The sequence below is a fragment of the Delphinus delphis genome, chromosome 8 (assembly GCF_949987515.2).
Source record: "Delphinus delphis chromosome 8, mDelDel1.2, whole genome shotgun sequence".
NCBI lineage: Eukaryota > Metazoa > Chordata > Mammalia > Artiodactyla > Delphinidae > Delphinus > Delphinus delphis.
In genome coordinates, this window is record NC_082690.1 from 38,209,361 (window position 1) to 38,281,449 (window position 72,089).

Genomic DNA, 72,089 nt, shown 5'->3' on the forward strand with positions numbered 1-72,089 from the left:
CAAACAGAATCCAACAGCACATTAAAAAGATAATATACCATGATCAAGTGGAGTTTAACCCAGGAATGCAAGGATTCTTCAATATATGCAAATGAGTCAAAGTGATATGCCATATTAACAAATTGAAGAATAAAAAACATATGATCATCTCAAAAGATGCAGAAAAAAATTCAACAAAATTCAACACCGATTTATGACAAAAACTATCCAGAAAGTAGGCATAGAGGGAACTTACCTCAACATAATAAAGGTCATATATAGCAAAAAAACTGAAACCATTTCCACTAAGATCAGGAACAAGACAAGGTTGCTCACTCTCACCACTATTATTCAACATAGTTTTAGAAGTTTTAGCCACAACAATCAGAGAAGAAAAGAAATAAAAGGAATCCAAATTGGAAAATAAGAAATAAAACTGTCACTGTTTGCAGATGACATGATACTATATAGAGAATCCTAAAGATGACACCAGAAAACTACTGGTGCTAATAAATGAATTTGGTAAAATAGTGCAATACAAAATTAATGCACAGGAATCTCTTGCATTCCTAAATAATAATGACGAAAAAATCTGACGGTGAAATTAAGAAAACACTCCCATTTACCATTGCAACAAAGAGAATAAAATACCTAGGAATAAACCTACCAAAGGAGAAAAAAGCCTGTATGCAGGATACTATAAGACACTGATGAAAGAAATTAAAGATGATTCCAAAAGATGGAGAGATATACCATGTTCTTGGATTGAAAGAATCAACATTGTGAAAATGACTATATTATCCAAAGCAATGTACAGATTCAATGCAATCCCTATCAAACAATGAATGGCATTTTTCACAGAAATAGAACAAAAAATTTCACAATCTCTATGGAAACACAAAAGACCCTGAATAACCAAAGCAATCTTGAGAAAGAAAACTGGAGCTGGAGGAATCAGGCTTCTGGTCTTCAGACTATACTACAAAGTTACAGTAATCAAGAGAGTATGGTACTGGCACAAAAACAGAAATATAGATCAATGGAACAGAATAGAAAGCCCAGAGATAAACCCATGAACCTATGTTCACCTTATCTTTGATAAAGGAGGCAAGAATATACAGTGGAGAAAAGACAGCCTCTTCAATAAACGGTGCTGGGAAAACTGGACAACTACATGTAAAAGAATGAAATTAGAACACTCCCTAACACCATACACAAAAGCAAACTCAAAATGGATTAAAGACCTAAATGTAAGGCCAGACAGTGTAAAACTCTTACAGGAAAACATAGGCAGAACACGCTATGACATATATCACAGCAAGATCCTTTTTTGACCCACCTCCTAGAGAAGTGGAAATAAAAACAAAAATAAACAAATGGGAACTAATGAAACTTAAAAGCTTTTGCACAGCAACTGATGTCATAAACAGGAGGAAAAGACACCCCTCAGAATGGGAGAAAATATTTACAAATGAAGCACCTGACAAGGGATTAATCTCCAAAATATACAAAGAGCTCATGCAGCTTAATATCAAAAAAACAAACAACCCAATCCAAAAATGGGCAGAAGACCTAAATAGACATTTCTCCAAAGAAGATATATAGATTGCCAACAAACACATGAAAGGATGCTCAACATCACTAAGCATTAGAGAAATGCTAATCAAAACTACAATGTGGTATCACTTCACACCAGTCAGAATGGCCATCATTAAAATATATACAACCAATAAATGCTGGAGAGGGTGTGGAGAAAAGGGAACCCTCTTGTGCTGTTGTTGGGAATGTAAATTGATACAGCCACTATGGAGAACAGTATGGAGCTTCCTTAAAAAACAAAATAGAACTGCCATATCATCCAGCAATCCCACTACTGGGCATATGCCCTGGGAAGACCATAATTCTAAAGGAGACATGTACCACAATGTTCATTGCAGCACTATTTACGATAGCCAGGACATGGAAGCAACTTAAGTGTCCATCAACAGATGAATGGATAAAGAAGATGTGGCACATATATGCAACGGAATATTACTTAGCCATAAAAGGAAACACATTTGACTTATTTCTTTTAAGTTGAACAGTCCTAGAGTCTGTCATACAGAGTGAAGTAAGTCAGAAAGAGAAAAACAAATACCATATACAAATACATGTATACGGAATCTAAAAAAAAAAAAAAAAAGGTTCTCTAGAACCTAGGGGCAGGACAGGAATAAAGACACAGACTTAGAGAATGGACTTGAGGACACGGAAAAGAGGAGGTGTACACTGGGACGAAGTGAGAGTGTGGCATTGACATATATACACTACCAATGTGAAATAGATAGCTAGTGGGAAGCAGCTGCATAGCACAAAGAGACCAGCTTGGTGTGACCTCCTAGATGGGTGGGATAGGGAAGGTGGGTGACAGATGCAAGAGGGAGGGGATATTGGGATATATGAATATGTATACCTGATTCATTTTGTTATACATCAGAAACTAACACAGCAATGTAAAGAAATTATCCTCCAATACATATGTTAAACATAAATAAATTATAAAATTTAAAAATTTAATAAAATGGAGAGGGTTTATGTGGATATATGTATTAATTTTTTTTAAAAAAAGCAGCATGATGAGGATTTTATATACAAGCATTTCAATTTATTAATTCTCAGGACAACCATGAATATTAGTGTAGGAATCCTTCCTATTTATGCTTCTTATTTTGGGTCACCAGAACAAGATACAAAGAAACAAGACATTTAAAGTAATGAGATTTATTTAGGTCAATGTTTCTGCATGGCCACATTAGTTGATTTTACAGAGGTCCAGAGTCAAGGCAACTGTCTAGTCAACTCAGGTTGCTAAGACAGAATAGCATAGGTTTATACACAACAAACGTTTAGTTTTCACAATTCTGGAGGTTTATACACAGCAAACATTTAGTTCTCACAATTCTGGAGGCTTAGACGTCCAAAATCAGGGCACTGTGAGATTCAGTGTCTGGTGAGAACTCTCTTCTTGGTTTGCAGAAGTCTGACTCTTGTATCCTTCATGAAAGAGAGCAGAGACAGGAAATAAACTCTTTTGACTCTACTTATAAGGACACTAATCCCATTCATGAGGACTCTACTTTCATGAACTGATTTACTCCTAAAGATGCTTCCTAATACTTTCATACCTGGAGTTAGCATTCAACATATTAATTTGGGGTGGGGGGATTTAAACATTCAGCCTATAAAAGCAACTCTCAAATTTAATGTCAAAATTTAAGTACTCTGCATTTTCCTCTAAAGTGATATGTTTTCTCTACTTGACACCAGAGTTCCTAGAATCTGCAAATTCCTTCTCTGCATATCCAACTTTCTCAAGACACTGCTTATATGAGGCATATGGAATAGTTCAGTGGAGACACAGACAATTCTGTGCAGATACAAAAATGTGGGCATTTGACTAGAGCAGACACCAAGGTCTTTACCTTGGGTACAGCACAGCCCATCTACCTCCCCACTCCCTTTCAGGTCAAAGTGTGAAGTTGCTGTTGCTGTGAATTTTGGTTTATTCTTCAACCTTCTTATTAGATATTTTTTGGCTTAATATAGCCGCATCCTATTTTGCTACACATTTCTTATTTTAATTATGATATACTATTTATTCCCCTATGTTCCAATTCTGTGAAGAAACTGAGACTCTGAGGAGTTAATAAGTATCCCAAATCACCCAATTCTTTAAGTGTCAGATCTTTCACTTTATGTCTGACTTCACACAATTTTACCCTGTTCAAGATTAGAGATAGAATCTAAATTATAGCTCAGATTTCTTGTATGTCAAATCACTGAAAAGAGATTCACATACCCACAAATATTTCACAACAAAATAAACAAAGAATTATGTTCACCCAGCCTACTGTTTATTTCACAAGATTGTAAGCATTAGTGGCCATGACTTAAAATAGGACAAAAGAATAAATCTCTTTTCTGATCTCATGAAAGGACTATATTTTATTTTATTTTATTTTATTTTATTTTACATGGGCCTCTCACTGCTGTGGCCTCTCCCATTGCAGAGCACAGGCTCCAGACGCACAGGCTCAGCAGCCATGACTCACGGGCCTAGCCGCTCCGTGGCATGTGGGATCTTCCTGGACCGGGGTACAAACCCATGTCCCCTGCATCGGCAGGTGGACTCTCAACCATTGCCCCACCAGGGAAGCCCAGGACTATATTTTAAATTGTTGGTGCTTCACTGTATAAATCTGTCTTTAGCAATAGATCCCAAGTCTGTGTATGTTGAAATATGAAAAGATATTTTTTATAAAAAGCAAAATAATGGAAAATTTAACATGTGTTTTTCCTGGATCATATTCCAGGAATGTTGGGTTTCCCTTTAGAGGAGATTATGAGCAAGACTTTTGATGTAAGTGATCTAATTATAATTGCCCCCTTTATCACCAATCTATATTGATATTTCAAAGTAACCCTTAAACCATCTTTTCAACTGCTCTTCCATTACCCTGAATTGAGTTCTCATTATCTTATATGCAAGTCATCAGGCTTGAAGTTATTGCAGAAGCCAAGCATTGCTTTAGGTCCCAAGCATTGTCCAAAGAATCATAAAATATGTGAATACATTTCACACAAGCAAATACAACTGTTTTTCAAATGTGTCTAGCTATAACTAATAACAAAATCTTATCTAAAGTGTTATTTAATTTATGAAATTTTGACATTATGTATTTTTACTGTATATGAAAACATCAAGTATAATCACACATGGGGCTGTAAACAGTTTCTCAAAATAAAAAATGTACACAACCAGAGAGAGACCTTCAAGATGGTGAAAGAGTAAGACATGGAGATCACCTTTCTCCCCACAAATACATCAAAAATACATCTACATGTGGAACAACTCCTACAGAACACCTACTGAATGCTGGCAGAAGACCTCAGACTTCCAAAAAGTCAAGAAAATCCCCATGTACCTGGGTAGGGCAAAAGAAAAAAATAAAAAACAGAGACAAAAGAATAGGGATGGGACCTGCACCACTGGGAGGGAGCTGTGAAGGAAGAAAAGTTTCCACACCCTAGGAAGTCACTTCACTGGCAGAGACAGGGGGTGGGTGGGTGGGGAAGCTTCAGAGCCGCAGAGGAGAGTGCAGCAACAGGGGTGCAGAGGGCAAAGCAGAGAGATTCCTGCACAGAGGATTGGTGCTGACCAGCACTCACTGGCCTGAGACGCTTGTCTGCTCACCCATCAGGGTGGGTGGGGGCTGGGAGCTGAGGTTTGGGCTTCAGAGGTCAGATCCCAGGGAGAAGACTGGGGTTGGCTGCATGAAGACAGCCTGAGGGGAGCTAGTGCACCACAGCTGGCTGGGAGGAAGTCCCGGAAAAAGTCTGGACCTGCTATAGAGGCAAGAGACCATTGTTTTGGGGTGTGCAAGGGGAGGGGCTTCCTGCTCCGTGTGCCCACAGATGGCAGAGCACTGCCTAAGCAAGCTCCAGAGACAGGTGTTAGCCATAGCTATCACCTTACGGCCAGACCCCAGAGGCAGACACGGACAGCTAGCGCTGCCACCGCTACCACCAAGAGTCCTGTGTGCAAATGCAAGTCACTACCAAACCCTCCCAGGAGCCTGTGCAGCACACCACTGCCAGGGTCTGGTGATCCAGGGACTACTGCCCTGGGAGAACACACAGTGTGCCTCAGGCTGTTGCAAAGTCATGCCAGCCTCTGTCACCTCAGGCTCAACCCACATTCCAATTCTGACTACCATACCCCTCCCTCTCCACAGCATGAGTGAGCAAGAGAGGCCTAATCAGCTGCTGCAATAACCCTGTACTGTCTAGGAAAGGAACAGATACCTGAGGGAAGCCTATATGCAGATGCAGGGCCAGAACAAAAGCTCAAACCCAGGAGCTGTGCAAACAAAGAAGAGAAAGGGAAATCTCCCTGTAAAGCCTCAGGAACCATGGATTAAATACCCCCAATCAGCTTGGTAAACCCTGCATCTGTGGAATACCTTAATGGACAGAGTGTTTTCAAACTTGAGGCAGTGGACTTTGGAGGCAACAGTGGACTTGAGGTTTGCTTCCTCCATTTGATTTGTTTTTGGTTTTATGTTTATCTTAGTTTAGTTTTCAGTGTTTGTCTTCATTTGTGGGTTTGTTTATTGGTCTGGTTGTTCTCTTCCTTTTTTTCCTTTTTTATTCTCTTTTTGTGAGTGTGTGTGTGTGTGTGTATGTTTCTTTGTGTGATTTTGTCTGTTTAGTTTTGCTTTCACCACTTGTCTTGGGTTTCTGTCTGTTCGTTGTTTGTTTATTTGGTTGCTTGTTTGTTTTTCTTCCTTTTCTTCCATGCCATGCAACTGGCAGCATCTTGGTGCTCTAGCCGCTGTCAGGCCTGAGCCTCCAAGGAGGGAAAGCCAAGTTCAGGATATCGGACCACCAGAGACCTCTGGCCCGATGTAACTTTAATAGGTGAGAGCTCTCCCAGAGATTTCCATCTCAACACTCAGACCCAGCCACACCCAACGACCAGCAAACTCCAGTGTAGACACCCCATGACAAGCAACTAGCAAGACAGGAAAACAACCCAAACCATTAACAGACAGGCTGCCTAAAGTCATACTAACTTCATGGACACCTCAAAACACACCTCCAGACATGGTCCTGCACACCAGAGGGAGAAGATTCAGCCCCACCCACCAGAAAGCAGGCACTAGTCTCCCCTACCAGGAAGCCTACACAAGCCACTGAACCAACCTCACCCACTGGGGACAGAAACCAGAGGTAAGAGAAATTACAAATCTGCAGGCTGTGAAAAGGAGACCCCAAAACAGTAAGTTAAGCAAGGTGAGAAGATAGACAAATACACAGGAGCAAGGTAAAAACCTACCAGACCAAACAAATGAAGAGGAAATAGGCAGTCAACCTGAAAAATAATTCAGAGTAATGATAGTAAAGATGATCCAAAATCTCAGAAATAAAATGGAGAAAATACAAGAAATGTTTAACAAGGACATAGAAGAACTAAAGAGAAAACAAACAATGATGAACAACACAATAAATGAAATTCAAAATTCTCTAGAAGGATTCAATAGCAGAATAGCTGAGGCAGAAGAATGGGTAAGTGACCTGGAAGATAAAATAGTGGAAATAACAACCACAGGGTAATTATTTTTTATCGATAATTACCTTAAATGTAAATGGAGTAAACACCCCAACTAAAAGACATAGATTTGATGAATGGATACCAAAACAAGACCCATATATATGCTGTCTACAAAAGACCCACTTCAGACCTAGGGACACATATGACTAAAAGTGAGGGGATGGGAAAAGATAGTCGATGCAAAAGGAAATCAAAAGAAAGCTGGAGTAGCAATTCTCATGTCAGACAAAATAGACTTTAAAATAAAGACTATTAAAAGAGACAAAAAGGACACTACATAATGATCAAGGGATCAATCCAAGAAGAAGATATAACAATTATAAATATTTATACACCCAACATAGGAGGACCTCAATACATAAGGCAATTGTTAACAGCCACAAAACAGGAAATCAACAGTAACAAAATAATAGTAGGGGAGTTTAACACCCCACTTATTGCAATGAACAGATCATCCAAAATGAAAATAAATAAGGAAATGCAAGCTTTAAATGACACATTAGACGAGATGGACTTAATTGATATTTATAGGACATTCCATCCAAAAACAACAGAATACACTTTCTTCTCAAGTGCTCATGGAACATTCTCCAGGATAGATCATACCCTGGGTCACAGATCAAGCCTTGGTAAATTTAAGAAAATTGAAATCATATCAAGTATCTCCTCTGACTACAACACTATGAGACCACATATCAGTTACAGGAAAAAAAACTGTAAAAAATACAAATACATGGAGGCTAAACAATATGCTACTAAATAACCAACAGCTCACTGAAGAAATTAAAGAAGAAATCAAAAAATACCTAAAAACAAATGACAATGAAAACATGACAACCTAAAACCTATGGGAAGCAGCAAAAATAGTTCTAAGAGGAAAGTTTATACCAATACAATCCTACCTCAAGAAACAAGAAAAATCTCAAATAAACAACCTAACCTTACAACAAAAGCAATTAGAGAAAGAAAAAAAAAAAACCAAAATTAACAGAAGGAAAGAAATCATAAAGATCAGAGCAGAAATAAATGAAAAAGAAATGAAGGAAACAATAGCAAAGGTCAACAAAACAAACAGCTGATCTCTGAGAAGATAAACAAAATTGATAAACCATTAGCCAGACTCATCAGGAAAAAAAAGGGAGAAGACTCAAATCAACAGCACTAGAAATGGAAAAGGAGAAGTATCAACTGGCACTGCAGAAATACAAAAGATCATGACAGATCACTACAAGCAACTATATGCCAATAAAATGGAAAACCTGGAAGAAATGGACAACTTCTTAGGAAAGCATAACTTTCCAAGACTGAACCAGGAAGAAATAGAAAATATAAACAGACCAATCACAAGCACTGAAATTGAAACTGTGATTAAATTTTTTCCAACAAACAAAAGCCCAGGACCAGATGACTTCACAGGTAAATTCTAGGAAACATTTAGAGACGAGGTAACCACCTATCCTTCTCAAAGTCTTTCAAAATATAGCAGAGGGAGGAACACTCCCAAACTCATACTATGAGGCCACGATCACCCTGACACCAAAAGCAGAAAAAGTTGTCACAAAAAAAAAACAAAAAAAAAACTACAGGCTAATATCACTGATGAACATAGATGCAAAAATCCTCAACAAAATACTAGCAAAAGAATCCAGCAGCACATTAAAAAGATCATATACCATGATCAAGTGGGGTTTATCCCAGGAATGCAAGGATTCTTCAATATATGCAAATCAATCAATGTGATATGCCATATTAACAAACTGAAAGATAAAAACCATATGATCCTCTCAATAGAAGCAGAAAAAGCTTTTGACACAGTTCAATACCAATTTATGATAAAAAGTCTCCAGAAAGTAGGCATGGAGGAAAATTACCTCAACATAATAAAGGCCATATATGACAAACCCACAGCCAACATCATTCTTAATGGTGAAATACTGAAACCATTTCCTCTAAGATCAGGAACAAGACAAAAGTGTCCACTCTCTGCACTATTATTCAACATAGTCTTGGAAGTTTTGTACACGGCAATCAGAGAAGAAAAAGAAAAACAAATTGGAAAAGAAGAAGAAAACTGTTGCTGTTTGCAGAATCACATGATACTATACATAGAGAATCGTAAAGATGCTACCAGAAAACTACTAGAGCTAATCAATGAATTTGGTAAAGTAGCACGATACAAAATTAATGCACAGAAATCTCTTGCAAACTCTCAATGAAAAATCTGAAAGAGAAATTAAGGAAACACTCCCATTTACCATTGCAACAACAAGAATAAAATATGTACCTTAGGTAGGTAATAAACCTACCTAAGGAGACAAAACACCTGTATGCAGAAAACTATAAGACACTGATGAAAGAAATCAAGATGATACAAACAGATGGAGAGATATACCATGTTCCTGAATTGGAAGAATCACCACTGTGAAAATGACTATTCTCCCCAAAGCAATCTACAGATTCAATGCAATCCCTATCAAACTACCAATGGCATTTTTCATAGGACTAGAACAAAAAAAAATTCACAATTTATATAGAAACACAAAAGACCCTGAATAGCCAAAGCAATCTTGAGAAAGAAAAACAGAGCTGAAGGAATCAGGCTCCCTGACTTCAGACTCTACCACAAAGCTACACTAATCAAGACAGTATGGCACTGGCACAAAAACAGTAATATAGATCAATGGAACAGGATAGAAAGCCTAGAGATAAACCCACACACATATGGTCACCTAATCTATGACAAAGGAGGCAAGAATATACAGTGGAGAAAAGACAGCCTCTTCAATAAGTTGTGCTGGGAAAACTGGACAGCTACATGTAAAAGAATGAAATTAAAACACTTCCTAACACCATACACAAAAATAAACTCAAAATGGATTAAAGACCTAAATATAAGGCCAGACACTATAAAACTCTTAGAGGAAAACATAGTCAGAACACTCTTTGATATAAATCACAGCACTATCTTTTGTTGACCCACCTCCTGGAGTAATGAAAATAAAAACAAAATAAACAAAGGGGACCTAATTAAACTTAAAAGATTTGCACAGCAAAGGGAATCATAAACAAGATGAAAAGACACCCCTCAGAATAGGAGAAAATATTGCAAATGAAGCATCTGACAAGGGATTAATCTCCGAAATATACAAGCAGCTCATACAGCTCAATATAAAAAAACCAAACAACCCAATCCAAACCTGGGGGGAAGACCTAAATAGACATTTCTCCAAAGATATACAGATTGCTAACAAACACATGAAAGGATGCTCAACATCATTAATAATCAGAGAAATACAAATCAAAACCACACTGAGATATCACCTCACACCAGTCAGAATGCTCATCATCAAAAAGTCTACAAACATTAAATGCTGGAGAGAGTGTGGAGAAAAGGGAACCCTCTTGCACTGTTGGTGGGATTGTAAATTGATACAGCCACTATGGAGCACTGTATGGAGGTTCCTTAAAAAACTAAAAATAGAGCTACCATTTGACCCAGAAATCCTAGTACTGGACATATACCCTGAGAAAAACATAATTCGAAAAGAGACATGTACCACAATGTTCATTGCAGCTCTATTTACAATAGCCAGGACATGGAAGCAACCTAAGTGTCCATCGACAGATGAATTGTTAAGAGGATGTGGCACATATATACAATGGAATATTACTTAGCCATAAAAAATAAATGAAACTGAGTTATCTGTAGTGAGGTGGATGGACCTAGAGTCTGTCATACAGAGTGAAGTAAGTCAAAAAGACAAAAGCAAATAGTGTGTGCTAACACATATATATGGAATCAAAAAAAAAAAAGTTCTGATGAACCTAGGGGCAGGACAGATATAAAAATGTAGATGGAGAGAATGGACTTGAGGACATGCTGGTGGGGAGAAGAGGAAGCTGGAACAAATGAGAGAGTAACATTAACATATATACATTACCGAATGTAAAATAGATAGCTAGTGGGAAGCAGCTGCATAGCATAGGGAGATCAATTCAGGGTTTTGTGACCACTTAGAGGCGTGGGATATGGAGCGTGGGAGGGAGATGCAAGAGGGAGGAGATATGGGGATATTTGTATATGTATAGCTGATTCACTTTGTTATACAGCAGAAACTAACATAACATTGTAAACTAATTATACATCAATAAATTTGTTAAAAAAAAAAGTGCACATCCAAAATATTTTGAATGGCTAATGGCTATCATTATAGTTAATTTCAAACTGTGCTTTTTACAATTTCCCTGTTCCAATTCCAAATTTGGTAAGAATCCAAAGTGTACCAAAAACAAATTATGGTTTAATTGTTTAACAGAATGCTATTCAGCAATGAAAACAAACTCCATGCACAACATTGATAAATATCTCAAACACAATGGTGAGTGAAAGATGCTGATAGAATTTTTTTCTGTAAGATTCCTATTCTCTAGAGGTTTAGATGGTGGTTTCCTTGATGGAGGGGGAAGAACTAGGAGATGGAATGAAGAGGTCTTCTGGAGTACTGGCAATGTTCTAGTTCTTGTTTTGGGTGCTCGTTACCCAGGTGTGTCCCCTCTGACAAGTTGTATTCTTATGATCTGTGTATATTTAGGTGTTTTAAGTTTCAGTTGAAAGACTACTAAAAAAAGTAACTGACTGACCTGAACTTGAGAAAGTACCTCTCTAATCATGTTATTTTTTAATACAAGAAGTCTAACTAATTAACCATCCATTAAGGACATACTTGAGAGTGGATGAAAATGCTATTAATAATTATCACAGGACCATCCTCGGCAAATAAGGACATGTGGTTACCTTATTAAATACCTTGAATGGTTCCTTTCTTTCCTTTCATCTTGACATCATTATTTATGAACACAATTTGTCGATTTTTTTCTCACTCTTAATCTTTTTGAGGTCTTGGGTGAGGTCATAGCTTATCTACCTGCCCTAGAATAACTAGAAGAGTAAAACCAATAGTATTAACATAGAAATTTAAAACAACAATAGAAATTTAAAACAACAGCCTTGGTCCCATTAAGAACAAAGAATATGACACCCACAAATGTCAAAACCTTGTCCTCAAAAAACATTGATTATGATTACTAAGACTGTTGACAATAATGTAAAGAGCAGGGTTAAGAGAGAAGCTGGGTACATCATAAAATCCATAGAGAAAAAGAGGACCGTAGCAGAAGGAAAAGTGTGGTTCTCTTGTGTGAAAATATAAAACCACTTCCAAAGAAAAAATACAACCATTTCTTTGCTCATGATTTTTGAAAAATAAATGAGCCTGCAGAAAATTAACATTTTCTTAGAAGACCATTAGTTCTCTAGGGTGTATATTATAAGTGTGAGAATCTTTTTGCTCAAGAATTGTATTCACTATTACAGCTTACCCACTAATCAACCAAAAGGGAGCAGCTTATGCAATGTCACTGGAGAGAATATTTTTTCTACCAATTTCTGTTATTAATTTCTCAGGCATTTTTATACCTGGTGAGAAATGATAGTTGAAAGGAAAATAAAAAGAATTACTTTTTAGTGGTCTAACAGGTTAATTCTACAAAATTAAAGGCAAGAAATAGATTAAAATGTGTATAGTTTTCTATTATCTGGCTTATGTACATTGTTAGGATTAAAGTGGAATAAAGGAGTAGGAAGTGTTCAAGAGCAGACACAAGCATTTTAATTTACCACGGCACACAAACAACGAACATATTACAAAGAGATGGCAGCATTAGGACAGGATCTGGCTGGAAAGGTTTTAAGCTCTCATTCTTCCTCATGGTTGCATGGTGGCCTCCACTCCAATGCAGCTCCTACCAAGGCTTCTCAATCAGGAAAACCCCCAAGAGGGTGTTTCCTTCTGCATGTTCTCTCCTTCTGCCTCAACAGCCTCACCCTTCTAACCCTCAGTACTGAGACTGGTCAAGCACAACCTTTAAAAAAAAATAATGGTTCAACTGATCTTTAATAGTTGATAGGATATCTTCTGCAGGTCCTCTAAATTATTGTTATACTGAACTCTTTTTCACTCCTGACCTTCAACAATATGACTTCATATTGATTTTCACCATTTCTGATGTAATTGGAGTGAGAGTGAGCCCAACAGAAGCAAAAGTCCATCCACCAAAAAAAGCTTTCAAATATCTATTTATGGTTCACCTGTGCAAAGGCAAGATTTGAATCTGATTATGAAGAATCAGGAAAATCCCTTCACTTTTCCCACTTCTCTAAATAAATACAAACATCCTTCAGGGGAAAACTCTAACAGGCCTTATCTGTTCTCACACACTTTTATCTCTGTTGATCCTAGGCTCAGTTACATCAGAATATTTTACTTTTGGAGACATCGGTTATCAATTCCTTTCAGCATGTATAAAGTGAGCACCTGAGCTGTGCCTCAAGGCAATATTAAACATTCCCTTTCCTACTAAATGATTTTCTGTCAGCTAGCATGTTTGGCACCCTTGGGAAAGGCAGAGATTCATTTGTAAAGAATTATGCTGCACAGTCATAAATTTAATCCACCAAATCAATAGCATTCAGATTTTTAAAAAAGATATCCGAGGTGCTATCAATAAGGGGAAAAAAGTCTCTATTGTTTACGGTCAGATCATTTCCACAAATCTAATTATTTGGTTATTGAAAAACCACACGTTATAATCCCAACTGGTTGTATTAAAACATTAGAATGTAAAGCCTCAGAAAATGTCAATCAGAAAACTTCCAAGAATGATTCATCACCACTTTCAGGGTGTGACGTTGAAAATAGTTTATCTTTATGCACCAGCCATGAAGAAAGCAGATAAGTGGCTCTAAACTGGCTGCAACGATGATCAGATAATATGCTACATTCACTCCTCTCTGTCATGAATCACAGAGTTTTATACTATCCACTTAATATCCTCCTGCGTTTTACAGCCTAATGCAGTAATGCCAAACATTTTAATTCACCAAAGGACAAATGAATCATAAACGTTACAACCACACACAGGTCTCACTGTTTATTGGCATACTGAGGTAGCAGATGTGATACCTTCATTTTAAACTAGAATTGGATTTCTGACTGATGTAGTTTTTGACACAGAACTCATGCATTTCTGTGCTGCAAATGAAAAATTGTTTCTGTCACAGGTGGTTGGAAATGGCCACTTACAGAGGTCTATCTTTAAAGGAAATTTCTTCATCCCCAAAGATTTCTTGGCCAGTTGGGCTCTCAATCTTAGTACCACCAATTCAGACATGTTATGGTACATTTGGGTATACTGACAAAGAGTGAGAAAAAATTGTTTTCCATCTGTTAGTAAAGAAAGTTCCTCTTTCAGTGTCTCTGACATCCATTTAGAGAAGATCCATCCATATTTCTTTTGGTGTAGGTTTAATATTGATGACTCTTCCAGTTTTTGCTTGCCTGAGAAGTTCTTTATTTATCTTATTCTAAATGATAATCTTGCTGGGTAGAGTATTCCTTTCAGCACTTTGAATATATTATGCCACTCCCTCTGGTCTGCAAAGTTTCTGCAGAGAAATCAGCTCAAAGCCTTTTGTGGATTCCCTTGTATATGACTTTTTGTTTTTCTCTTGCTGCATTTAGAATTCTTTATTTTAATTTTTGCCATGTTAATTATGATAAACTGAGATTTGTGGTCTCTGCAGATGCATTTAGAGTTTGAGCAAAGAAAATGAATTGTGCTATTATAAGAGTTTAGGCAGAAGCACACATTACAAATTAAACTAAGAGAATTCCTGCACAACCATCTCTAGGTGAAGGGTGATGGTAGTCTACTGGATTCATAATTTATATCCTCTATTTGTGGTCAGATAGCTGTGTTTCCCACTCAGTGAACTGGGGATAGCACTATCATCTATTTCAAAATATATTACGAGAATTAAATAAGGAAATGTTTAAAAGTGCTCACTTAAAATATAATCCAGCACACTTTGTCATATGATAAATGAAAGCTGCTCTCACTGCTATCAATAAAGGCATTAACCAGCTCAGCTCTCAAGTATCTAATTTCTTATATCTACAACATCTGTTGTTTGTTTGTCAAGATGTTATTTTAAGAGAACAAGTGCTAGCAGCAAACACACAGCACTAAGTCTCTGTCCAGGAATCTAGGAACTTTCATTTCCATTGCAAGTAGAAATGGAAAACTATGATTTAACTGCAATTAAGAAAACTTTATCTACTTACTAAAGTCCAAAGATTCTGCCAAATAATGTGAAGAAATTATTTTATAGATAAAATAAGCTCTAATCAAGTTCATATACTTTAAGAGCAGAGGTAGATAGAAGTACAACTTGAGGTTAGTGTCTCTGACTCCAAACCCACATTTAATCTAAACTAAGTGAACTCTTTTAGCTTATATATGAGGATAAACAATTTGTGAAGAAGATAAAAAATGAGGCATCCTACATTTCTAATATTACAAAAAAGTTTAATTGAAGTTTAAAAGTCAGAGGAAAGAGAAAAGAGAGGAGTTTATATGAAACTTGAAAGTACAGCTGCAAATGAATGATTATTCAGAAGTAAAAAAGAAGTCAGAGTTACAAGTAATCAGTCTATTTAGATTTCCTTTTTTTAAAAAAATTTTATTGGAATATAGTTGACTTACAGAATATTGAGTAGAGTTCCCTGTGCTATACTGCAGGTCCTTAATAGTTATCTATTTTGTATATAGTGTGTATATATATATATATATATATATATATATATATATATAGTACTCTGTATATGTTAATCACAATCTCCTAATTTATCACTTTCCCCCACGTTTCCCTTTTGGTAACCATAAGTTTTATTTTGAGATCTGTGAGTCTGTTTCTGGTTTGTAAATAAATTCATTTGTATCACTTTTTATTAGATTCCACAGATAAGTGATATCATGATATTGTCTGTCTCTGTCTGGCTTACTTCACTTAGTATGATAATCTCTAGGTCCATCCATGTTTCTGCAAATAGCATTATTTTGTTCTTTTTTTATTGCTGAGTAATAGTCCATTGTACATATGTACCACATCTTCTTTATCCATTCATCTCTTGATGGACATTTAGGTTGCTTCCATATCTTGGCTCTTGTAAATAGTGCTGCAATTAACACTGGGGTGCATGTGTCTTTTCAAATTATGGTTTTCTCCAGATATATGCCCAGGAGAGGGATTGCTGGATTATATGGTAGTTTTTTAAGGAAACTTCATACTGTTCTCCATAATGGTTCTACCAAGTTGCATTCCCATCAACAGTGTAGGAATGTTCCCTTTTCTCCACACCATCTCCAGAATTTATTGTTTATAGATTTTTTTGATGATGGCCATTCTGACAAGTGTGAGGTGATACCTCATTGTAGATTTGACTTGCATTTCTCTAATAATTAGTGATGTTGAGCATTCTATTTCCTCATAATTCAGTCTTGGAAGATTATATGTTTCTAGGAATGTATCCATTTCTTCTACGTTGTCCAATTTGTTGGCAAATAATTGTTCATAATAGACTCTTATAACCTTTGTATTTTTGGGTTCTCAGTTGTCATTTCTCCTCCTCATTTCTAATTTTATTTATTTGAGTCCTGCCTCTCTCTTTTTTTTTTAGTTAGTCTAGTTAAAGGATTGTTTATCTTTTCAAAGAACCAGCCCTTAGTTCATTGATCTTTTCCATTGTTCTTTCTAGTCTCTATTTCATTTATTTCCACTCTGATCTTTAATATTTCCTTCCATTTATTAATTTTGGGCTTCCCTTGTTCCTCCTTTTTTTAGATCCTCTGGGCATAAAGTTAGAATGTTTATTTGGGATTTTTCTTATTTCCTGTGGTAGGCCTGTACTGCTATGAACTTACATCTTAGAAACAGTTTTAGTGTATCCCATAGATTTTGATATGTGACAGTTCTATTTTCATTTGTCTATAGGTAATTTTTAATTTATCCTTTGACATCTTTCATGACCAATTGGTTTTCAGTAACATGTTGTTTCGTCTTCACATTGTTGTGGTTTTTGCCCTTTTTTCTTGTGATCGATGTTTAGTTTCATATCATTGTGATCAGAGAAGATGTTTGATATAATTTCAATCTTCTTGAATTTATTGAGACTAGTTTTGTGACTTAACATGTAACCTATCCTGGAGAATAATTTGTGTACATCTGAGAAGAATGAGACTGAGGCAATAATCAAAAATCTACCAACAAACAAAAGCCAAAGACCAGAAACTTTCACTGGTGAATTCTACAAAATATTTAAAGAAGATTTAATACCTATTCTTCTTTCAAACTCTTCTAAATATTGAAGAGTAGGAAAACCTTCTAAACATTATTTTTAAAGCCAGAATTACACTGACACCAAAAGCAGATAAGTACACAACACACACACAAAAACAATTATGGGCCAATATCCTTGATAAACATAAAAAAATCCAACAAAATATTAGAAAATGAATCCAACAATACATTAAAAGAATTATACACCAAACAAAACAAAAACAAAAAGAATTATACACCACAATCACATGAGATTCATTCCAGGGATACAAGGCTGGTTCAATATCAGCAAACCAATCAATGTGATAAATCACATTAACAAAATGAGATTAAAAATTGTATAGTCATCTCAATAGATTAAGTAAAAGCATTTTAAAAATCCACATCTGCTTATGATAAAAACTCTCAACAAAGTGAATATAAAGGGAATACACCTCACTATAATAAAGGCCACATACGACAAACACACAGGTAACATCATACTCAATGGTGAAAAGCTGAAAGCTTTTCTGCTAAGATCAGGAAGAAAACAAGGATGCTCACTCACTCCACTTTTATTCATCATAGGATTGGAAGTCCTAACCAGAGAATCATACAAGAAAAAGAACTAAATGTCATCCAAATCAGAAAGTAAGAAGTAAAATGTCACTATTTGCACATGACATGATATTATAAATAGAAAACTCTAACAATGCCACCAAAAAAACTTTAGGACTAAAAAATGAATTCAGTAAAATTTCAAGATACATAATCAATACACAGAAGTTTGTGGCATTTCTATACACTAATAACAAACAATCTGAAAGAAAAATCAAGAAAAGAAACCCATTTACAATTTCATCACAAAGAATAAAATACCAAGGCATAAATCTACTCAAGGAGCTGAAAATTCTATACACTGAAAACTCTAAGATATGAAAGAAATTGTAGAAGACACAAATAAATGGAAAGATATCCCATGGTCATGGATTGGAAGAATTAATATTGTTAAAATGTCCATACTACCCAAAGCAATCTACAGATTAAATTCAATTTCTATCAAAGTTCCAATGGCTTATTTCACAGAAATAGAACAAATTATTCTAAAATTTGTATGGAAATGCAAAAGACCTTGAATAGCTAAAACAATCTTGAGAAAGAAGAACAAAGAAAGAGATATCATGCTCCCTGATTTCAAAGTATACTGTAAAGCTATAGTAATCAAAACAGTACAGTAGTGGCACAAAAACAGACACAGAGATTAACAGAACAGAATAGAGAGCCCAGAAATAAACCTATGCATATACAGACAATTAATTTCTGACAAAGGAGCCAAGAACATACAATGGGGAAAGGAGAGCCTCTTCAATAAATGATGTTGAGAAAACTGGACAACCACATGCAAAGAATGAAACGAGACCACTATCTTACACCATACACAAAAATTAACTCAAAATGGACTAAATACTTAAATGTGAGACTTGAAATCATAAAATTCCTAAGAAAAATGTAACAGGTAACCTCAGTGGCATTGGTCTTAGCATCATTTTTGTGGGGGAAGTAAGGGAAGGAAAACAAAAGCAAGGGAAACAAAAATAAAAATAAACAAATGGACCTACATCAAATGAAAAGGCTTCTATGCAGCAAAGGAAATCATCATTAAAATGAAAAGACAATCTACTGAATGGGAAAAAACTATTTGCAAATCATATATCTGATAATGTGTTACTATGCAAAATATAATAAAGAACTCATACAACTCAATATTAAAAAAAACAAACAACTGATTAAAAAATGGGTAGAGGAACTGAATAGATATTTTTCCAAAGAAAACATACATATAGCCAACAGGCACATGATAAGATATTCAACATCACTAATTATTAGAGAAATGCAAATGAAAACCAAAATGAAGAATCATCTCACACCTGACAGAATGGTTATTACCAAAAAGACAAGAAATAACAAATGGTGGAGAGGATGTGGAGAAAAGGGAACACTGGTACACTGTTGGTGGGACTGTGAGTTGGTGCAACCACTATGAAAATCAGTATGGAGATTCCTCAGAAATTTAAGAATAGAACTACCATTTGACCCAGCTACTCCACTTCTGTGTATTATCTGAAGAACACTGAAACACTTATTTCAAAAGATACATGCACTCCTATGTTCATTACAGTTTTATTTGCAATATTCAAGATATGGAAACTACCTAGGAGTCCACTGATGGATGGATGAATGTGTAAAGGAGATGTGGTATAAGTACACAATGGAATATTACTCAGCCATAAAAAGAAGCAAATCCTGCCTTTTGTAACAACATGGATGGACCTTGAAGGTATTATGTTAAGTAGAATAACTGATAGAGAAAGACAAATATTATATGATTTCACTCATATGTGGGATATAAAAAAAAACTGATGAATAAGCAAAATAAAAACAAACTCATAGATACAGAAATCAGATTATTGGTAACCAGAAGGGAAGGAGGTTGGGGGATAGGCAAAATAAGTGAAGGGGTCACCTTTATGGTGATGGATGGCAACAAGACCTATGGAGGTGATCACTTTGTAGTGTATACAGATGTCAAATTATGATGCTGTAAACCTAAAACTTATATAATAATAAGTTTTTAAAAGAAGTCAGAGTTACCAATTATTGATTTCATCATTTATCATTCACTTTTACGTATGTGAGCTGAGCACTTATAGGCTCCAGACTCTGTGGTAAGTATTAAAGGGGAAAGAAAAAGTAAGAGATACCACTCTTGTGCCCAAGTAGCCCATATTATTTTGTAAGACAGAAATATTTAAACAGTTGCCATAAAGGATAAAGTTGGGGGCTAAAGGTATAGTGCTGGAAAAATGCATTTTGTATGGAGGAATCTGGGAGAGCTTCCTAAAACGAGGTAGTATTTAGGAGGTGAATGAAGGTTTACTAGAAAAACTGAATGGGAAAGAGGGAACATGGATGGTTAGGCTCTAAAGAGGTGCAAGAGAATAGTATGCCAAGAATAATGAGTGATTTGGGGTACCTGTACAGTGTTGGGTATGAAAGAAAAGAGAGGGTATTGGTAAAGGCAGAAAGAAGTGAAGTTGGAGAGAAAAGAAGGACTTAGATCATAGCAATTCCCAGCTGAGTAATCAAACAAGCACATGCCTAGGGAAAGAAAAATGACAATAGCTGGAAGAGATTGAAAATTATCAAACTATATCACTCTCATTATGTGGCTTAGCTTCACTAAAGACATAAAATCTCTGCGATCAGGCAGCATAGAATAGCACACAATTATTTGTCCAATATTTAGATAAAAGAGAGGACGTGTGGTAATGAAAACATCTCAAGGAAAATTGAGTTTGAGAGCAAAGATTGCTAAACTAAGTATTATCTAGGTTTCAGTCAAACACACAGACTTGGGTACAGACACATCTCTTAATCCTCCGATATAGGTGCAATCAATCTCATAACCAGATCCATCAGGTAAACCATGCAGCACATTATGAAGAAGCACTGATTTTAAAAGAAATAAAGTAAAACTCAAGTTGTCACTGACAGTTACATAAAATGAATAATTCTAGAGAAAAAATTTAAATTTTTATACCAAGCATGCAATTTTAGAGAAAGCTTCTGCCACTTCAAGTTTAAATTACATTTTCTGATTTTTGCTTTCAGCCCTGATATATAAAGAGCTTGGAAGTCATCATATCCATCCTTAAAACAAGAAAAAGCTAGGAAACCTGAAAATCAATGTGGATCTATATTAATTTCAGACAAAGCAAATTTTACTAAAAGGAAAATTGAGAGGTAAAAAAGGAAATTATATAATAATGAAGGTCAATTCTCCAAAATATATAACAATCCCTAATATGTATACACCTAATAATATAGCATCAAAATATGTGAGGCAGGGCTTCCCTGGTGGCGCAGTTGTTGACAGTCCGCCTGCCGATGCAGGGGACACGGGTTCGTGCCCCTGTCCAGGAAGATCCCACATGCTGCGGAGCAGCTGGACCCATGAGCCATGGCCGCTGAGCCTGCGCATCCGGAGCCTGTGCTCCGCAACGGGAGAGGCCACAACAGTGAGAGGCCTGCATACCACAAAAAAAAAAAAAAAAAAAGTGAGGCAAAAAAATAATAGAACCACAAGAAGATATATACTCAGTATTACACTTGGAAGAACTCCTCTTTAAGTAATTGATAAAACAAACAGGCAAAACTCAGTAAGAATACAGTTGAACTGAATAACACTATCAATCAACTTGATCTGACATGTATAAAATACTCCACCCAACAACAGCAAAATATATATTTTTCTCTTATATCATAAAGAAAACTCACCAAGATAGACTATATGCTGGACCATAAACATACCTTAGCAAATTTAAAAGAATAAAAAGACATACAAATTGTGTTATCAAATAGAATGGAATAAACTATAAATTAATAACAGAAAGAGAGCTGGAAAATCCTAAACATTTGGCAATTAAATAACACTTCAAAATTACTCATGGATTAAAGAAGAGAAATTTATTAATGTAATAAACTAAGTAAAATGTTAATTCAGATTATCAAATTTTATGGGATGCAGTAAAAAAAGTTTTTTGAGAGAAATTTACAGAATTAAATGCATGCATTAGAAAAGAAGAAACTACCTTAGGAAACTAAAACTAAAGAAAGAGGGCCAAGGTAAGCCTGAAGCAAGCAGAAGAAAAAGAAATAATACAAATTAGAGTAAAAATCAATGAAATTGAGACTAAGAAAGCAATGGGGAAAAGTCAACAAAATAAAAAACTGATTTATAAAGATCAAAAAAATTGATAATTCTCTACCCAGAGTAACTAAGAAATAAAGATTGACAGCACAACTTACTAATACAGGGAATGAAAGAGAGGTCATTTCTACTGATTCCCTAATAAGGGGATGCTATGACTAACCCTCTGCCCAAAATATTGATATCTGAAAAAAAATTGACATATTTCTTAAAAGACACTACCAACACTCACCTAAGAAGAAATAAATCAGTGGAATAGGCCTATATCAATTAAAGAAACTGAACCAATAATTAAAACCTTCAAAAAAAAAAGGAAAAAAAGGCACCAGGCCCAGATGGTTTCACTGGTGAATTCTACCAAACATTTAATAAAGAAAAGACACCAGTTTTCCACAATGTGTTCTAGAAAATAGAAGCACAGGGAACACTTCCTGACTAATTCTGCGAGGTCAGCATTGCCCTACTACCAAAGAAATTACAAGAAAGAAAAATTACAGATTGATATTTTTATGAGCATAGATGAGAAAACCTTCAACAAAATATTAGTAAATTAAATCCAACTATGTATACAAATAATTATAGATTTCAACCAAGTGTGACTTACTTCATGTATACAATGTTGTTTCAATATTCAAAGATCAATGTAATCAACCTCATTAATAAGCTAAAGAAGAAAAATTATATGAACATCTTGATAGATGAAGAAAATGTCACACTCATTTACAATTAAAAACTCTGAACAAATTAGAAATAGAGACTTCCTTAACTTGATAAATAACATCCACAAAAATCCAACAGCTAATATCATAATTAGTTGTGAGAAACTGAATGTTTTTCCATCAAGATTAAGAGCAAGGGAAGGGTGTACTTTCCAACCACTCCTGTTCAGTATTGTACTGGAGGTACTAGGTAGTACAATAAAATAAGAAAAGGAAATAAAGTATGTATAGACAGGAAAGAAGAAATAAAGCAGTTTTTGTTTGCAGATCATATGGATTTTTATGTAGTAAATCCTAAAGAAATGAAGAAAAAAAGTAAAAGTCCTCCTGGAAAAAATAAGCAAATTTGCAGGAAGTCTATAATTTAAAACACAAAAGTTAATTGCTTTCCAGTAATAAGTAATTGGAATTTGAAATTCAAATCCCAATTTGAAATTGAACAGTAACACCAAAAAATGATACTCCAGTACAAATCTAAAAAATATTTTCAGTATCTAACACCAAAACCTTCAAAACTCTGATGGAAAATTCAAATAATATCTAATAAGTGGAGAAATAATCCATATTCATAGATTGGAAGACTCAAATTATTAAGATGTCAATTCTTCCCACTCTATATGTAAATTCAAAACAGTCTCAAACAAAATTGTAGCAAGCTATTTGTAGACATTATCAAACTGATTTTAAAGTGTATAAGGAAACACAAAAAGCTGAGAATAAGCAATGCAAAACTGAAGAAGAACAAAATTGAAGGATTCACAATACATGATTTTAAGACTTACTCTAAAGCTATGTAATCAAGACAATGTGGTGCCAGTAGTGAAAGAAGAGACACATAGATCATAAAGAGTGCCCAGAAATAAATCCACATAAATATATTCAACTGACAGTTAAAAAGGAGTACAGGCAATTGTGTAAAGTAGGGATTAGGATTTTTAACAAATGGTGTTAGAAAAATTGGTTGTTTCTATGTCTGGTAAACAAAATAATATCCTTCAAAGATGTTCATGTCCTGACCCCAGATCCTATGAACATGTTACCTTACATGATAAAAGGGACTTTGCAGATGTGATTAAGAATCTTGACATAAGCAGATTATCCTGGATTATCAAGATAAGGCTGAGTAATCACAAGGGTCTTTTATAAGAGAGAACCAAGAGGGTGAAGGTCAGAGAGAAAGATATGGCAAGTAACAGAAGCAGAGATTTGAATATGTTTGTTGTTGTTTTGAAGATGGAGGAAGTGTCTATGGGCCAAGGAATTCAGGTGCCCTTCTGAAGCTAGAAATACAAGGAAAAGATTCTCTCCTAGAACCTCCAGAAGTAACACAGCCCCTAAAACCCATTTTGGATTTCTGACTCAAAAACTGTAAGAAAATATATTTGTGTTGTTTTAAGCCACTGAGTTTGTGGTAATTTGTTGTAGCAACAAGAAAGAATGAATACCTGTGCAAAATAATTAATCTTGACTCAGACTTTACACCCTTCACAAATATTAAGTAAAAATGGATAATAGACCTAAATGGAAAATGGAAAAATTTTAAACTTATAGAAGAAAACATAGGTGACCTTTGGTTTGATGAATTTTTTGATACCATATCAAAAGCACAATCCATCAAAAAAAATGATAAAATGAACTTTATTAAAATCTTTAAATTTTTCTTTGAGAAATACACTGCTAAGAGAATTGAAAGCTAAGTGTGATATGCTAAATAATGGTCACCTAAAGATGTCCACATCCTAATCTCCCGATTCAGAATAAGTTGTGTGAATATGTTACCTTACTTGGTGAAAGGGGTTTTGCAGATATAATTAAGAATCTTGAGATGGAGAGATTACCCTGGACCATCTGGGGGTCCCAATGTAAACACAAGCGTTTTTATAAAATGAGGGAAGGAGAGTCAGGCTCAGAGAGAGAGATAGTAAAATACCATGCTGCTGACTTTGAAGATGGAGGGTGGGGCCGTGAGCCAAATAATGCAAGCAACCTCTAGGAGCTAGAAAAAGGAAGGAAATGAATTCTCCCTTAGAAACTCTAGGAGGAATACAGCCTTGACAACACCATATTTGTAGAAATTCTGGTGTCAAGAACAATAAGAGAATAAATTTGTATTGCTTAAGTAACTCAGTTTGTGGTGATTTGTTATAGTAGCAATAGGAAACTAAATTCATAAGACAGACTGGAAGAAAAATTTTGCCAACGCATGTCTAATAAAGAACTTGTATCTAAAATATACAAAGAATTAAAACTCTACAATAGGAGAACAAAAATCTAAAATAAAGGGCAAAAAGTATGAACAGACACCTCACCGAAGAAGAGAAGCATACGATTTTTTAAAAGGTATATGAAAGAAAACTGAACACATTAATCATTAGGCGATTGAAAATTAGAACAGTAAGTTGCCACTACACATCCCAGTACAATGGCTGAAATCCAAAAACTTGACAGTATCAATTAATGGAAAGGATGCAGAGCAACAGAAACTCATTCACTGCTGGTGGGAATACAAAATGGTACTAATTTTGGAAGACAGTCTATCAGTTTTTTACAAAGCTAAATATAGCCTTACCATAAAATTCAGAAATCACACTCCTAGGTCGTTACCCAAATGATTAGTAAACCTAAGCGCAAACAAAATTCTGCAGTTGTATGTTCATAAGAGCTTTATTCATAATAGCTGAAAAGTAGAAGCAACCAAGATGTCCTTTAATAGGTGAATGGTATAAACAGAATGTAGTGGGTCCATACAGTGGAATTTTGTTCAGCACTAACAAGAAATAAGACATCAAGCTATAAAGGTAAAAATAAACCCCAATGTATATTACTGGGTTAAAGAAGCTGGTCTAAAAAGGCTACATATTATATGTTTCTAATTTTATGACATTCAGAAACAAATGAAAAACTGTAGAGCTGGTTAACAGATCATTGGTTGCCAATGGCTTGAAGAGGTGGTTGAATAAATAAAGCACAGTGGATTTTTTAGGGCAGTGAAACTACTCTGTATAATACTGTGATGCTGAATAAATTACTCAAAACCCATAGAACTTTACAGGATAAAGAGTGACCCTTAATGTATGCAAACTAAAAAAAAATCATTTAGGAGGTCAGGTGATCTCAGGATGGAATGCAGAATGTTACAAAACAACATAACTGAATTATAAATATATGAAGTAACCTCACTAAACGGGGGTGGGGGAAAAAGACGCTGATCTAGGTAACTTTTGAAATTAGTGGAGTTTGTGAGACCAAAGGCAAAATGAGCAGTACATAAGCACTACATTTAGTTAGTAAAGTTTTTTCCCATGGGTGAGGGTTAAAAATTCTGAAACTGCTATAAATGTATATTGAAACTGATGTAATTAAGTGATTAGATATCAGATGGTGGGAGCCATGTTGGAGTGAGAGATTACAGATAAGTAAGTGTGGGAAGCTTGAATGATCCATATAGTACTGTATTAGAATTAGAGACATCAGTATGAACTCATGCTTAGTTGAATGCAGATACAGATGGACACATATAGAAATATTTATAGATATATTTATACGTATATATATTTCCATAGTTTGTCAGCTAATACGATCTAGAAGTAATGACATCCTAGTAGCAACTGCACTCCCAAAACTTGAATGCTTGTCTCTAATATTATCTCCAATAAAAGATATCAGAGATTCTTGGAGAACTGGCTGATTCTGGAGCTGGAACAAGAACAAACAAGATAATCTAGGAGAATCTTTTAGTGACTGAAAGTAAGGAAGTGCTCAGAAACCAAAATTATGTGAGTGAAAGAGACCAAGGAGCCAACTGATAGAGCTCCCAATGTCCAAAGCTGGAACAATTTGATCAAGAAAATAAATGACATAGTATTGGATTATAGTACAAAGTATAGTATAAATATCTCATAACCCAATTTAATAACAAGTAAAATATCCAATAAAGCAAAATTGCAAAAGTTTACAAAATACCTGGCCATTACTCCTCTAAACTGTCAGTCTTCAAAACAAAGAAAATCTGAGAGATTGTTAGAGTCTAGAAGAGTCTATGGTGACACAACAACTATTTATAATGTGGAATCCTTGATGTGAATGTGTCTATAAACACAAACACACACATACACACACACATATATCAAATGGTAAGCATTACATTAATTGTAAAATGATGAGTTAAGACCACTCTCCAATTCCGGACAAAACAGTAAAATTTTAAATCAAAATAAAGAGACAAATTATCATTATTTGCAAAGAAAACAAAATAATAAAAATTTAAATGAAACCATTAAAATGATATTATGAGCCATTGAAGTGGCTGGAAACAAGAGAAAATATAACTTTCATGTGTAGTAGTAACCAGAAAATATATGTGGGAAATATTTCTGTCAAATAAAATATGCAACATAATCCTACTAAGAAATTATTTGATCTATGTGAATAAAATAAAAGGAGAGAGAAGAAGTTTTCACATAAATTAAATGTGCCAAGCACTACACTTGGAACTTTACCTATAACATCCTCAAAATAATATAGTAAAATAGGCATTATTGTCTGTCTTTTACAGATGTGGGCAGTGAGCCCTTGAGTGTCTAACTTGCAAAAGATAACAGAATCCGAAAGTGTTTGAAAAATGATTCAAGTCTTGAATTGAGAATTCCAAAGTACATGTTGTTTCACTCCACTGTGCTATGAAGTTTTCTCATTTTCTTTTTATATTAAACTAACTATTGAAATGAGTAACAAGTTATTTAATTTTTACTACCTTGGTGGAAAATATGGGTATCAGTGCTTTTATGAACCACTTCTTTCCAATTTCTGCGGATGCAGTCTGCAGTTAGAATCCTAACACTTTCATTACCTTTTTTTCACATTATGAACTTTTAAGAAAATTATTTTAATAATCAAATGTACTTATTCTTTTAATTGATTACCTCATTGCCCTGGTATCCTCTTAGCACCTGTCCTCTGGTAGGCATTAAATAAGATTACAAAGATTTCTTTTTGTTTTTTTTCACATAGCACTATTATAATTACCTTTATTACATATGTTTTTAAACAATTCTCTATTTGCATTCCAGGATGGCTATCACATCCATTCCCTTAAATAACACTCTTTTTAAAGTAGCATTCATGTAGCACTCTTAAAATCATCTTTATTACATGGATTTTAAATACTTCTCTACTAAATGTATATCACAACCATAACCTTTGAAAACCACTGCTCTCAATGTAGAAAGCAGAAATTACTCTTAAAAACATCTTTATTACATGTGTTTTTAAACACTACTATACAACAGTAATATTTGTCCTCACATTAAGGTTTTTTTTTGTTTTAGTCCCATTAAAGTAAGAACATCTTGGGCTTCCCTGGTGGCGCAGTGGTTGAGAGTCTGCCTGCCGATGCAGAGGACACGGGTTCGTGCCCCGGTCCCCGAAGATCCCACATGCCACGGAGCAGCTAGGCCCGTGAGCCATGGCTGCTGAGTCTGCGCGTCCGGAGCCTGTCCACCGCAACAGGAGAGGCCACAACAGTAAGAGGCCCATGTACCGCAAAAAAAAAAAAAAAAAGTAAGAACATCTTTCTGTTGTCTTCTTGCATTAACAAAAAGTGAGAAATCTTAAGTTACAGTCTTTTTCCTAAACAGCTCTATGTTCCTTTTTCTTTTGTCCCCTTGTAACATTTAATGTTATTGAGGAGTGGTCAAAGGATGAATTTTGTTTGTTTCTTTGTGTCTAAAGTGGATTTGTACTTGTGAGATCTCTTATCTATCAGTTTGAATATTTTACCAGATTACATCTGATGCTGCTTGTTTTTTGATTAGCTTTGCCTTTACCTTATAATATTTATTATTCTTAATTATTAAGTATTTAAGTTTATCATTTTATTTGTTTATTCAGGCTTTATTTACATTTAGAAATGTTTACTAAGTGTTTTGCATATTAACAGCAGGACAAGAAAAGTAAAAGAAAAGTGGAAAAGCAGGAAAATAAAAGACTAAAGGATTTAGAGTCAGAATAAATGAAAGTTCAGGTTCCAGCTCTGCTACATATTAGTAACTTGGTTTAGGACAAATTGATAAACTGTAAAATTTACTTCCCATGTTTATAAAATGGTGATTATAATCCTTACTTGACAATTTAAGTGGATTAAGTAGGAAACCAAATGTGACTCTGTCTGGCACATTGGAAGTCTGAATGACCAACCAGTAGTGAAATTATAAGCAAAGAATTTTATATTGGGAATGTTGTACTGTTAGAAGACTGCTGATAAATCTGTGGAAAAGCTAGATCAACATATTTTCAAAAAATCTAAGCTTTATTCTGCTGTTTAAGACCATCTCTCATTTTGTTCCTGGAAATTTTGTTTCATATGTGACCATATTTTACCCTCACACTTCAATTATTTTATAAGCAATTTTAAAAAGAATGTCTGCTTTTTATCTTAGGGTTTAATAGTAATTTTCTGTGAAATATGAATTCAGGTTTTCTTCAAGCCTCAAACATATTGCACTGATTCAGGTTCAATTGTCATTCTCACCTGTCTATGCCATAGGAGGCAAGGCTGTTTTCATTCAAAACAACAGGAGTGCAAATACATGAACCCTGATACCTGGTGCTGTCATTTTACAATGCTGTAGCCTGGATGCATTGTCATTTAATAGCACCAACTAAATTGATCTCTAGTTTTTATAATTCAAAAAAATATATACTAACAGGGTTTGAAACCATGAAGAATTATAGTGTGTAATGACCAATTTTAACATGCTTTATAATCCATCAAAATGGGAATATTACCTTAGGGTACAATTTATTTTCCCTTATCATAAAATTCTACCATAGTTAGAACAGTCATATAAATAAAAAAGATGAGTCCTTTGCAGAGGTAATGAAAGGAAACCCATTCAGTCTTCCTTCTAATGTTTCATTCTGGCTTTTTTGACAGCTGAAGACACCAAAGTTCAATCAAATGCCTTTAGCACAGAAATGAAAAATGTACGCATTAAGCAAATTTGTTCACATGAAATAATTGACAGTGGTATAAAGAGATTCAATTCAGTGGTTTATAAAATACAAGAATCTGATCTAAATTAATTTGAAATTACAAAGCATGAAAAGCATGTGCTATTTGGCAAACTAAGGAAATGGATCAATAGGTTTCTATTTGTATTTATATTGTCTACATTCATTCCTTTTTGAAAGAAATAAAAGCACAAAGCATGTTATGATTTTTAGAGAATGCTCTAATCCTCCTATGGTATTCTGTACAAATGTATAAATAGTCCTGATCTCTGAGCACAAATGACTTCATACATAATAAGCAGGAGGCCAAACGAGAAATGAAAAACAAAGACATACAATGTTGACTAACTCAACCACAGGATTCAAATTAGTCTTTCCTGAATGTCCTTTAATGACAGTTCAGCACAAAGGTTTATTACTGCAAAGGGGAAAAAGGATTTAAATGTAAGAAAGTTTATGACAAAAAAAGGGTTTTTTCCTTGATGGTGATTTTTTTTTTTTAATTATTGATACAACTCAGAATGAGGATTTAGAAAACAATGTAAATAATGTACTCAATAACTAAAAGCATGCCAGTGAAAGTCACTATTTTAAGCTTAGGACTCTCAATATGATGAAAACAATACAAGTTTGCACCCTGGGATTTTAGGCACAATGGATATACATAGAATGTTTCTATATGGGCAGGATTATGTGCTGTGGATCAAGAAAATGAATTCCTTTGTCTGCCTAAAATTTTACTCACTCTAAAAGCAGAAGAAATTTTTTAAAAAATTGATAGGACACTATAAGTGATTTCCACTCATTTCAACAAGATAAAAGAAAAAGACAAATATTGAACATGATGCTTGAAAATCTGTCTTCTATAAACACTATGTAAAAAGCCAAAAATCATACTTGATTTGCAACAGAAAATAAAACACCTGATTATTTTCATTGTTCACTGCTGAGAAAAATATAAGTGGGCTGATAGAAAAGTCCAGTGAGTTCTTTTTCTTGTAACCCATCCATCTGCAATACAGCTTTTGCATAGCTTTTCTTTATTGGAATGATACATCAGTATCAAATATGTTTGAGGAGTATTTAAGCTTTCACTATAGCTAAGTCATTCAAGACTTTTTCTATTTGAAATCTTTTGTTTTATCATTTGTATGATTCATTTACATCAGTAGCATCCTGATTAATTTCATTTTATGGCCAAGGGCTGTAACAGATACTCTTTGTATCTGTTTTCCTTTTAGTTTCTTTTGGGATTTATCTAACAAAACAGAATACAGTAAATACTTGCTTAGCATGAAGCCCATCAAAACATTTTAAATAGATTTTTACTTCAGGGGTTTATAAGTCATCAACAAGGTATGAGAGAAAGTGAGCTAATTTTTATTGAATTAGAAATTTCTAAGTTTTAGAGATTTTATATGCAATGTAATTTGTACCTCACAATAGTACAGCAAAGTTTTTATATTATCCCTAATTTACAGATGATAAAACTGATTATCGGAGAGATTAAGAAACTTTCCCAAGATCACATATAACTAGATGTAGGAACCAGGTCAAAGGCACAGATTTACCTAAAGATTAAACACTCAATGTAAGTAACACCTTAACTGATAAAAGAAGAAAAAAATATAATTTTTCATTTAAATAGGTACATAAATATTCAGCAAAAATTATTTATTTGTAATTTTTGAAAAAAGAACAATTAGGAAGACTAATTTCCAAATGAGAGGAATTTCCATAAACTGGTGAAGTATATTTACTACAAGCCTATAGCAAATGACACATCAAACAATGAACCACAGGTAATTCCCTGGTGGTCCACTGGTTGGGACTTCACCCTCTCACTGCCGACAGGCCGGGTTCAATCCCTAGTCAGGGAAATAAATCCCACAAGCCATGCATCATGGCCAAAAAAGAAAAAAATACAAACAAACAAATAGTGAACCACAGACTGTCATTTTTTAAAATATTTTTGTTGAGGTATAATTGACATACATTATATTATTTTCAGGTATACAACATAATCACTCAACATTTGTATACAATGTGAAATGATCACCACAATAAGTCTAGTTAACATTTATCACCAAAGTTAATTCAATATTATGGATTATATTTCATATGCTGTACTTTACAACCCTATGACATTTATTTTTTTTAACTGGAAGTCTGTATTTCTTGATCCCTTTACCCATTTTGCATCCCCAACTCCCCCCCACCCCCCACTTTTGGCAATCACCAATCTGTTCTCTGTATCTATGAGTCTGGATTTTGTTTTGTTTTGTTTATTTTGTTTTTCAGATTCCACATATAGGTGAAATCATATGAAAATTGTCTGTCTAACTTCACTTAGGATAATACAAAGTATAACAATGTTGTCATAAATGTCATGATTTTATCCTTTTTTATGGCTGAATAGTATTCACATTACCACATACCACTTACTTTTTATCCATTCATCTAACATGGACACACAGGTTGTTTATCTATCCTGACTGTTATAAAGAATACTACAATGGACATAGGAGTCCATATACCTTTTCAAATTACTTGTTTTTTTCTGTTTGGTAAGTATGCAGTAGTGAAATTTCTGGATTGTATGGTGGTTCAATTTTTAATTTTCTGAGGAACCTCCATAACTGTTTTCCTTAGTGACTGCACCAATTTATAGTCCCACCAACAGTGTACAAGGGTTCCCTTTTTGCCACATCCTCACTAATGCTTGTTATTTCTTGCCATTTTGATAAAAGCCATTCTGACAGGTGTAAGGTGATATCTCATTGTGGTTTAGATAGCTTTTTCCTTTTGATTAGTGATGGTGAATACTTTTTCATGTACCTGTTGGCCATCTGAATGTCTTCTTTGGAAAAATGTCTATTCAGATCTTCTACATATGTTTTAATCAGGTTGTTTGTTTTTTGTTATTGAGTTGTATGAGTTCTTTGTATATTTTGGATATTAACCCCTTACCAAATATATGATTTGCTAATGGCTTTCCCATTCAATAGATTACCTTTTTGTTTTGTTGATGGTTTCCTTTGCTATGTGCACACTTTTTCTTTTGACTTAGTCCCTCTTTATTTGCTTTGGTTTCCTTTGTCTTTGGAGTTAAAACCCCCAAAAAAAAAATTGCTAAGAACTGTGTCACAGAACTTAAAGGCAATGTTTTCTTCTAGGAGTTTTATGGTTTCATGTCTTACATTCAAGTCTTTAATCCATTTTGAGTAAATTTTTGTATATGGTTTAAGGTAGTGGTCCAGTTTCATTCTTTTCAATATAGCTGTCCAGTTTCCCCACATCATTTATTGATGATACTGTCCTTCCCCCATAGTATATTCTTGGCTCCTTTGTCATAAATTAATTGACCACATAAGTGTGGGCTCTTCTAGGCTCTCTATTATGTTCCATTTGTCCATATATCCATTTTTATGCCATTACCATATTGCTTTGATTACTATAGGTTTTTAGTATAAACTGAAAACAGGGAGCATGATACTTCTGGCTTTGCTCTTCTTTCTCAAGACTGTTTTGGCTATTCAGGGTGTTTTGTGGTACCATACAAACCTTAAAATTACTTGTTTTAGTTCTGTGAAAAATGCTGTTGGAATTTTGATATGGATTGGATTGAGTCTGTTGATTTCTTTGAGTACTATGAACACTTTAACAGTAATAAATCTTCCATTTAAAGAGCATGGAATATCTTTCTTTATATGTATCTCCCTCAATTTTTTTTTTTTTTTTTTTTGCAGTATGCGGGCCTCTCACTGTTGTGGCCTCTCCTGTTGTGGAGCACAGGCTCCGGACGCGCAGGCTCAGTGGCCATGGCTCACGGGCCCAGCTGCTCCGTGGCATGTGGGATCTTCCCAGACCGGGGCACGAACCCGTGCGCCCTGCATCGGCAGGCGGACTCTCAACCACTGCGCCACCAGGGAAGCCCCGTCAATTTCTTTTACCAATGTCATATAGTTTTCAGTGTATAGTTCATTCATATTTTTGGTTAAATTTACTCCTAGATATTTAATTCGTTTTGAAGGGATTGTAAGTGGGATTATTTTCTTGATTTCTCTTTCTATTTTTTTTTTTGAAGTTTGGAAAACATTGCTTTATTAACAAATAATGACATAGAGCATTTAGTGATAACAAACATCATGTAGTCATTGCATGGATTTGAAAAATCCTAACATTTTCCTGTATCCACTTTAATTTTTTTTGTTTTACATCTTTATTAGAGTATAATTGCTTTACAATGGTGTGTTAGTTTCTGCTTTATAACAAAGTGAATCAGCTATACATATACATATGTTCCCATATCTCTTCCCTCTTGTGTCTCCCTCCCTCTCACTCTCCCTATCCCACCCCTCTAGGTGGTCACAAAGCACCAAGCTGATCTCCCTGTGCTATGCGGCTGCTTCCCACTAGCTAGCTACCTTACATTTGGTAGTGTATATATATCCATGCCTCTCTCTTGCTAGTTCATTTTAGTGTATAGAAATGCAGCAGATTTGTATATTAATTTTGTCTCCTGAAACTTTACTGAATTCATTTATTAGTTCTAACAGTTTTAAGATGGAGTCTTTAGGTTTCTCTATATATAGTATCATGTCATTTGCAAACACTTTTACCTCTTCCTTTCCAATTTGTATGACTTTTATTTCTTTTCTGTGTAATTGCTATGGCTAGGACCACCAATACTGTGTTGAATAAAAGTGGGACAAGTGAGCATCCTTGTCTTGTTCCTGTTCTTAGATGAAAAGCCTTTAGCTTTTTATCATTGAGTATGATACTATTGGTGGATTTGTGATGTGTAGTCTTTATTATGTTCAGGTACATCTATACCCACCTTGTTAGGAGTTTTTATCATAAATGAATGTTGTATTAAGTCAAATGCTTTTCTGCATCTATTGTGCTGATCATATGATATTTGTCTTCCATTTTGTTAATGTGGTGTATCACTTTGATTTGTGGATATTGAACTATCCTTGCATCCCTGGAATAAATCCTACTTGATCATGGTGTAGGATCCTTTTAATATATTGTTTTATTTTGTTTGTGAATAATTTGTTGAGGATTTTTGCATCTGTGCTCAGCTGGGATATTGGCTTGTAATTTTCTTTTTGTGTGGTGTCCTTGTCTGGTGTTGGTATGAGGGTAATTCTGGCCTTTTAAAAAGAATTTGACAATGTTCCATCTTCTGCAATTTTTTGGAAGAGTTTAAGAATAGGTATTAAATCTTCTTTGAATGTTCTGTAGAATTCACGAGTAAAGGCATCTGATCCTGAACTGTTGCTTTTTAGGAGGTTTTTGATTACTGATTGAATCTACTTAATAGTAATCAGTCTATTCAGATTTTCTATTTCTTCATGATTCAGTCTGGAAGATTGTATATTTCTAGGAACTTATCCATTTCTTCTAGATTGTTCAAGTTGTTGCTAGATAATTGTTCATAGTAGTTTCTTAAGATCTTTTGTGAGGTAAGTTGTAATATCTGCTTTCTTATTTTTGATTTTATTTAAGAGATCCCTCTACCTTTTTTTCTCGGTAAGTCTAGCTAAAGGTTTGTCAATTTTGTTTATCATTTCAAAGCAAAAGCTCTAGCTTTCATTAATCTTTTCTATTGTCATTTTAGTCTCTATTCCATTCTTTCCCCTCCCCATGTCCCTCTCCCCTCTGGTAACCACTAGTTTATTTTTTATATCTGTGAGTCTGTTTCTGTTTTATCACATCATTCTTTTTTTTAATTTCTTTTTAGATTCCACATATAAGTTAAAACCTACACTGTTTATCTTTTGCTGTCTGACTTATTTCATGAAGCATAATAGCCTCTAAGTCCATCCATGTTGTTTGCAAATGACAGAATTTCATTCTTTCTTATGGCTGAGTAATCAGACAACCTGATTAAGAATTAGGCAGAAGACTTGAATAGAAAGTTTTTTCAAGATACACAGGTGGCCATCAAGCACACGAAAAGATGCTCAACTTCACTAATAATCAAAGAAATGTAATTCTAAAACAATGAGATATCACCTCACACCTGTCAGAATGGCTATCATCAAAAAGTCTACAAATAACAAATGTTGACGAGGATGTGGAGAAAAAGGAGCCCTAGTACACTGTTGGTGGATATGTATATTGGTGCAGGAACTATGGAAGACGTTATGGAGGTTCCTCAAAAAACTAAAAGTAAAACTATCAAATGATCCATCAATTTCACTCATGGGTATATATCTGAAGAAAATGAAAACACTAATTTGAAAAGATATATGCACCACAATATTCCTAGCAGTATTATTTACAGTAGCCAAGATATGGAAGCAACCTAAGTGTTCATAACAGATAAATGGATAAAGGAAATTGCATATATATATACACACAAATATAGTCCCTTTACATTTAAAGTGATTATTGACATGTATATAGTTACTTCCATTTTGTTAATTGTTTTATGGTTATTTTTGCAGTTCTTCTCTGTCCCTTTTTTCTTCTCTTTCTCTCATCCCTTGTAGTTTGATGACTTTCTTTTGTGTTTAAATTTCTTTCTCATTTTCTTTTGTGTATTTACTATATGTTTTTGTTTTGTGGTTACCATGATGGTCACATACATCATTCAATGTATTTAATAGTATATTTTAGGTTGATAGCAACTTAAATTTTAACACATTCCAAATTCTACATTCTTCCTCCCCTCACTCACATTTTATGTTTCTGATGTAACATTATACATCTTATTATTTTATGTCTGTTTTATCAAATTATTTTAGTTTTACTAAAATATTTTAGTTTTACTACTACTTTTGTGTTTTAACCTTCATAGTAGCTTTAAAAGTGATTAATCCACTAACTTTACAATATATTTACCTTTTCCAATGGGGCTTTTACTTTTATAAGTTTTCTTGTTTTTAACTAATGTCATTTCTTTTCAACAAGAAGAAATCCCATCAATACTTTTTCTAAGGCCAGTTTAGTAATGAGAATTCCTCTAGCTTCTGCTTCTCTGGAAAACTTTTAGTTGTCTTTCAGTTCTTAATGATAACCTTGCCAGATAGTGTGTTCTTGGTTAGAAATGTTTTGCTGTTGTTGTTGTTTTTTTTCTTCTTTCAGCTCTTTGAATACGTCTTGCAACTCCCTTCTGGCCTTCAACGTTTCTGCTGAGAAAGCTTCAGATAGCCTTATGGGGTTTCTTGCTGCTTTTACAATTTTATTTTTTATCTTTAACTTTTAACATTTTAATTATAAATTGTCTTGGTGTGGATTTCTTTGGGTTCATCTTATTTGAAACTCTCTGGGGTTCCTGGACTTGAATGTCTGTTTCTTCCCTAGGTTAGGAAAGTTTTCAGCCATTATTTCTTCAAATAATATTTTTGCCTCTTTCTTTCTCTCTCTCCTTTCTTTCTGGGACCCTATAATGCAAATGTTATTCTGCCAGATATTGTCCCATAGGTCCCTTAAGTTCTGTTTATTTAATTATCTATTTTCGGTTCTTTTTTCTTTTTGCTGCTCTATTTGGGTGAGTCCCATTGCCTTGTGTTACAACTCACTGATCTGTTCTTCTGCTTCATCTGCTCTGTTTTTGAACTCCTCTAGTGTATTTCTCAGTCAGTTATTGTATTCTTCATATCTGTAACTTCTGTTTGGTACTTTCTTATTTTTTCTTCTTTGTTGAAGTTCTCACTGTGTACATTCATTTCTCTCCCAACTTCAGTGAACATCTTTATTATGACCATTACTTTGGATTCTTTATCATGTAGATTACTTATTTTCCTATTATTGATGTCTTTTTTCTGAAGTTTTGACTTGCTCTTTTCTTTGGAACATATTTCTCAGTTTTCTCATTTTGCTTGACTCTCTGTGTATTTCTGTATATTAGGCAAAACAGCTACCTCTCTAAGTCTTGAATGAATGGCCTTTGTGTAGGTGATGACATTTCTCTTTCAACCTTGTCCTAACTGTTGGTTTTCTCTTGAACCTTTGTGATTGTCTAAACCTCCTGGTTTATTCTTGATGTGTCCCCATTGTTGAGGCTGTGCCCAAACCTATCAGTGTTCTAAGAGGAGAAAACTCATTTAGCATCTAGTTTCAGGCAGTTGGAAGCCAGAGCCTCAGGCAGCAGTTTTAAAGTACGAAAATATATACAATCCTGTAGGGCCACAATTGTAATCCCTGCTGGTCTCCAGTTCAAGAAATCTAGAGGTGTTCCCTGGGCAACAGTTGCAATAATCAAGCCTCCAGACAAGGGTATTAATTCCTTTTATGTTTATAAGAGCTTTTAGGAGCTCTTGTTGAGCTATAGTGAAGCCAAAGGCATACACATGGATGTTGTCTCCCTGCTTATGTTTCCTGAAAGTGCTTCCTTAGCCCTTCGATGTGTGAGAAACATGAAGCCTGTCACTCAGGCTGAAACTTCAGGCTAAGTAAATAGATCTTTTTCACAGGAAGCCTGGGGTTGTGTTTCAGTCTGCTGTCTATGCAGTGCTGTGGGGGTGGTGGCATTCTAAGAACTGTCCTTTTGATTGTTACAGTCCCACAGAGCTCAGAAATGCCAGCCCCCTTGGCCACTTGGGCCAGGAGATCAAGGGGAATCCCCTGTGTAGATTGCACATACCTGCTGGCATTAGCAAAGCAACTGGAGAGTACAGGGCATGGGTAGCCTCACCAGGAAAATGTCTTGAGTGTGCATACCCAGAGGTTTCAGCAATGCAGTAGGAAAGATGTCTTACCTGGGCTTGCCTGGCATCAGCAAAGTAGTGGGCTAGTGTCATGGCCAATTGCTCTGCCTGTATTAGCTAGGTGGTGGGAGGGTGCCACCTTTAAGCTTTACTTCCCACCTGTTCTAAGAGCGTAGGTGGAGAGTGCAATAATGGCCTAAACCAGCTTCTCAATCTCCAGGGAGTGTTTCAATTGTCCCATACCTCTTCAGCAGATGTTTTTAGACTAGCAAATGAGTATCCTTTACATATTGTCTAGGTGTTTTTCAAATTGCTGTTTTTATGCTGGGTTTATGGGCAAGTGAGACTACACATGAGCCCTTTAAAAGGGGAATCTCAGTTTCCTATAGCACACTGTGTCCCTTGGACATCAGCCCTATTGGTTTCTTAAGACAAACATCTCTCTGTTGCAGATCCCAGCAGTTGGGGTGCCTGATGTGTCTGGTGAGATCCCTTCCTGTTGTGTGTTCCTGCACCAGGGATGGGGTTTTGGTGAGACTGTATCTTTGACTTCCCTACCCATCTTGACATGGAGCTTTTATCCTTTGATAAGGAGAAGTAGATCATCTAGTTTCCTGATATTTTTCAGAGGGTAATGATCTATATGTAGCAGTAGATTTTGTGTGTTAGCTTATGTAAAAAATGTCCCTGGAATCTTGATTGAAATTGCATTGAATCTATAGATGGCTTTGGGTAGTATAGACATTTTAACAATATTAATTCTTCCAATACACAAACACCGGATATCTTTCAATTTACTTGTTTCTTCTTCAATTTCTTATATCAGTGTCTTATAGTTCTCAGTGTAGAGACCTTTCATGTCATTGGTTAAATTTATTCCTAAGTACTTTATTGATATTGGTATTATCATAAATGGGGTTATTGTCTTTATTTCTTTTTCAGATAATTTGTCATTAGTGTATAGAAATGCTACTGATTTTTGTATGTTGATTTTTGTATCCTGCAACTTTACTGAATTTTCTGATTAGATATAATAGTCTTTTTGATGGAGTCTTTAGGATTTCCTTTATATAAAATCATGTCATCTGCAAATAGAGACAATTTCACTTCTTCCTTTCCAATTCTGATGATTTTTTTGCTTTTTCTTGCTTGACTGCCCTGGCTAGGACTTCCAGTTATATATTGAAATTCAGTAGTACAAGTGAGCACACTTGTCTTTTTCCTGATCTTAGAGGAAAAGCTTTCAAAGCTTTTGCTATTGAGTATGAAGTTAGCTGTGAGCTTATCATATATTTTTTTTTATTATATTGAGGTATGTTCTTTCTGTAACTAATTTGTTAAGAGTTTTTCTCAAGAATCGATGTTGAATATTGTCAAATGCTTTTTATGCATCTATTGAGTTGATCATATGAATTTTATCTTCTATTCTATTAATGTGAGGTATCTCATTTATTGAACTTTGTATGTTGAAACATTCTTGCATCCCAGGGGGGAATTTCACTTGATCATGATGTATGATCCTTTTAATGTGTTGTTGAATTCAGTTTGCTAGTATTTTGTTGAGAATTTTTGCATCTATATTCATCAAAGATATTGACCTGTAGCTTTCTTTTCTTGTAATGTTCTCATACAGGTTGATATCAGGGTAATGCTTGCCTTGTAAAATGATTTTGAGCATTCTGTCCTCTTCAAATTTTTGGAAGATCTGAGAAGAATTGGCATTTATTCTTCTTTAAATTTTTGGTAAAATTCACTGGTGAAGCCACGTGGTCCTGGCTTTTTCTTTGTTGGAAAGCTTTTTTTATTATTGATTCAATCACCTTATTCATTATTGGTCTGTTCAGATTTTCTCTTTCTTTATAATTCTGTCTTGATAAGCTATGTATTTCTAGGAATTTAACCATGTCTCCTGGTGTTCAGTTTATTGGCATATAGTTGTTCTTAGTAGTCTCTTATGATATTTTGTATTTCTGTGGTATCAGTTGTAAGCCTCCTCTTTTATTTATAATTTTATTTATTTGGGATCTCTCTTCTTTTTTTTGGTTATGCTAGCTAAAGATTTGTCAATTTTGTTTATCTTTTCAGAGAAACAACTCTTAGTGTTGTTAATCATTTCTATTGTTTTTCTGTTCTCTATTTCATTTATTTCTACTCTAATCTTCATTTTTTCCTTCCTTCTGTCAACTTTGGGCTTAGTTTGTTCTTTTTTTTCTAGTTCTTTGAAGTGTAAAATTAATTTGTTTATTTGAGATCTTTCTTTTTTCTGGATATATAAGTTTATTGCTATAAACTTCCCTGTTAGAACTGCTTTTGCTACATCTCAGAAGTTTTGTATGTTGGGTGCACAGCAAAGAAATAATCAATAAAATGAAAGGGCAATGAGAGAAAATATTTGCAAATCACACATCTGATAATGGATTAATGTTCAAAAACTGTAAGAAACTCATACAACTAAACAGGATAATAATAATAATAATCCAATTAAATAATCCAATTAAATCCAATAATAATATCCAATTTAATAATCCAATTAAAAATGAGCGAAGGACCTCAATAGACATCCTTCCAAATAAGATAATCAAATGACCAAGAGGTATGTGAAAAAGTGCTCAATGTCACTAATCATTAGGAAAATGCAAATCAAAACCACAATGAGATATGTCCTCACACCTGTTAGAATTGCTATCCTCCAAAAGACAAGAGATAATAAATGTTGGCAACAATGTGGAGTAAGGGAATCCTTGTGCACTGTGAGAATGTAAATTGGTACAGTCACTATGGAAAACATTATGGAGGGTCATCAAAAAATTAAAAGTCGAAGTACCATATGATCCAGGAAATCCATTTCTAGGTACACATCCAGAGGAAATGAAATCATCCCAAAGTGATATATGCACCCTCATGTTCATTGCAGCATCTTTTACAATAACCAATACATGGAAACAACCTAAGTGTCCATTGCTGTATAAATGGAAAAGAAAATAGTATTCCATATATACAATGGAATACTACTTAGCCATAAAATAGAAGTAAATCCTGCCATTTTCAACAATATGGATGGACCTTGAGGGTATTAATCTATGTGAAATGTCAGACAAAGAAACACAAATACTATATGATTTCATTTATATGTGGAATCAAAAAAAACAAACAAACGTATGAACAGAGATCAGATTGTGGTTGCCAGAGGTGAGAGTGGGAGGTGGGGAAATTGGGTGAAGGTGGTCAAAAGATACAAACTTCTAGTCATAAGATAAATAAATTCGGAGTTGTAAGTTATAGCATAATAACTATATGTAACAATACTGTATTGTATATTTGAAATTTACTAAATGAGTAAGTCATAAAAGTTCTCATCATGGGGGAAAATGTTAGCAATGTTAGCTGATGGATGTTAACTAAATTTATTGTGGTAATCATTTTGTAACATATTCATATGTCAAATCATTATGTTGTACATATTAAATCTAAACAATGTTATATATCAATAATATCTCAATAAAACCTGAAAAAAATTTAAATGAAAAAAATGTAAAGTAAGTATTCCAGCTGTGTAACCTGAAATCCTCTATGAAAACACTAGAAAAAATTTGTCTTAAGGTATGACTAATTTACTAAAGGCTTGTTACTTTGAAGTTTAACTTGTATCTCTAAATTATATTAGTAGTCAACAGAGATTCAGAGTTGAAAATAGACATACATCATTTATGTGATTTAAAAAAAAAACAGTAATATGTGTGTGTACTAACATGGAAACTAACCTTATTTTGTTTATAATGAAAAACTAAAAGAAATAAAAAATATTTTTTATAAAAAGGAGAGTAAAACAAATAATAGAAAAAAAAGAAGGAAAGAGTCAAAAAGTATCATTAATTGTAAATAATATGATTGCCTAAAAGAAAAAAAGAAGATTTAGAGACAAATTATTAGAATTAGTAAGAGAAATCATTGTTTGCCAGATACACAAACAAGAATCCAAACTTAGCATTTTTAAATACTAGCAAAAAAATAAAATATAATGTTTAAATATGTCATTTTCTGTGGCAATTTATATATATAGATACAAATTACCTAAGGAAAATTGACTAAAAATTTTCAACACCTTACACAGAAAATCATAGCCATTTACTGAAATACATCAAAGATTAAATGACTAGAAAATATATCATAATCATAGATAAGAAAAATTGATTTCATAAAAATGTAAATTCTTGCCAAATTAATCTATAGAATTCTAATCAAAACCCAATCAGTTTCCCGTACAATCATTAGGCTGATTTTAAAATCTATCTGTAACTGCAATGTACCAAGAATAATGAGATATTTTGGAGAAGAAGCAAAATGAGTTGAAGTAGGGCTAGGCTTAGAAGATGTAAAACATCACTTAAAAACTATAATAATTCAAGCCATTTAGCACTGACACATAGATAGACAAACACTTTGAACAGGATAGAGCAGGGGTCGGCAAACTACAGCCTTTGTGAAAGATCTAGTCTATTGTCTGTTTTTGTAAATAAAGATTTTTAGGAAACACAGCCATACTCATTTATTTAAATATTACCTGCTTTTCTGCCTGCTAAATGGCAGAGTTGAATTGTTGTAAGAGGTATTAAAGAGCCGCAAAATCCTATAACTTTTCCTATCTAGCCCGTTAACAGAAAATTTTTTCTGACCCCTAGATTAGAGAGCTTAGAAAAAGATCTATGTACAAATGAAAACATGATTATAATAAGTGGGATAAATGATATTGCAGATAAGTGGGAAAAGAATAGACTTTTCACCAATTCTCAGACCTTTTTTTCCATAGGTCATAAAGTTTTATATTGGTCATTAAGACACATTAAACACAAACACGAATATCTAATTTAAAGATCTACAGTTTTTATTTTTTTTAATTGTACACTTGAAATATGTGCTGTTTATTTTTATTTATTTTTTGACTGTGTTGGGTCTTCATTGCTGCACGCAGGCTTTCTCTAGCTGTGGCCAGCAGGGGCTACTCTTTGTTGTGGTGCACGGGGTTCTCATTGCGGTGGCTTCTCTTGTTGTGGAGCACGGGCCCTAGAGGGTGCGGGCTTCGGTAGTTGCGGTGCATGGGCTCAGTAGTTAAAGTGTGCGGCCTTTAGGGTGTGTGGGCTTCAGTAGTTGTGGCACACAGGCTCACTAGTTGTGGCTAACAGGCTCTAGAGCACAGGCATAGTAGTTGTGACGCATGGGCTTAGTTGCTCTGTGGAATGTGGGATCTTCCCGGACCAGGGATTGAACCGATGTTCCCTGCATTGGCAGGCAGACTCTTAACCACTGCACCACTGGAGAAGTCCATAAAAATATACAGTTTTTAATAGAAGAATATCTTCATGACACCAGAATAAGAAAGAATTCCAGGGGAGGAGCTTCAAGATGGCGGAAGAGTAAGATGTGGAGATCACCTTCCTACCCACAAATATATCAGAAATACATCTACATATAGAACAACTCCAACAGAACACCTACTGAACTCTGGCAGAAGACCTCAGACCTCCTCAAAGGCAAGAAACTACCCATGTACTTGGTAGGGCAAAAGAAAAAACAGAGACAAAAGAATAGGGATGGGACCTGCACCAGTGAGAGGGAGCTGTGAAGGAGAAAAGGTTTCCACACACTAGGAAGCCACTTCGCCAGTGGAGACAGGGGGTGGTGTGGAGGAAGCTCCGGAGCCATGGGGGAGAGTGCAGCAACAAGGGTGTGGAGAGCAAAGCGGACAGATTCCCGCACAGAAGACCAGTGCCGACCAGCACTCACCAGCCCAAGAGGCTTGTCTGCTCACCTGCAGGGACAGTTGGGGGCTGGGAGCTGAGGCTCTAGCTTCAGAGGTCGGATCCCAGGGAGAGGACTGGGTTTGGCTGCATGAACACAGCCTGAAAGGGCAAGTGCACCACAGCTAGCTGGTAGGGAGTCCGGGAAAATGTCTGGAGCTGCCAGAGGCAAGAGACTTTTTCTTGCCTCTTTGTTTCCTGGTGCGTGAGGAGAAGGGATTAAGAGGGCCGCTTAAAGGAGCTCCAGAGGCGGGTGTGAGCCATGGCTATCAGCACAGACCCCAGAGACGGGCATGAGATGCTATGGCTGCTGCTGCAGCTACCAAGAATCCCGCATACAAGAACAGGTCACTATCCATACTTCCCCTCCTGGGAACCTGTGCAGCCCGTCACTACTAGGGTCCCATGTTCCAGGGACAACTTCTCCAGGAGAACACACAATGCGTCTCAGGCTGGTGCAACGTCACACCAGCCTCTGCAGCTGCAGGCTTGCCCCTCATCCGTACCACTCCCTCCTCCCAGCCTGAGTGAGCCAGAGCCCCTGAATCAGCTGCTCCTTTAACCCCGTCCTGTCTGAGAGAAGAACAGATGTCCTCAGGTGACCTACAAGAAGAGGAAGGTCCAAATCCAAAGCTGAACCACAGGAGCTGTGCAAACAAAGAAGAGAAAGGGAAATTTCTCCCAGCAGCCTCAGGAGTAATGGATTAAATCTCCACAATCAACTTGATGTACCCTGCATCTGTGGAATACCTGAATAGACAAGGAATCACCCCAAGTTGAGTAGTTGGACTTGAGAAACAATGATATGTATGTTTCTTTCCCTTTTTCTCTTTTTGTGAGTGTGTATGTGTATGCTTCTGTGTGTGATATTGTCTGTATAGCTTTGCTTTTACCATTTGTCCTAGGGGTCTGTCTGTCTGTTATTATTATTTTTTATTTATTTTTTCTAGTATAGTTCTTAGCACTTGTTATCATTGGTGGAATTGTTTTTTGGTTTGGTTGCTCTCTTCTTTCTTTCTGTTTTTTATCTTTAAAATATTTTTTTAATAATTATTTTTTATTTTAATACCTTTATTTTATTTTATCTTACTTTATGTTATTTTGCTTTGTTTTATCTTTTTATTTTTTCTTTCTTTTTTCTCTCCCTTTTATTCTGAGCTGTGTGGATGACAGGCTTCTGGGGCTCCAGCCAGGTGTCAGGGCTGTTCCTCAAGGGGAGAGACCCAAATTCAGGACACTGGTTCACAAGAGACCTCCCAGCTCCATGTAATATACAATGGCGAAAATCTGTCAGAGATCTTAATCTCAACAAAATATCCAGCTCCACTCAATGACCAACAAGCTACAGTGCTGGATACCCTATGCCAAACAACAAACAAGACAGGAACACAACCCCATCCACTAGCAGAGAGGCTGCCTAAAATGATAATAAGGACACAGACACCCCAAACTCACCATTAGACATGGGCCTCTCCACCAGAAAAAACAAGATCCAGCCTCATCCACCACAACACAGAAACTAGTCACCTCCACCAAGAAGCCTAAACAACCCACTGAACAAACCTTAGGCATTAGGGATTGAAAACAAAAATGTCAGGAACTACGAACCTGCAGGCTGCGAAAAAGGGACCCCAAACACAGTAATTTAAGCAAAATGAGAAGACAGAGAAACACACAGCAGATGAAGGAGCAAGGTAAAAACCCACCAGACCTAACAAATGAAAAGGAAATAGGCCATCTACCTGAAAAAGAATTCAGAATAATGACACTAAATATGATCCAAAATCTTGGAAATAGAATGGAGAAAATACAAGAAGCATTTAACACGGACCTAGAAGAAGTAAAGAGCAAAAAAATAGTGATGAACAACACAATAAATGAAATTCAAAATTCTCTAGAAGGAATCAATAGTAGAATAACTGAGGCAGAAGAACAGATAAGTGACCTGGAAGATAAAATAGTGGAAATAATTACCGCAGAGCAGAATAAAGAAAAAAGAATGAAAAGAATTCAATACACTCTCAGAGACCTCTGGGACAACATTAAACACACAAACATTCAAATTATAGGAGTCCCAGAAGAAGAGAAAAAGAAGGGGACTGAGAAAATATTTGAAGAGATTAAAGCTGAAAACTTCACTAATATGAAAAAGGAAATAGTTAGTCAAGTCCAGGAAGCACAGAGAGTCCCATACAGCATAAATCCAAGGAGAAACACACAAAGGCACATATTAATCAAACTATCAAAAATTAAATACAAAGAAAAATTATTAAAAACAGCAAGGGAAAAACAACAAATAACACACAAAGGAATCACCATAAGGTTAAAAGCTGATCTTTCAGCAGAAACTCTGCAAGCCAGAAGTGACTGGCAGGACATATTTAAAGTGACAAAGGAGAAAAACTCACAACCAAGATTACTCTACCCAGCAAGGATCTCATTCAGATTTGATGGAAAAATTAAAACATATACAGACAAGCAAACGCTAAGAGAATTCAGCACCACAAAACCAGCTTTACAACAAAGACTAAAGGAAAATCTCTAGGCAGAAAACACAAGAAAAGGAAAAGACCTACAATAATTAACCTAAAACTATTAAGAAAATGGTAATAGGAACATACATATTGATAATTACCTTAAATGTAAATGGATTAAATGCTCCCACCAAAAGGTACAAACTCGCTGAATGGATACAAAAATAAGACCTGTATATATGCTGTCTACAAGAGACCCACTTCAGACCTAGGGACACATACAGACTGAGAGTGAGAGCATGAAAAAGATACTCCATGCAAATGGTATTCAAAAAAAGCTGGAGGAACAATTCTCATATCACACAAAATAGACTTTAAAACAGTTTAAAAGAGACAAAGAAGGACACCAGAAAATGATCAAGGGATCAATCCAAGAGAAGATATAACAATTGTAAATATTTAGACACCCAACATAGGAGCACCTCAATACATGAGTAAATACGAACAGCCATAAAAGGGGAAATTGACAACAACACAATCATAGTAGGGGACTTTAACACCCCACTTTCACCAAAGGACAGATCATCGAAAATGAAAATAAATGAGGAAACACAAGCTTTAAATGATACATTAAAAAAGATGGACTTAATTGATATTTATAGGACATTCCATCTAAAAACAACAGAATACACTTTCTTCACAAGTGCTCATGGAACATTATGCAGGACAGATCATACCCAGGGTCACAAATCAAGCCTTGGTAAATTTAAGAAAATTGAAATCATATCAAGTATATTTTCCAAACACAATGCTATGAGAATAGATATCAATTAAAAGAAAAACTCTGTAAAAACTACAGTCACATGGAGGCTAAACAATACACCACTTCAAAACCATGAGGTCACTGAAGAAATCAAAGAGGAAATCAAAAAATACCTAGAAACAAATGACAATCAAGACACGATGACCCAAAACCTATGGGATGCAGCAAAAGCAGTACTAAGAGGGACATTTATAGCAATACAATCCTACCTTAAGAAACAAGAAACATCGCAAAAAAACAACATAAGCTTAAACCTAATGCAATTAGAGAAAGAAGAACCAGAAAAACCCCAAGGTTAGCAGGTGGAAAGAAATCATAAATATCAGATCAGAAATAAATGAAAAAGAAATGAAGGAAATGATAGCAAAGATCAATAAAACTAAAAGCTGGTTCTTTGAGAAGGTAAACAAAATTGATAAACCATTAGTCAGACTCATCAAGAAAAAAAGGGAGAAGACTCAAATCAATAGTATTAGAAATGAAAAAGGAGAAGTAACAACCGACACTGCAGAAATACAAAGGATCGTGAGAGATTACTACAAGCAACTCTATGCCAATAAAATGGACAACCTGGAAGAAATGGACAAATTCTTCGAAATGCACAAATGGCCAAGACTGAAGCAAGAAGAAATAGAAAATATGAACAGACCAATCACAAGCACTAAAATTGAAACTGTGAGTAAAAATCTTCCAACAAACAAAAGCCCAGGACCAGATGGCTTCACAGGTGAATTCTATCAAGCATTTAGAGAAGAGCTAACACCTATCCTTCTCAAACTCTTCCACAATATAGCAGATGGAGGAACACTCCCAAACTCATTCTATGAGGTCACCATCACCGTGATACCAAAACCAGACAACGATGTCACAAAAAAGCAAACTACAGGCCAATATCACTGATGAACATAGACGCAAAAATCCTCAACAAAATACTAGCAAACAGAATCCAACAGCACACTAAAAGGATCATACATCATGATCAAGTGGGGTTTATTCCAGGAATGCAAGAATTCTTCAATATACACAAATCAATCAACGTGATACACCATATTAACAAATTGAAGGAGAAATACCATATGATCATCTCAATAGATGCAGAGAAAGCTTTTGACAAATTCAACACCCATTTATGATAAAACGCCTGCAGAAAGTAGGCTTGGAAGGAACTTTCCTCAACCTATAAAGGCCCTATATGACAAACCCACAGCCAACATCGTCATCAATGGTGAAAAACTGAAACCATTTCCACTAAGATCAGGAACAAGACAAGGTTGCCCACTCTCACCACTCTTATTAAACATAGTTTTGGAAGTCTTAGCCATAGCAATCAGAGAAGAAAAAGAAATAAAAGGAATCCAAATCAGAAGAGAAGAAGTAAAGCTATCACTGTTTGCAGATGACATATTATCCATAGAGAATCCTAAAGGTGCTACCAGAAACCTACTAGAGCTAATCAATGAATTTGGTAAAGTAGCAGGGTACAAAGTTAATGTACAGAAATTTCTTGCATTCCTATACACTAATGATGAAAAATCTGAAAGTGAAATTAAGAAAACACTCTCATTTACCACTGCAACAAAAATAATAAAATATCTAGGAATAAACCTACCTAAGGAGACAAAAGACCTGTATGCAGAAAATTATAAGAGTGATAAAAGAAATTAAAAATGTTACAGATAGTTGGATACCATATCCATGATGAATACCATGTTCTTGGATTGGAAGAATCAACATTGTGAAAATGACTATACTATGCAGAGCAATCTACAGATTCAATGCAATCCCTATCAAACTACCACTGGCATTTTTCAGAGAACTAGAACAAAAAATTTCACAATTTGTATGGGAACACAAAAGACCCCAAATAGCCAAAGCAATCTTGAGAAACAAAAATGGAGCTGGAGGAATCAGGCTCCCTGACTTCAGACTATACTACAAAGATTCAGTAATCAAGACAGTATGATACTGGTACAAAAACAGAAACATAGAACAATGAAACAGGATAGAAAGCCTAGGGATAAACTCATGCACATATGGTCACCTTATCTTTGATAAAGGAGGCAAGAATATACAGTGGAGAAAAGACAGCCTCTTCAATAAGTGATGCTGGGAACACTGGATAGCTATATGCAAAAGAATTTAATTATAATACTCCCTAACACCATAAACAAAAATAAACTCAAAATGGTTTAAATATCTAAATGTAAGGCCAGACACTATCAAACTCTTGGAGGAAAACATAGGCAGAACACTCTATGACATAAATCACAGCAAGATGCTTTTTTACCCACCTCCTAGAGAAATGGAAATAAAAACAAAAATAAACAAATGGGACCTAATGAAACTTAAAATCTTTTGCACAGAAAAGGAAACTATAAACAAGATGGAATGACAACCCTCTGAATGGGAGAAAATATTTGCAAATGAAGCAAATAGCAAAGGATTAATCTCCAAAATCTACAAGCAGCACATGCAGCTCAATATCAAAAAAAAAAAAAAAAAACAACCCAATCCAAAAATGGGAAGAAGACCTAAATAGACATTTCTCCAAAGATATACAGATTGTCAACAAACACATGAAAGAATGCTCAACATCATTAGTCATTAGATAAATGCAAATCAAAACTATAATATGATATCATCTCACACCTGTCAGAATGGCCATCATCAAAAAATCTACAAAGAATAAATGCTGGAGAGGGTGTGGAGAAAAAGGGACCCTTTTGCCCTGTTGGTTGGAATGTAAATTGATACAGCCACTATGGAGAACAGTATGGAGGTTACTTAAAAAACTAGAAGTAGAGGTACTGTATGACCCAGCAATCCCACTACCTGGCATATACCCTGAGAAAACCATAATTCAAACAGAGTCATGTATCAAAATGTTCACTGCAGCTCTATTTACAATACCCAGGACATGGAAGCAACCTAAATGTCCATCAACAGATGAATGGTTAAAGAAGATGTGGCACATATATACAATGGAATATTACTCAGCCATAAAATGAAATGAAATTGAGTTATTTGTAGTGAGGTGGATGGACCTAGAGTCTGTCATAGAGAGTGAAGTAAGTCAGAAAGAGAAAAACAAATACCATATGCTAACACTTATATATGGAATTAAAAAAAAAAAGTGGTCATGAAGAACCTAGGGGCAAGACGGGAATAAAGACACAGACCTACTAGAGAATGGACTTGAGGATACGGGCAGAGGGAAGGGTAAGCTGTGGCAAAGTGAGAGAGTGTCATGGGCATATATACACTACCAAATGTAAAATAGATAGCTAGTGGGAAGCAGCCGCATAGCACAGGGAGATCAGCTTGGTGCTTTGTGACCACCTAGAGGGGTGGGATAGGGAGGGTGGGAGGGAGGGAGATGCAAGAGGAAGAGATATGGGGACATATGTATATGTATAACTAATTCACTTTGTTTTAAAGCAGAAACTAACACTATTGCAAAGCAATTATACTCCAATAAAGATGTTAAAAAGAAAAGAAAAGAGAGAATTCCAAACAAGGCTTAAGAATCACAAACCAAAAGGAAAAGATTTTGTTGAAATTTTTGATTATATTAAAATTGGTAATCATGATAATGACAATGAGCCTTTGAAAGTGCTGTTCTTGCAACCTGGAATTATCTGCCCTCAGATATCTAAATGGCTAACTTCTATATTATATCAGGTTCCCTCCACAGAAAACACCAAGACACAGATTTCAGAGCAAGTAGTATATTTGGGAAGTGGTCCCAAGAAGAACAGATAGATGAATTATTTGAACAGAAACGTGGAGAAAACAATTCAGTTTGTGTAAGTCCCTGAACCCCTGGAGGCCTCTGAGAGACATGTGGATCAAAGAAGCAGGACATTATCTACCTACTCTCTCATCCATCATTACTAGAAGGTTACTTCTGTAGATGTTATCTCCCTAGCACCCCTGGGCTAACCTATGTGTAGAGCTAGCACACCCTGTTAGCCAGAGAATACCCACAGGTGAGAGTACCAATTGCTGCAGTAAAGAAGCCATTAGATGTACATAAGCAGTAAGTGCTGAGGGAACGTGGACCAGGCAACCTTAGTTGGATTTCTCTACAAATATCAGCTCACCAGAGCAGCTTTGCCTGACCACCTGGCATGAAATAGCTTTCCATTTCCATAGTCATTTTCTTCTTAACCTGTTTTATATATCTCTTTATTTGTTTATAATCTGTCCCCATTCCTCATTAGAATGCAAGTTTCGTAAAGACAGAGATGTTGTTTCATAAACTGCTATATCTCCAGCACCTAGAATAATGTTTGATACATAGTAGGTGTTCAATTATTTTTTGTTAAATAAATAAATGCATGAATTAGATGTCACTTCATAAACATAAGAATGACAAAAAGTAAAATCTGAGAATATCAAGCATTGTGAAGAGATTATATAAAGGCAATTATTATATAATGATGGTGGAAATATGAACTGGTGTAAAATTTTGAAGACCAATTTGGTAATATTAAGTACAATGGAAGGCACACTTACCCTAATACCCAGTTACACTATGATGTAGAAAAACTCCCACCCTGGTTTATAATTTACAGTAATTTCTGCCCATGTGTAAATACATCTAGAAGAATGTTCATTGCAGAGAAACATCATGAGTATTTTATATATTCAAAGTCCTTTTACAAAAAACAAGCACTCTAGACAGTGCCTCAAGTTTATAGATTCTTCTTTCTTTTCCACCAAATGGAAACAAATACCATTATAAGAATCACAGCTTAGATTTTTAAATCACTTCAGTGTTTACAAGGCCTTGTTTCACTTGATCTTCATGACACTAGAGGCATCATTGGTGCTAAGGACAGAGTGGTAGACAGGACCTGGCTTATGTTATCAAGGAGCTTATTCGACAAGGGATCTAATCTAGGGAAAATATAATTCCATTTTACAGATAAGGAAATGCAGTTTCAGAAGATTCATTGCATTGTCCAATGACAGGAGCAGTAGATCCAATAGTCAGAATTTAAACACATTTTCTCTCACTCTAAACCCATGCTCTTGTCCTTATTGTAAACTGGCTGTATTTTTAACAACAACAAAATAAATCTCTCAAAGTAATTAAAATTAATGAAATAATAATAAAAGTTTTGTGGTTTCTATACAACTAAGGTCAAATCAGAATAAGAACATCTCTTTTTCCAGCTTATGAAAAATCTTAGAGGTATTCATGTAAAATAAAGAAATAAAAACTTGAGTTTTCCATTTATAAAACTGAAAACACATGTGAAAGTATTCCACACTCTAAAATATATATTGTTTTCACTGGCAATATTTATGCAACATAACTTCCTTTTGCCTTAAGTGATTATATTCAAGCAATTGCCAAATTTTTTTAAAGTTAAAGTTAAATAATAATTCCACTATTAAAGAAAACAGGTAAAACCATTGCTTTTGCTATTTTTTTAATCTCTTTAATTTTAAATCTGAGAAAAAAATGTTATTTTGTTGTAAAGGTTATTCAGGGATTAGAGGCTGGAGCTGAAATTCAAAGGTTTCTTCCAAATCTGACTCTAAGATTTTAATTACATCTTTCTGAAGATATTGGATAAGGACTTCACTACAATAGTTAGTCCAAGATATCACAGCTGGAAATACTGTCTTGCATTTTTTTTGGTTAGGTTTTTTAAAAAAAAAAATTATTGGAGTATAGTTGATTTACAATGTTGTGCTAGTTTCAGGTGTACAATAAAGTGAATCAGTTATACATATACATATATTCACTCCTTTTTAGATTGTTTTCCCATATAGGTCATTACAAAGTACTGAGTAGAGATCCCTGTACTATACCATAGGTCCTCATTAGTTATCTATTTTATATATAGTAGTGTGTATATGTCAATCCCAATCTCCCAATTTATCCCTCATCCCCGTCCCACATAAGGCAGTTGCTTTATTAGTACTCTTCAAGAAAGATCACTTGGTATTTCTAGAAGGTTTTGAGTCTTACAGTCCTTTAGATATCAAATGCACTAAGTTGAAGCTACATTGAGGTAGAGAAGCCAGTGTAGAGTGCAAATAGAGGAAGCAGAAAAAATAAAATAATTCTTTGGATATCAAAACCTCCATGTGGAGGTGGGTTGTAATCTTCCCCCAACTAGTTCTATGGCTTTGGATAAGCTTACCTAAATTTACTGTTTTTTACTTTCTCATTTGTAAATTCAAATGACAATACCTTCCTTATCTACAAGAGAGGTTTGCTACTAGGATTAGGAGAGCTAATATATAAAAATGCATTTTTAATACATATAAAGCTCCCAATATACATTGAAAATATTATTATAATAATATGGAAGGTTTAACTCAAAGGACTTCTTCTACATTTCAAATAAGTTAATGTGTGTGAAAATTCTGTCTTTCGTTCATGAAAAAATATGCATCATATCAACAAATACAAATGAATACCTGTAGTATGTTAGGTCTTATGTTAGATACTGGAAATGTATAAAACAGGAAAGTATGGTTTCTTGAACTCAGCATTTTTTCTTTTTTGTAACATCTTTATTGGAATATAATTGCTTTACAATGGTGTGTTAGCTTCTGCTTTATAACAAAGTGAATCAGTTATACATATACATATGTTCCCATATCTCTTCCCTCTTGCGTCTCCCTCCCTCGCACACTCCCTATCCCACCCATCTAGGTGGTTACAAACCACCGTGCTGATCTCCCTGTGCTATGCGGCTGCTTTCCACTATCTATTTTACGTTTGGTAGTGTATATATGTCCATGCCACTCTATCACTTTGCCACAGCTTAGGCTTCCCCTTCCCCATATCCTCAAGTCCATACTCTAGTAGGTCTGTGTTTTTATTCCTCTCTTACCCCTAGGTTCTTCATGACCATTTTTTTTCTTAGATTCCATATATATATATGTTAGCATACGTTATTTGTTTTTCTCTTTCTGACTTACTTCACACTTTATGACAGACTCTAGGTCCATCCACCTCACTACAAATAACTCAATTTCATTTATTTTTATGGTTGAGCAATATTCCATTGTATATATGTGTCACATCTTTATCCATTCATCTGTTGATGGACATTTAGATAGCTTCCATGTCCTGGGTATTGTAAATAGAGCTGCAATGAACATTTTGGTATATGACTCTTTTTGAATTATGCTTTTCTCAGGGTATATACCCAGTAGTGGGATTGCTGGATCATATGGTAGTTCTATTTGTAGTTTGTTAAGGAAGCTCCATACTGTTCTCCATAGTGGCTGTATCTATTTACATTCCCACCAACAGTGCAAGAGTGTTCCCTTTTCCCCACACCCTCTCCAGCATTTATTGTTTCTAGATTTTTTGTTTTGTTTTGTTTTTTTGATACTCAGGCCACTCACTGTTGTGGCCCCTCCCATTGCGGAGCACAGGCTCCGGACGCGCAGGCTCAGTGGCCATGGCTCAAGGGCCCAGCTGCTCTGCGGCATGTGGGTCTTCCTGGACGGGGGCACGAACCCGTGTCCCCTGCATCTGCAGGCGGACTCTCAGCCACTGTGCCACCAGGGAAGCCCGTTTCTAGATTTTTTGATGATGGCCATTCTGACCAGTGTGAGATGATATCTCATTGTAGGTTTGATTTGCATTTCTCTAATGATTAATGATGTTGAGCATTCTTTCATATGTTTGTTGGCAATCTGTGAATCTTCTTTGGAGAAATGTCTATTTAGGTCTTCTGTCCATTTTTGGATTGGGTTGTTTGTTTTTTTGTTATTGAGCTGCATGGGCTGCTTGTAAATTTTGGAGAGTAATCCTTTGTCAGTTGCTTCATTTGCAAATCTTTTCTCCCATTCTGAGGGTTGTCTTTTGGTCTTGTTTATGGTTTCCTTTGCTGTACAAAAGTTTTTAAGTTTCATTAGGTCCCATTTGTTTATTTTTCTTTTTATTTCCATTTCTCTAGGAGGTGGGTCAAAAATAATCTTGCTGTGATTTATGTCATAGAGTGCTCTGCCTATGTTTTCCTCTAAGAGTTTGATAGTCTCTGGCCTTACATTTAGGTCTTTAATCCATTTTGAGTTTGTTTTTGTGTATGGTATTAGGGAGTGTTCTAATTTCATACTTTTACATGTACCTTTCCAGTTTTCCAAGCACCACTTATTGAAGAGGTTGTCATTTCTCCACTGTATACTCTTGCCTCTTTTATCAAAGATAAGTTGACCATATATCCGTGGGTTTATATCTGGGCATTCTATCCTGTTCCACTGATCTATATTTCTGTTTTTGTGCCAGGACCATACTGTCTGGATTACTGTAGCTTTGTAGTATAGTCTGAAGTCAGGGAGACTCATTCCTCCAGCTCCATTTTTTGTTCCCAAGATTGCTTTGGCTATTTGGGTTTTTTTGTGTTTCCATACAAATTGTGAATTTTTTTTGCTCTATTTCTTTGAAAAATACCAGTGGTAGTTTGATAGGGATTGCATTGAATCTGTAGATAGCTTTGTGTAGTAGAGTCATTTTCACAATGTTGATTCCTCCATTCCAAGAACATGGTATTTCTCTCCATCTATTGTATCATCTTTAATTTCTTTCATCAGTGTCTTATAATTTTCTGCATACAGGTCTTTTGTCTCCTTAGGTAGGCTTATTCCTAGATATCTTATTCTTTTCGTTGCAATGGTAAATGGGAACATTTTCTTAATTTCACTTTCAGATTTTTCATCATTAGTGTATAAGAATGCCAGAGATTTGTGTGCATTAATTTTGTATCCTGCTACTTTACCAAATTCATTGATTAGCTCTAGTAGGTTTCTGGTAGCATCTTTAGGATTCTCTATGAATAGTATCATGTCACCTGCAAACAGTGATAGCTTTACTTCTTCTTTTCTGATTTAGATTCCTTTTATTTCTTTTTCTTCTCTGATTGCTATGGCTAAAACTTCCAAAACTATGTTGAATAAGAGTGGTGAGAGGGGGCAACCTTGTCATGTTCCTGATCTTAGTGGAAATGGTTTGTTTTTCACCATTGAGGACAATGTTGGCTGTGGGTTTGTCATATATGGCCTTTATTATGTTGAGGAAAGTTCCCTCTATGCCTACATTTCGCAGGGTTTTTATCATAAATGGGTGTTGAATTTTGTCAAAAGCTTTCTCTGCATCTATTGAGATGATCATACGGTTTTTCTCCTTCAATTTGTTAATATGGTGTATCATGTTGATTCATTTGCATATATTGAAGAATCCTTGCATTCCTGGAATAAACCCCACTTGACCATGGTGTATGATCCATTTAACATGCTGTTGGACTCTGTTTGCTAGTATTTTGTTGAGGATTTTTGCATCTATGTTCATCAGTGATATTGGCCTGTAGTTTTCTTTCTTTGTGATATCTTTTTCTGGTTTTGGTATCACAGGGATGGTGGCCTCGTAGAATGAGTTTGGGAGTGTTCCTCCCTCTGCTATACTTTGGAAGAGCTTGAGAAGGAAAGGTGTTAGCTCGTCTCTAAGTGTTTGATAGAATTCACCTGTGAAAGCACCTGGTCCTGGGCTTTTGTTTGTTGGAAGATTTTTAATCACAGTTTCAATTTCAGTGCTTGTGATTGGTCTGTTCATATTTTCTATTTCTTCCTGCTTCAGTCTTGGCCCTTTGTGCATTTCTAAGAATTTGTCCATTTCTTCCAGGTTGTCCATTTTATAGGCATAGAGTTACTTGTAGTAATCTCTCATGATCCTTTGTATTTCTGCAGTGTCAGTTGTTACTTCTCCTTTTTCATTTCTAATACTATTGATTTGAGTCTTCTCCCTTTTTTTCTTGATGAGTCTGGCTAATGGTTTATCAATTTTGTTTACCTTCTCAAAGAACCAGCTTTTAGGTTTATTGATCTTTGCTATCATTTCCTTCATTTCTTTTTCATTTATTTCTGATCTGATCTTTATGATTTCTTTCCTTCTGCTAACTTTGGGGGTTTTTTTGTTCTTTTTTCTCTAATTGCTTTAGGTTTAAGGTTAGGTTGTTTATTTGAGATGTTTCCTGTTTCTTAAGGTAGGATTTATTGCTATAAACATCCCTCTTAGAACTGCTTTTGCTGCATCCCATAGGTTTTGGGTCATCATGTCTCCATTGTCATTTGTTTCTAGGTTTTTTTGTTTTCCTCTTTGACTTCTTCAGTGATCACTTCGTTATAAGTAGTGTATTGTTTAGCCTTCATGTGTTTGTATTTTTTACAGATCTTTTCCTGTAATTGATATCTAGTCTTATCACGTTTTGGTCAGAAAAGATACTTGATACGATTTCAATTTTCTTAAATTTACCGAGGCTTTATTTGTGACCCAAGATATGGTCTACCCTGGAGAATGTTCCATGAGCACTTGAGAAAAATGTGTATTCTGTTGTTTTTAGATGGAATGTCCTATAAATATCAATTAAGTCCATCTTGTTGAATGTATCATTTAAAGCTTGTGTTTCCTTATTTATTTTCATTTTGGATGCTCTGTCCATTGGTGAAAGTGGGGTGTTAAAGTCCCCTACTATGATTGTGTTACTGTCGATTTCCCCTTTTATGGCTGTCAGTATTTGCCTTATGAATGAGGTGCTCCTATGTTGGGTGCATAAATATTTATAATTGTTATATCTTCTTCTTGGATCGATCCCTTGATAATTATGGAGTGTCCTTCTTTGTCTCTTGTAATAGTCTTTATTTTAAAGTCTATTTTGTCTGATATGAAAATTGCTACTCCAGATTTCTCTTGATTTCCATATTCATGGAATATCTTTTTCCATTCCCTCACTTTCAGTCTGTATGTGTCCCTAGGTCTGAAGTAGGTCTCTTGTACACAGCATATATATGGGTCTTGTTTTTGAATCTATTCAGCCAGTCTGTTTCTTTTGGTGCGAGCCTTTAATCCATTTACATTTAATTATTGATATGTATGTTCCTATTCCCATTTTCTTAATTGTTTTGGGTTTGTTACTGTAGGTCTTTTTGTTCTCTTGTGTTTCTTGCCTAGAGAAATTCCTTTACCATTTGTTGTAAAGCTGGTTTGGTGGTACTGAATTTTCTCAGCTTTTGCTTGTCTGTAAAGGTTTTAATTTCTCCATCAAATCTGAATAAGATCCTTGTTCAGTAGAGTAATCTTGGTTGCAGGTTTTTCTCCTTCATTACTTTAAATATGTCCTGCCACTCACTTCTGGCTTGCAGAGTTTCTGCTGAAAGATCAGCTGTTAACCTTATGGGGATTCCCTTGTGTGTTATTGGTTTTTTCTCCCTTGCTGCTTTTAATATGTTTTCTTTGTATTTAATATTTGATAGTTTGATTAATATGTGTCTTGGTGTGTTTCTCCTTGGATTTATCCTGTATGGCACTCTGTGTGCTTCTTGAACTTGATTGAATATTTCCTTTCCCATATTAGGGAAGTTTTCAACTATAATCTCTTCAAATATTTTTGCAGTCCCTTTCTTTTTCTCTTCTTTTTCTGGGACCCCTAAAATTCGAATGTTGGTGTTTTAATGTTGTCCGAGAAGTTTCTGAGACTGCCCTCAGTTCTTTTCATTCTTTTTTTCTTTATTCTGCTCTGCATTACTTATTTCCACTGTTTTATGTTCCAGGTCACTTATCCGTTCTTCTGTTTCAGTTATTTTGCTATGGATCCCTTCTAGAGTACTTTTAATTTTGTTTATTGTGTTGTTCATCATTGCTTGTTTCCTCTTTAGTTCTTCTAGGTCCTTGTTAAATGTTTATTGCATTTTCTCTATTCTATTGCCAAGATTGTGCATGATCTTTACTATCATTATTCTGAATTCTTTTTCAGGTAGACTGCCTATTTCTTCTTCATTTGTTAGGTCTGGTGGGTTTTTACCTTGTTCCTACATCTGCTGTGTGTTTTTTTGTCTTTTCATTTTGCTTATCTTACTGTGTTTGGGGTCTCCTTTTTGCAAGCTGCAGGTTTGTAGTTCCCATTATTTTTGGTGTCTGTCCCCAGTGGCTAAGTTTGTTTCAGTGGGTTCTGTAGGTTTCCTGGTGGAGGGGACTAGTGCCTGTGTTTTGGTGGATGAGGCTGGATCTTGTCTTTTTGGTGGGCAGGTCCACACCTGGTTGTGTGTTCTGGGCTGTCTGTGGCCTGATTGTGATTTTAGGTAGCCTCTCTGCTAATGGGTGGGGCTGTGATCCTGTTTTGCTAGTTGTTTGGTGTAGGGTGTCCAGCACTGTAGCTTGCTGGTCATTGAGTGAAGCTGGGTCTTGGTGTTGAGATGAAGAGCTCTGGGTGTTTTTCACCCTTTGATATTACATGCAGCTGGGAGGTCTCTTGTGGACCAGTGTCCTGAAGTTGGCTCTCCCACCTCAGTTGCACAGCCCTGACACGTGGTTGGAGCACAGAGAGCCTGTCCTCCACATGGCTCAGAATAAAAGGGAGAAAAAATAGGAAGAAAGAGGATAAAATAAAATAAAGTAAGATAAAATAAAATAAAGTTATTATAATAAAAATTAATTATTAAGAAAAAAATTTTTTAAGTTAAAAAAAAAACTGGATGGACAGAGACCTAGGACAAATGTGAAAGCAAAACTATACAGACAAAATCTCATACAGAAGCATACACATACACACTCACAACAAGAGGAAAAGGGACAAAAATAATATATCTTGCTCCCAAAGTCCACCTCCTCAATATGGGATGATTCATTTTCTATTCAGGTATTCCATAGATGCAGGGTACATCAAGTTGATTGTGGAGATTTAATCCTCTGCTCCTGAGGCTGCTGGCAGAGATCTCCCTTTCTCTTCTTTGTTTGCACAACTCCTGGGTTCAGCTTTGGAGTTGGACAGGCCTCTGCATGTAGGTCCCCTGAGAGCATCTGTTCTCTGCTCAGACAGGACGGGGTTAAAGGAGCAGCTGATTTGGGGGCTCTGGCTCACTCAGGCCAGGGGTGGGGGGAGGGGTACGGTTGTGGGGCGAGCCTGCGGCGGCAGAGGCCAGCATGACTTTGCACCAGCCCGAGGTGCGCCGTGCATTCTCCCGGGAAAGTTGTCCCTGGATCACCGGACTCTGACACTGGCGGGTTGCACAGGCTTCCGGGAGGGGTGGTGGGGAGAGTGACCTGTGCTTGCACACAGGCTTCTTGGTGGCTGCAGCAGCAGCCTTAGCATCTCACGCCCATCTCTCGGGTCCGCGCTGATACCCGTGGCTCGTGCCCGTCTCTGGAGCTCCTTTAAGCAGCGTTCTTAATCCCCCTCCTCGAGCACCAGGCAACCAAGAGGCAAGAAAAAGTGTCTTTTCTCTTTGTCAGGTCCAGACTTTACCCGGACTCCCTCCCGGCTAGCCGTGGCGCACTAACCCCTTCAGGCTGTGTTCATGCCGCCAACACCAGTCCTCTCCCTGCGCTCCGACCGAAGCCCGAGCCTCAGCTCCCAGCCCCCGCTCGTCTCGGCAGGTGAGCAGACAAGCGTCTCGGGCTGGTGAGTGCTGGTTGGCACTGATCCTCTGTGCGGGAATCTCTCCACTTTGCCCTCCGCACCTCTGTTGCTGTGCTCTCCTCCATGGCTCTGAAGCTTCCCCCTCCGCCACCCGCAGTTCTCCACCCGCGAAGGGGCTTCTAGTGTGTGGAAACCTTTCCTCCTTCACAGGTTCCTCCCACTGGTGCAGGTCCCATCCCTATTCTTTTGTCTCTGTTTTTTCTTTTTTCATTTGCCCTACCCAGGTATGTGGGGAGTTTCTTGCCTTTTGGGAGGTCTGAGGTCTTCTGCCAGCGTTCTGTGGGTGTCTGTAGGAGTTGTTCCCCATGTAGACATATTTCTGATGCATTTGTGGGGAGGAGGATGATCTCCACGTCTTACTCTTCTGCCATCTTCTCAAATCTCTTGAACTCAGCATTTAACACAGGAGCGAGACAAAAGAGCAGATAATAATCAAAACTGTTTGCTAAATGTACTGGTCGCTTTAGAAGCAATTACAACTGGGAGACTTCACATAAGAGGAGATATTTGAGATGCATCTTAAAGAAAAAAGAGTTTTGAGTAGGCATAGAAACAGAGAAAGGCCAGCTCAATTTCAGAAAGCTATATATGCAAAAAGGTATGTGGCAAGAGAGATGTAGTATCTTCTAAAGAAAGCACAAAAGTTTAGTGGAGTAAAAAATTAAACAGAAACTAGTTTGTGAATCATCTTGCATATTGCACAAAGAATTTGGAACTTTATCTTGAAATGATGCAATGTTACTGAACAATTCTAAAGAAAGAAGTTAAAATTAGGTTTGTATTTTTAGTAATGGTACTCTATACGCAGGAGAAAGGAGCAGCCGTGTAGGAAAAATCCTGGAGTTTTTAAACCAGTTAAAAGGCTACTGAAATAAACAAAGTGCAACATAATGAAGATCTAAAGCAAGGTATTTGCACTGAGAGTAAAGAGAAGTAACATTATAGAACAATCAGGAAGGAGAAGCAAAAATACTAATGGATTGATGAAAGGGAAGAGTCAAGGATGATGTAAAACCAACAATAAAAAGGATAAATGAGTACGCTTGAACCCAGCTTGATAAAATAAACCATGTTTCATTTACTGATCATTTACAACCTAAATACAAGTGTGATACTATGTACTTTGGTTCCAATGATAACTTCTACTTCCTTGTCCCTACAGATTAGTTTATCCATATTCACAAAAATCTTCCTGCCCCAATCCTACTATATTCAGTGTAGTTGTTGCTTCTATTGTCCTAGTCTACCTCATTCCTGAACTTTTTATCCTCTTCTGTGACTTCTAAAGATTTACTTACTAGAATTTTTTAAACTTCTATTACACATACCCAAATATGTTTAAAAGTAAGTTTAAAAATAAAGATGTTCTTTTTTGCAAAGAAATATTTCTGAAAAATACCAATTCTGCCACACTATTCAAGAAATGGCTCCTCTGCTACCTGTATAATCAGATTTGCTCTCTACTTCTTTGACATAGAGCACCTCCTTGGAAGAGGTTTTATTTCACACCCTGAGATGTGGCAGAAAAAGAATTTCCAGTATGAGCTTGACCTTTAAAAATCTCTGCCATATAACAACCATCCTAAGCATAACAATTTAGCCAATGATGTGATTTCAAATGTTCTCCCCAGATGCAGCCTTTTGGACTTTTAAAACTTAACAGTCACACTGTAAGTCAAGGTGGCAGTATTATTAATATTATTTTATGATTAGTTTCTGACACAGAAGTACTTTACATAATATGTAAAGTATTATACATAACAATACTAAATATGTTTAATATTGCATTTTGTTAACTTTTTTCAATACAGTTTAATAGCTTGATAAAATGACTAGCACATAGTGCATGATAAATATGTAATATAAATTAATTAATGTCAATATTATAAAACTATTGGTCTTTTTTTTTTTGGTCATTTTTATTTAGGTAATTTAATATGTGTCCACATGACACCATGTAGACATAATTTTAAAATCTTAAGGGGCATTTAACAGTCATAGTTCTTCTTGATAGACACCAACTCTGGTTGTCTTAAGAGTGTTCAGGGAGTCCAAGGAAGGCTTAGCAAAGGAGAAGGGACTAGCACAGCTCTGGGGTGAGCCAGCAGGAAGAGTATCCCATCACTCTACATAACTCCTGTGCTGTTACCACTGCCACTGCTTGACACAGCCGCTGCCACTGGACACCACTGGCAGACTACCCCCAAACTTTATTTATTTCTTCCTCTTTGTATCACTCAAGTTACAAGGGGAGAGGAGACAGGGAGAATTCTCTGGGAAGAATTTAATTGGTTGAGCACAGGTCACTTGCCCAAAGCTTGGCTTCCAGGGTTTCTCCTCTGAGGTTCTCTGGTGGGAGGTGGGGCATTGCATCCCACCACCAGTATACACAGTAGAGATTATTCCATAAATGGGAAGAAGATAGTATTTTAGGGTGGAAGGAGATAGTATGCTTTGGAGATGGTAGTTACAGGCTGTCCGGTATGTGAACAGGGCACAGATAGAGTTGTAGGATTTTGAACCATTACTAAAGCTTATTACTTTTATTATACTACTTATCATACTGGTTTATATTAAGGTATGTCTGTTTCCTCAAGTGAGTTCCTTCAGGTTAGGGAAGATGCATGCATTCTTTAAAAAGTAATTTTAATTATATTAACTAGTATTAATTAATAATAAGTAACAATGGAATACTAGTCAGCCATAAAAAATAATGGAATATTGCCATTTGCAGCAACATGGATGGACCTAGAGAATATTATGCTTAGTGAAATAAGTCAGACAGAGAAAACCAAATACTGTATGATATCATGTATATGTGGAATCTAAAAGATAACACAAATGAATGTATATGCAAAGCAGAACAGACTCACAGACATAGAAAACAAATTAGTAGTTACCAAAGGGGAGAGGAAAGGGAGGGGGGAAAATTAGAGGTATGGGATTAAGAGATACAAACTACTATGTATAAAATAGATAAGCAACAAGGATATACTGTACAGCACAAGGAATTATAGCCCTAATCTTGTAATAACTTTTAATGGAGCATAATCTATGAAAATACTGAATAACTATGTTATACACCTAAAACTAATATAATACTGTAAATCAACTATACTTCAATAAAAGTAAATAAATAAATCGGCCTTTTCCTCCTGTATCTGACTCATAATATGTACCCCATTTTATGTAAGAATTCACACACATGTGATTTTAAAATGTTCTTTTGATATTTCATGTCTAATTATTTTTTAAGATCCCACAATGGTAACTCCTAATCAAAAGGGGCTTAAGAAAATTAAACAATGATTTTATTGTATTTATTCCCAATAACCTATATCGCAAAATATCTTAGGGTCATAAACTTCCAGAAGTCTCAACATTCCAACCCCATGTTGGAATTTAACCCAACACCCATTTGCTCCTTAACACCAAAAAATGGATGCTTTAGTCCCCTCAGTTTAATAATGCTCAGGCTAGTGTCTTTAGTTGTCTTTTAGCTGTTGTTTTTAATAGAAATGTATTATGCCTAGCTCTCTAGTAACACTTCTGATAAGTTATTGCTTTGTATTTGTGTTCTGTATAAAAATGAACAGTAGGATTCAAATCGTATTTGAGAGCTCAGAGTTCAGCCAAAAATTCAATTATGTAAATTGGAAAACAAAATGCCAGTGAAAAGAAAGCTAACCATTCAATGTACCTTAACTCAGATAGGGGCTGAAGGGGGGCTGTAAATAAGGAGAGAAAAAGAACATTGCTGTAGCATTTGGAGGAGGACAAATATTTTTTACATTGTCTTGCAGTAATAAGAATCTTCATCTACCTTCTACCCGAAATGTATCTGTAGCCATGATTTGAACCATTGATCTGTGCGTATGCTTTATACTCTCTGGGTGGCTGTGCTTCACAAAGGCCCTGTTCTCTCATTTGTTTGGGTATAGATTTGTACTGCTGAACAAACAAAACAAGGCAGAACGCAAACAATCAATGAACCCTGGGGGGAGGGTTTAAAAGGCAGACAACTGGCTGATGTCCGGGCATTGGCACACAATCTGGAGGGTTTATTTTTATGAATGCACATTTCAGTTTGAAAAAGATCTTTGGAAAACTGGCTTTGGAAAGAATCTAAGGTATAGTAAATTTTTGTTTTTGTTTTATTTTTGTTTTAATACTGGTTTCTACGGATTCTATGGGATTCTATGGATATATCTCAGAAGCGGCTTCAGGGGATGAGAGCAAAGGAGGTTGGACGCAGGGGGCCTGTCACCTTACCTTAATCATCACAGCATCTCTTGTATCTCTTGAACACATTATTTTTCCACTTAATTGAGGAATAGATTTGTCTGCTAAAAACCGTTTTTAAAATCACTGATCTAGTTCAAAGTAATACTTCATTTTACAGCTGAACAAGGAGAGGCCAAAAGGGTTAAGTTAGTAGAACACTGACCATAGCTAGTATTAATAGAGCTGAGATTAAAATCCTCTTCTTTTCCAGCCTATATCTACCACCAGCTCAAGTTGCCTTTTATTCAGTTCACTAAGTTCTAGTCATTCCATCCTTGATAGTCAACCAAAGCACCCCCAGCACACAAATTTTAAAAAGCGGTTTTGAACTCTGAGTTAGGTTAAACAATCTAAAGAAAATAATAATGAGGATAAATTATAACTACAGAATTATTAATAATTTGCAAAAGGGGCTTCCCTGGTGGCGCAGTGGTTGAGAGTCCGCCTGCCGATGCAGGGGACATGGGTTCGTGCCCCGGTCCGGGAAGATCCCACGTGCCATGGAGCGGCTGGGCCCGTGAGCCTGCGCGTCCGGAGCCTGTGCTCCACAACGGGAGAGGCCACAACAGTGAGAGGCCTGTGCACCACAAAAAAATAAAAATAAAAAAAAAAAAGTTTAAAAAAAAAATAATAATAATTTGCAAAAGATATATGGATACGTACAAAACTTCTCTGTTAAAATAAGCAGCCAATGATCTCTGTTACACTTTTGGGAGAGCTCTATCAAGGAAGAGATACAGCTATGTATAAAGAATAATGGCTAAGTAAAGGAAAAATGTTGTAGACAGAGGAAAGAGCATAGAAAGATAGGAAATCATGTTAAGTGCATTGATGTATTTATCAATGAGGAAGGAAATTATTTCAGTAACTGATTAAAGTAAATGTATTCAGATAATATTGAAAGACACTTTGAAATACAAAACATGATTCATATAATGTACCACCTTATCATTTCAAGAATGCTGATGTGTGAAGGACTAGTAAACTCCCAGAATGCTTTTTTATTTACAGGTTATAATACCTGAGGTTTTGTTATATAAGGAAAAGCTTAAATGAGCTCTTGTAAACAGTTATTTCCATAGTGACCATAAGCCATTTGCCAGTGAGAGGACAGTTTATGCCTCTGCCCTCCCTAAATGGCATGCATATTTTACTACAAGGCTCTTGCCAGTCTGGTTTGTCTCAATAACTGATTCACCTCTGAGCCCAAAAAACCATGCCACTCAATTTTAGTCAATTTGGCTCCATTTTCCATCCTCTTTTCAGGTCACATTTGCTTTATTTACAGCAGCTGTGTTGAATCAGCTGAAACTCACAGCATTCAATGAAAGCCTTAAGCATGTGACTACAGCTTCACATAAATATCTCTGACTTGAAGCTTTAATATAAAGTGCCGCACATACACACACATTCAATCAGGAAACAGTTCAGAAGCACTGCTCAAGTAGATAACAGTTGTCTGTGCTGTGAATTAACACTGTAAGTCCTTCTGAATAAGGTCCACTCTAGCGAAGCCATAGTGTTTTATCACAGATCTTCTTTTCTTAAGGTAAATTATTACAAGCTAAAAAATAATCCTGGCTAGTATTTTTAAAATAAGGAACCTAACTTTGGGCCCTTCCATTATTCTTTCACTATAACTCTGCCAAATCTAACTACTAATCTAAAAAATAACGAAGGGAATGAACAGAACAAAACTACTGGCCTATAAGAATTTTCTAGTAGTTTAATACATTGCAGTTGCTTGAATTATTAACATCTTGCTCTGAGAACATATATTTAAATTGAAAAGCATTGTCATGAAGCAGGAAGTTGGGAAAATAACATAACATTGAAGATCTACATGACACTGACTTTTTTGACAAAGCAGTTAGGATTAACATCCTCTGATATCACACAGGACCATCAGCATTTGCAACACGATTGTGACACAGCCTAAAAGCAAAATCTAACAGAGAGGAAGGCAGACCTGGACTATAGGGCTAACAGGGAAGTAATTTAGTAGAAGCCAAGAAGAACAGCATCCAGGAAGAGTGATAAATTTGATATATGTCTAAAAGACAGAGATAAGAGGGGACTTTGTGGTCTTTGCACTTTGTTATTGATCTGCTCGCTGGGCTATTTAATGTGTCTGGTAATAATACATTATTTCCCCAGCTTCAGACTTAAAATGTGATAGTAAAAATTAATAAAGACTATTTTTCTCCTTTCTTGTGCATTTTACTACACTGCATTTGTCATGGGAATAGTAAGAAGTTACACACATTAAATTACCCTCTTATGAGCTATGATGATTAGTAATTTGAGCATCAGCAAAAGGGTGTCCATAATCCTAACAATTTAGCAGAGAGTCTTAATACACTCTCTTGAATTCTAAGCATCCTTGACTGCATGGATTTGTGGAGTGAACATAGGCTTTGAAGTCAGACAGACCAAGCTTAGGCAAGTTATTTAACCTCCCTGAGCTCATAATAAAATGGAAATAATAAGGTGTAACTCATAGGGTCATTGAAAACATTGCAGAGAAAGTTCTTAACAAGCACCTGACACTCACAAAATGAAAGCCATCATTGTTGTTTAAAGAAGCAGACCATAAAGAACTAACATGTATAACTCAGTGTTCTAAATCCTGGTTGTTCATCAGAATCACTTTTGAAATTATTCTAGAGACACCAAACCCCATCCCAAGAGATATTTACTCAGTAGGTAAGGTGTAGCCATCTCTATTTTTTAAAGAACTCCATGGGTGATCCCTATGTTCAGCCAGGACTGATAAATATCAGTCCTTTTATAAAAATATTTTCCAAAGTCAAAGAAGAACTCAAAACTTTAAAAGTGAAGAAGTCTTTAATAAAGAACAACACTTCTGTCTTCCTATTGTCATCCACTATTGTATATACCACATAGAAAAGGGTGTGTATATACAGATAAATGCTGACTATGGTTCTACAACTGATATATACTTTCATCAGGCAAAGGAGATTTTTTTCTAAATGGAAGATAAATATTTGAACCAACCAAATATTTGAGCCAAATAAAGAAGTTTATATCTATTTGATACTAAGCACAACTAGCTCTGTTTGGACTGCAGTCCAAGATACAAAAACAGGAGCCTGAACTCAGAACATCTGGCCTGTGCTTCTGCCTTGGATTCAAGAATCCTACAATATGATACCTGTAAATTTCTCTTGCATCCCTAGGCAATGTTGCCTCTTTCCACCAGCCCCGCCCTCTCATTATGTTTCAGAACAGCAACCGGAGCCTGACCAAGTTCATAACAGTGATCACAGTAAATACAAGCCAAAATTGAAAAGAATCCAACTGTGAATCAATATTAAGCTAAATACCACCACGCCTCTCAGACTGCAATGATGGAACACATTAGAACTGAGTGCAGGATGGTGGATCATGCACAGAACTCAGAGCAGCTGAGATCAACCCTAGGATTTAAATCTGAATCAAGAGGTATGCAAACAGACTAGGATAACATTTAGGTTTTTCTTCTCTGTATTCTTTTTCCACAAGAAATGAAGGAAACATTTCAATTCATTAAACATTATTCTCTTTGGAAGCTGTTAGGAGCAAAGTTTGATTAAACCACTACCATAAACATGTCAAAACAAACCTGTCAGAACCTTATGAATGCTTTCCATTCAGTCATTAATAATAAGAAAAATGGGGCTTCCCTGGTGGCGCAGTGGTTGAGAGTCCACCTGCCGATGCAGGGGACACGGATTCGTGCCCCGGTCTGGGAAGATCCCACACTGCCGCGGAGCGACTAGGCCCGTGAGCCATGGCCGCTGAGCCTGCGCGTCCGGAGCCTGTGCTCCGCAATGGGAGAGGCCACAACAGGGAGAGGCCCGCGTACCAAATAAATAAATAAATAAAAATAATAAGAAAAATGGCAGCAATCACTTTTATATAATGCTTACTATGTACCAGACACTGTTCTGTTATTCACATATTGATTCATTTAATCTTAACAACTACCCTATGAAATAGGTAATTTTTTATAACCCTGTGTGGCATGCCACCCAGATTTTCCTTCAGGGAGGAAGGACATATTCCCTCCCCGCTGCTGGGATTGCTGCTGGAAGATGACCCTTTGCTGTCAGCCATCTTTGGAGATTGCCTTGACTGAAGAATACTTTCTTATCCAAGGTCATGCCACCTTCTACAGGCAGCTCTGATCCAATGATTAATTACAATGTGGGTGTAAAGTCCTGATCCTCTTGCCCCAGGTTGGGAAAAATTCAAAGATATCCCAGTTCCACAACTCTCCACGGGCTTGGCTGAAAACTTGCTTGGAATTATATCACAGCTCAAATTTTCCTTCTGCCCAAACCTCCTTCCCATCCTTCCTATTCATATTCCCAAAGCACTCCATAAATATTGATAAATGTCCTGCACACTAATCTCTGTCTCAGAGTCTGCTTCCCAGGAGATGTAACCTACAAGCAACTTACACAATTTGATCATCTTGACAACCTTTCAGAAACAGGTGTCCACTTGACATATGCTAGTGATGCTGCTGTACTTGTCACTCAGTATTTCTCATTGTCTCCTTCCCTCTCTACTTCACACTCTGAGCATCTCACTTCATCTTCTACTGTCTCTGTTTCTATCAGTCTCACATTCAGAAACCTTAAGATGTGGCTGGTTACTTAGTTACTATCTAAAAAGGTTTTTTTCTATAAGAGAGAATGTCTCTTAAAGAGCCTGGTAGTCCTATGTCTAGCCTGTAAATAGTTGCTCATGTTTAGAGGTCAGATTTCTGAGTCCATTAAAACTAGCCAGATTAACAGGAACGCAAACAAGAGGACTGCGAATTTATGCCTAGGTAAATATTTCTACTTGTTTAGCTTGCTGAAGGACTTTAGATGTAAGTTGAATTTAGATTTTCTTTGATTCACTAATTTGCTAATTTTGAGATTGTAATAAGTCATTTTCATTGCTTTCCACTAACCTTCCAAATTCCAAAGAGTTGTAAAAATGTAACTAATTCTGCATAATCTCTTCCATTGACTCCCATTGTTTACTCTGCTCAATACCCCACCTTCTGGTGAATCTTTTTTGGTAAACTTCTTCTGACTCATACACCAATCATGTGGTACTGGTTGGGTCATCATGTTATTGTATTACTCTGTCACTGCAGATGATGACTCAGAGGTGAGAATTTGATCTGTGGCAGGTCAATAAAACTTCTCTAGCATTTTCCTGGCTGGAACTGAAAACAAATATTATTCCAGCTCTAAAATACAGCCATCAGCCCCCAAATTCTCCTATTCATGGAGGATGCTGGTGTATAATATGAGGAGAGAGCCTATAAAAATGAGCACAGGTAACAAATATAATGACTACCTAATTCCAGTCCTAACCCAACTATGGCTCTTTCTCAAAATTTTTTTTTTTAACTTGCTTTCGATAACCCTCCATTATCTCCCATTAAGGATTAATCATAAGCTCCTTAGCATGAAATACAAAGACCTTCACAATATTACTTAACCTGTCTATCTAACTGCATCCTTACCTCCTGCTTATGATGCATCCTGTCCTCCATGATACTCAGTTCTAGTAATATCATCAAGTGCCTGAATGGTGAGTCAGGATTCAGCACAAACTGTGCCTTCTCTGAAAAACACTCCTGTCAGAATTAGTCACGGATCCCTCATGTTCTGATAAATCTAACATCATTCATTTGTGGGTCTGTGTCCGCTGCTATCTATGGATCATAGAAATTAAGGTGTGAAGACAAAGTTGAATCTGAATGGAAAAAAAATCACAAGGAAAAGACGCCTTATACATATTCTTTCACAGGCTCTACATATTCACTTAAAAAGATACACAGATAGAGGTTATTATATTTGCAAAGGTATCAAAAATAGAAAAATACTTGGATAAATTAACACTAAAAATTACATTTTGGGCAATGCCAAAGTGGTATTTCACATCTACCATGAAACCTCCTGTCTATCAGGGCAGTCACCTGGGACAACTGCTTATTGATACCATGCTTCCTCCCAATTAGTGTTCTTCATTCTGTTCCTTTTCTTTTGTTTGCTTTAGGTTTAATTTGTACTTCTTTCCCTAGTTTCCTAAAATGAAGTACAGGTTACTGATTTTTAAACTCTCTTTCTTTCTAATATATGCATTTAAAGCTATAAATTCCCCTATAAACACTGATTTCTTCCCATTCCACAAATTTTAAAAAGTTGCATTTCCATATTTCATTCAAAATATTTTTAAAGTGTCTTTTCAGACTTCTGATTTGACTCAGATGTTCTTTAAAGGTGTGTTGTTTGACCTCCAAGTATTTGTGGATTTTCCAACTACATTTTTTATTGATTTCTAATATAACTTCATTATAGACTAAGAACATGCTTTGTATGATTTCCATTCTTTTAAATTTGTTAAGGTGTATTTCATGGCCCAGATTATAGTCTATATTAGTGAATGTTTCATACAACCTTCAGAAGTAGGTGTATTCTGCTCTTGTTGGGTGTAGTATTCTATAAATATCAATTAGAGCAAATTGATTAATAGTGAAAATGCTGTTCAGGTCATCTATATATTTACTGATTTTCTGCCCCCTTGATCTATCAATCATTGACAAAGGAGTATTAAAGTCTCCAAATATAATTGTGGATTTGTCTATTTCTCCTTTTGGTTCTATCATTATTTTTCTTTTTTTTGCCCCATGTATTTTGATGCTGTGCTGTTAGGTGCAAACACATTAATGATTATTATGTCTTCTTG